This window comes from Salarias fasciatus, chromosome 2 (assembly GCF_902148845.1).
Source record: "Salarias fasciatus chromosome 2, fSalaFa1.1, whole genome shotgun sequence".
Classification (NCBI taxonomy): Eukaryota; Metazoa; Chordata; class Actinopteri; order Blenniiformes; family Blenniidae; genus Salarias; species Salarias fasciatus.
In genome coordinates this window covers 32,884,919-32,947,920 of record NC_043746.1, presented here as the reverse complement: position 1 = coordinate 32,947,920, position 63,002 = coordinate 32,884,919, and the positions used below count along the sequence as shown (strand labels likewise).

The following is a 63,002-nucleotide window of genomic DNA, read 5'->3' as shown; positions in this document are numbered from 1 at the left end:
ACATTTCCAGCTGTTTGTGTACCTGATTTTAACTTTCATCCTTTATTTACAGCATTTTTCAGATAGTTTTTAAATTTAGAATAGAATAGAAATACTTGATTAATCCCAGAAGAAAATTCCTCTCAGCATCGATCCTCACAGAATTAATAGGAAGTTCAATATGGAATAAAACAGGATACAAATTCAATATGAATATATTCCAAGGATTAACAGTGACTAATATAAACATAGAAAGGATGAAATAAACAAAAAAAAAACAACAAATAATGCTTCCAGGTAGAAGTTAGTCTCTTGTCCACACACCTGAGTGTGTTTCTGGACAGGTATGGAGTTGGAAGGTCATGAGAAAAAGCCCCGACTGTGGTTTGGGAGCCTTTTCTTTTTCCACAGGCACTTCTCTGTGCTGCTCTCCTACACCCATCTACAGCTGATTTAGGTCTTTGAACACCTTCAGCCTCTTTAATGAGTCCAAGCCTCATCACCATGATGACTACATGCATACTGAAAGATTCAAAACTCATCTGTGGATATCCTATTTGTTCTACATCATAAGTGCTTAGCCCGCCTACGGGCTTCGCTATGGGGACCTCATCCTCTCGACCAATCACTGACGCAAAAAGGAAGCTTGACACACCAATCCGCTACGCGCAATGGTGCAGCAACACGCCCCATGCCGAGGGTATATAACCTCAAGGGGCTTACTGCAAATCCTTCTTCTTCCTCAGTACTTCACGAGACTCGAAGCTTTCTCCGGATTAAGACCACGGATCAAGACATGGATTCACCGGCCTGCAACCAGTCGCCATCGGGCGTCGGGTCTTTCACCTGCCAATCTGCGAGGGAGATCATCACGAGCGCTGCTTCCTCTGCCTCGGCCAGCAGCATCACCGCCAGCGGTCCTCCTGCCTGGCCTGCCTCGCGCTGCCACCAGACGAGCTTCACAGTCGAACCGTCTTCGTGGGAGACACCTCTCCGGTTCCGCCCGCAAGGACGCTGTGGATGTCACCGCCCCCGCCGCCGACAAGTGGGGCAATGCCGTTGGCAGCATCAGCAGCAGAGTTCCTGCTTCGACGACTGCAGCAGCCTCCGGAGCCAGCTCAACGCGATTTTGCACTCGGGCTAGCAACCCAGTCACGGACTTGGTCCTGGACTGCGGTGTTATGTCCCGCTGTGCGGAAAGATTGGGGTACGCAGCTCACCGCCAAGGGCGCGGTGAAAGGCTACCGCGAATATTCCTGCATGGACGGCTGGTCGCCGGTCCCCGGAGTGCCTGCAATAGAGGACTCCGTGAGACTGTGCCTTCTCCCCAAGTCCTCCGCCTGGACAGACGGAAAGCCCATGCTGCCGTCTGAGAGAGACAGGCGACCTTCCTGGATCGTGGTTACGCCAGCCGCAATCAAGTATTCACCCTGGCTAACAACATGACCATCCTGCTGGGCTCTGTGGATAAGATCTGCCACGAGAGGTCCCAGCTCACTCCAGACGACATCGAGGAAATCCAGAACGCGGCCGAGGTCCTCATGCGGATGTGCAGAGCCATCGCCATCAACAACGGAGGCCACGTCATGGCAAGCGCACAGCTCGCCATGAGGCACCTGTGGCTTGGCCTGTCCTCACTGTCTGACCTGGACCAGCGGGGAGTCCTGGGCCTCCGCCTGTCCACCTCCTCTCTCTTCGGGCCGTCTCCCGAGGCCGGGAGGACGAGTGGGCCGTCCCCCCTGGCCATAGTGCAACCACTCACGCTCCGTTTTCACACGTGGCGTGTCATGTTGGGTCCGCTTTCTCCCTGGCTGTCCAGGACACTGAGAAACGGTTACGCCCTACAATTCGCCTGCTGCCCGCCTCTCTGCAGTGGGGTCCTTCGTACACGGGTCGCATGCCCTGCGGGGGCGGCCGCTCTCGAAGTGGAAATAGCCTCACTCCTCCGCCGGGGTGCAGTCACGGAGCTGAGCGCGGAAGAGGTGCACTCGGGCTTCTATTCCCCCTACTTCTTGGTTCCCAGTCGCCAGGGAGATCATCACGAGATCTTCCCAAGAAGTCCAGGGGAGTGAGACCCATTTTGGACCTGCGGGTCCTCAACACTCACATAGCCACCAGGAGGTTCCGCATGCTGACGGTCAAACACCTCCTGGAGTGCATCCAACCCGGGGACTGGATGACCTCGGTCGACCTGACCGACGCTTACTTCCACATCCCCATTCTGAGGAGGCACAGGCCTTTCCTCAGGTTCGCCGTGGGAGACAGGTGTTTTCAATACACCCGGCTCCCTTTCAGCTATTCTCTCGCTCCTCGCACAATCACCAAGTGTGTCGAAGCAGCGCTGGAGCCCCTCCGTCGTCGTGGTTTGAGGATCCTCACCTACATCGACGACTGGCTCATACTGGCGTCTTCCCAGCAGGAGGCTTTGCTACACATGACTCAGGTCCTGCACCACATCGAGCTCCTGGGGTTCACGGTGAACCAACACAAGCGCGCGCTCACCCCAGCTCAGCGGACGGCTTACCTGGGGTTGGAGCTGGATACGCTCTCCATGACGGCCCGCCTCTCTGAGGAGAGACGAACCTGCCTGCTCTCGGCCTTGAGGTCTGCGATGACCACGCCCCTGGTCAGGGTCCAACTGATCAGAACCGTCCTGGGTTTTATGGCTGCTGCCCACCCAGTGGTTCGGTAGGGCCTCCTGCACATGCGCAGGCTGCAACGGAGGTTCGCACGCCACCGCTGCGTGGGGGCGCGGGACGGTCGCAGAAGGCTCCCGATCCCGCCCCACGCACGCCAGGATTTCGTCTATTGGATGGATCCGGCTCTCCTGACGCAAGGAGTCCCCCTGGGCTGCGTGTCGCATCGCGTCGAGGTGTTCACGGATGCGTCTCTCACGGATGGGGAGGCACCCTAGACCACCACGCGGTGGGCGGTGCTTGGGATTCCACTCCCATTCACATCAATGTGCTGGAAATGACTGCGGTGCAGAAGGTTCTGCTCCATTTCCAGGCCAGGCTGAAGGACAGCCACGTGCTCGTCAGGTCGGACAACACCACGGCGTACCTGAACAGGCAGGGGGGGACTCGGTACCCGCTTCTTCACCGCAAAGCGGCGGAGATCCTCCTGTGGGTGGACCAGCACCTCGCGTCTCTCAGAGCGCGACAGTGCCCAGGGTTCTCAGCGTCGGTGCGGACAGGATGCCCTGGGGAGGCCCACTCCACGACGAGTGGGACCTGTCCCCATGGGTCGCAGCCCAGCTTTGACGCCGGTTCGGACACTCAGTGGCAGACCTTTTCGCCAGTGCAGAGAACGCACAGTGCCTACTCTGGGTCTCGCTCAGGTCGTCAGACGGAGCCCCTCTAGGAGTAGACGCCTTCGCACACAGGAGCTGGCCTCCGGGCCTCCTGTATGCGTTCCCTCCAGCCCACCTCTTGACCCCGCTACTGCACCGGGTGAGGGTGCACAGTCTCCACATGATTGTGGTGGCTCCGGACACCCCGAGTGCGCGGTGGTTTCCGGACCTGGTTCAGTTGGTGGTCTGGGACCCATGGTTGATTCCCGACGGGCCCGACATGCTGCTGCAAGCAGGGGGCGCCCTTCGTTCCCGCCCCTTCCTGGGTGGGAGGCTCCTGGTTTGGAGGCTGAGCGGGTGAGGCTAGTGGAACTAGATCTCCCCCCAGCGGTGGTGTCCACCATCCAGAATGCCAGGGCCCCCTCCACTGTCAAGGCCTACAGGTCTCGGTGGCAGCTCTTCACATCGTGGTGCTCGGAGAGGGGCTTAGACCCGGTCTCCTGCGTCATTGGTGGAGTTTTGGAGTTCCTCCAGACCCTGCTGGACAGCGGCTGTGCTGCATCCACTCTTGTGGTGTTTGCATCAGCTATCGCGGTGGGCCATGGCAGCTTCGGCCGCTTCTAGGCGCGCAGCCATCTGCTTGTGAAGCGGTTTCTGCACGGGGCGTGTCGGCTTCGGCCACCCCCCAGGCATGTGGTCTTCCCGTGGGACCTTCACATTGTGTTGGAGGGTCTTAAGGGACCCCCCTTCGAGCCTTTGGAGGACCGCTTTCTCTCCTTCAAGGCCGCCATCTTGTTAGCGCTAGCATCCGCCAAGAGAGTTGGGGATCTCTGCGCCTTGTCGGTCCACCCATCCTGCATGTTGTTTCAGCGAGGATTGGGGACTCCTACATCTCTGGCCTAACCAGGCCTTTCATCCCAAGGTGATCACTTCGGACTTCCGGTCGCGAGTGATCAGGGTCAGGACGCTCACCTCCATGCCTGGCTCATCTGGGGACGACCCGCGGCTGGGGTTGTTGTGCCCGGTCAGGGCTCTGCGTCTTTATGTCCAGTGTACAGCTGGCTTTCGCACCACGGACAGCTGTTTGTGAGGTATGGAGCCCGGGGGCGTGGATCCCCGCTGACCTCTCAGCGTCTAGCCCACTGGGTGGGGGCCGCTATTGCAGCTGCCTACGAGGCACAGAATCTTCCGCCAACGGTGGTGATTCATGCTCATTCCACACGGCGTGTGGCTGCCTCTGCGGCCCTGTGCAGGGGTGTCACGGTGGGTGACATCTGCCAGGCTGCCTCCTGGGCCTCTGCGTCCACCTTTGTGCGCTCATTTCTGTTGGATATGTGCACAGACTCTGTGGCCATGTCGGTTTTTAGCGCTAACAGAGGTTCGGTCGCTTAACCGTTTCGGTCCTCTGGCCTGTCTCCGCGTCCCTGGGGGGGCCGCGGTCTGGGGCTTTCCCGCCTGTCGTTCGGCTGTGCCGCGGCCGGCGTATGTGTCGCTGTGGCGATGCTTGTTCACGTCGCGGGCTGTGCTTGGCACATGGCTGCCCGCCTCGTTCTTCGGGAGTTCTACGATCGTTCTGGACGTATGGTTTGTTACTTCCGTCCTACGCACCAATCCTGTCAGCATGTCAGCTGGGAGTACATTCATCCCTACGGCCTTCGCCTTTGGTGAGTACCCCATAGCGAAGCCCATAGACGGGCTAAGCACTTATGATGTAGAATTAGTAGTTACTGGACGTAACTCCAGTTCTACGAATAAGTGCGTGCCCGCCTACCAGCTGGCTCAGCTGTCTGCTTCCTTACTTTTCATCAGAAGAAGGATTTGCAGAAGGCCCCTTGAGGTTATATACCCTTGGCAGGGGGCGTGGCGCTGCGCCGTCGCGCATAGGGGATTGGTGCATCAAGCTTCCTTTTTGTCTCAGTGATTGGTCGAGAGGACTGAGGTCCCCATAATGAAGCCCGTAGGCGGGCACGCACTTATTCGTAGAACTGGAGTTACGTCCAGTAACTACTAAGTTCTTCAATCTGAGGAATCGCTTCTTAAGGTAATGACTATGTTTGTCCTTTATTTTACACTGCAGCCCTTCCTGGGTTGTCTAGTCTGAGTCCTGGAATCTCTCCAGACCTGAATCTCATAGCAAACCTCAGGGATGAGCTGAGTGGCCGTATGGAGGCTGGTAACTCTGCACCCAGGACCTGAATGAGCTGAATGCAGCGCTGCAAGGGGAGCTGCACGCCGTGCATCAGCAGACAATAAGTCCATTTGTGACCAGCAGGAGACTCTTTGTCAAGCTGTAGTTGATGCTGGAGGTCACATGACAAGCTACTGAAACGTGGACTTTTTTGTGGTCCATTGATGTTGACTATTGTTTCAACAAATAACGAAATAAATATTTTTTTCTGGGTTTAAAAGAGTATCTCTACAAGGTTTGAGACGATGAACTCACCTTTGATTGCTTCCTAAACGCCCTGCTTTTATGTTATAATATCACAGTACTAACAGTGTGTTGATGATGCATGTTTGGTGAGTGGGCCGGTTCAACACTGTAACACTGTTCACCGCTTTGTGCTTCATTTAGCGACACGTGAAGCATTAAGATGGTCAGAATGGCGTATTTAAGTGTCCTTTCGCAACAAAAGGAAGCTGTCAGTCACATCATTAGATTCGTTTTAACTTTGACTTTATTGTGCTCTTATTTTGTAAGTGGTGTCAGTGTTCAGACCGGAAGCGGAAGTGATGTGGCCTGCTGTTTGTGCAGGTGATGGTCGGTCCGGAGTTTATCTGTCTCCATCTTTCCTGCTGCCCCCTCCACCCCCTCTCTAGCGCGGTGACGGAGCGCTAGGACCCCGGGCCTCGGTCCATGGTGAGCGGCGGTCCTCCGGCGGGGAGCCGCGGCCGTTCGGCGGCGGAGTGACACCGGGAGGCTCTCCGGACGCGGCGCCGAGGCCTACCTGTGATGCTAACGCGTTAGCCGCTAGCGCCGTGACGGAGCTGCAGGTGGAGGCGGTGACTGGCGGCAGTGTGGCGGACATGTCCAGGTCTGCCGTCCCCCCTCAGAGACGCCAGTCCGAGTCCAGTGTCTGATGCGGCCCCAGCCCCCCTCAGCCCCCTGAAGCGAGCCCCTGGTCCCGGACCCTCCTGCCGCTGAAGATGTGGCTCAAGCTCTTCTTCCTGCTGCTGTACTTCGTGGTGCTGTTCGTCCTGGCCCGGCTCTTCGACGCCGTGGTCTGGTACGACACCGGCGTGTTCGCCTCCCAGCTGGTGGACCCGGTCACCCTGAGCTACAAGAAGCTCAAAACCATCTTGGAGTGTCGAGGGCTGGGGCACTCCGGCCTGGCCGAGAAGAAGGACGTCAGTGAGCTGGTGGAGAAGTCAGGTAAACACTGTCAGCACCGGGGGTCCCTGAGGCCGACCCTTGACCCCATCAGCGCCCTCAGGTGGCTGTCCGCCGGGGCCTATGAACAAGACAGAGATGTGGATGAAGTAATGAAGCAGTGGAACAGTCCAGTAAAGCTTCACAGGTTTTCCTGTCAGTGTGAGACGCCAACAGTTGACACTCATTTTGAAATTCACTTTAAAAAAACAAAGTCAAGGAGCTGTTCCCTTTCCAAAACACTCACGTGATCAAATAAAGGAAAACAAATAGTTGTCTGGTTCAGATGGGCTCCAGCTGTTATTTGGAAGTACAAATGTCACAGCCTGGGGACATCAGCATCGCCAGAGTGTTTGTTTACCCTCGGCCAGTGCGTCCTGGTGTTTCAGTGAGGAGCTCGTGGTAATCTGTGTTGCAGATCACAGTTCGTTAACCGTTGTTCAAACACGTGGGGTCGTTTTTCTGAAGGGGAACCAGCTGCTGGCTCCGCTGTAACCTGCTTTCTCTGACGCTCCCTGCAGGAGAGCTGACCCAGGGCGAGCTCTACTCGGCCATCAAGAAGGTGAACGAGCAGACCGAGGCGGGAGACTCCAGCACCACGCACTTCAGCGGAGAGATGCACTTCTACGAGCTGGTGGAGGACACCAAGGACGGCATCTGGCTGGTGCAGGTACTCTGTCCTGAAGGGAAGCTTTGTTCTTCTGGCCTGCAGTGGCGGACACACAGCCTTTATACATGTTTTACTGAATGCAGTTCATGTACCATCTTACAGGGGGCGCTGCAGCTCACTCCACTTCCCTCAGACTTCATGGAACTGTTTCACAACTATATTTCATATTTTTGGTTTCTGTTCATCCAACATGACTGAAAAAAAACATTTTTTCTTTTACCTTTATTTTCAGAGATGTTTCAGATATTTTTGCTGAAAGAAAATTTATTATGTGAACAGTCTTCAGAGTTTTGTCCTCTTATTGATTAAATTAAGCAAACTTTTACATGTTGATTGTTAGCGTCACAGCTCTGAATGACGCTCCAGTGTCTCTGTTCGGGTCTGATTTCCTCCATCGTCGTCTCCATTGCCTCATCTGGGCTGAAGGACGTGCCATTGCTTCGTCTCTGTTGATAGGAGGATCTGCACTCGGTGTGCTGTGTTCAAGGACCTGTGTGTAGTAACAATGTGTCCTGTCCTGATCTGTCCCTGTCCTGTCCTGTCTGACCCTCAGGTAATCGCCCAGGACCGCCAGGCTCTGCTGGGTCAGTACGACTGGGGGAAGATGGTGCAGAAAGTGTCTCAGTTTGGGATCAGGACAGGAACCTTTAACTGCTCCAATGACTACAGGTGAGAGTTTTCTGGACGCCACAGCTCACAGAGACGAGTCGGAGGAAGCGCTGAAGTCGCTGGAATCACTGAATCATGTGTCCCGTCCAGCAATCAGTCTCAGCTGCAGCTTGTATTTTGAAGCTCAGATGCACGTTGTTGGCGCTGGCGTTTCCTCAGGTCGTGCATCAGGAGAGGCTGGCAGCGCTCCACGCTCATCATGTCCGTCCCTCAGACCTCGTCCTCCAAGGGTAAAGTCATGCTGAAGGAGTACGACGGCCGGCGCATCGAGCCGGAGCACATCTTCCGCTGGATGACGTCGCACGTGGCCCACCGCGTCAAGACGCTGCGCCACTCCCAGCGGCTGATGGAGGAGTGGCGTCCGGACCCCGCCCACCCCGTCAAGATGTTCCTGTTCGCCCGCCTGCCGCAGCCGCCCGCCTTCTTCTCCTCGCTGTCGGTCAAGTTCACCGGCAGGATCGAGTTCATCTTCGTGGACGTGCGTCACTGGGACAACCACAGCAGCCTGGCGGAGATCGGCGTGACGCACAGCCCCGCCTACATCCTCAAGATGCCCGAGGGCATCTATCGCTATGGCAACAGGTGAGGATTTGCCCCGGGGCCGAGTTGCTGTCGTTTGGAGACGTCCCGTGACATACCTCCCGTGTCGTCCTTGTAGCACCGGAGAGTTCCTGTCCCTCGCCGCCATGGACACCTTCCTGCGGTCCGTCCAGCCGGAGGTCAACGACCTGTTCGTCCTCAGCCTGGTGCTCATCAACCTGCTGGCCTGGATGGATCTGTTCATCACACAGGTGGAGCCTCTCCTCCGCTCTTTACTCCAGCAGGCAGGAAGTGGAGACAGCAGGACACTCTGAGGACAGCTGCTCTGGAGGGACTGCTGTCTCCTGGAGATCGAGTGTGGATGTTTCCTCTCAGTAAATTAATTCTTTAAAGTTCTTCAGTTCCAGCTGGCTCACTCGTTCACTCCTCTGTCTCAGACGACTGTGCTGCACATCTGAAACTGAGTGTTTGCACGGCGCCGTCTCGTTTGTGTGTCCAGGGAGCAGCGGTGAAGCGGTTTGTGGTTCTGATCCGAACACTGGGGACGTATAACTCCATCCTGCTGGTGTCCTGGCTGCCTGTGCTGGTAGGACGCCTCCCACACCACTGCACACACACCGAGGGACAAACCTGCTGTTTTCTTCTGACCACAGGACTCTTTCCACTGTGAAATATTCAGCTCGTGGTGTGCTGCTTCACCTTCACTGTCTTCACACCGGAAGGATTATAAACCAGCTGGACTCTTTTTCAGTACACCAGGAAAAAAGATCAGATTTTTTATGGTCTGATGAGTTTAAAGAGGTCGTGACACCAAAACATGTTTAAAAGGAGCAGTAGAAATAAATAATGTACATAAAGCATCGTAGTTGTTCTGCTGTTGAAATCAAATGAGGATCCTCAAGCGCCGCCAGGCGAGCTTTCTGGACGACCGCCATCTTGGCCGAGACGTCGCGACGAGAACTGACCTGAGACCACAGCCATGACACTGAGGACTGGAGTATTTCTGACTTTTCAGGCTGTTCTTCAGTAGTAAGAAGTCGAGTGAGAGAGTGTTGGAGGGAGCGTCAGGCAGTGCTTTTTCAGTTGATCATGTAGGATTTAGTGACTTATGGTTATATCAGATCATCCACCTCAAATAAATCTGCCTTTCACTCTTATTGTTACTGCACATGGTCCCTGTTCCCCCCCTCTGACCTGTGCCTCCCCGTTTCAGGCTCTGCTTCAGCTGCCCTACCTGGACTCGCTGTACGGCTACAGCCTGAAGCTGCTGCGCTACGCCGACACCACCACGCTGGCCAGCCTGGTGAGAGCCGACTGGACCTTCTACTCCTCGCACCCGGCCCTCTTCCTGTCCACCTACCTGGCCCACGGCCTCCTGGTCGACTACTTTGAGAAGAAGCGGCGCTGCGGCGCCCGCGGCCTGGACGACAGCAGCTCCAACCTGGAGTGGCTGGCCAGCCTGTGGGACTGGTACACGTCCTACCTGCTCCACCCCATCGCCTCGCTGCAGCAGCTACCGTCGGACCACTCGGACTGGGAGGAGGACCCCAACTTCCTGTTTGAGCGCCTGGCTTTCCCGGACCTGTGGCTCCGCCCCTTAGTAGACGTGGACTACATAAAGGAGCTTCCTACGTGGAGGCTGCGTCCGGCGCTCCAGGACGAACCCTCTGGACCGGAGGACGGGGACAGCTCGGACTCGGACAGCAGAGGGCGCCGTGCCCCGGGCGCTGGCGGACCCGGCCGCAGGCGCTCGCCCTCGCCCTCCCCCGAAGGCGCGCAGGAGGACCGCCCCGCCCACCAGCCGCACTGCGATTGGTCGGCGTGGCCCCGCGACATGCTGCCCTGCTCGGAGTGCGTGGTGTGCCTGGAGAACTTTGCGAGCGAGGAGCTGCTCATGGGCCTGCCCTGCGGCCACGCCTTCCACCACCAGTGCATCGTGGTGTGGCTGGCGGCGGGCCGGCACTGCTGCCCCGTGTGCCGCTGGCCCAGCTACAAGAAGAGACCGCACCGAGCGCCGCAGGACCTGTCCAGCTAGGCACTGCGCCGTCCTGCAGACTGTGGAGGGACTGTCGCTGGGAGCTCAGGCTGCTGTTACACCGGACTGGCCCAGTGGGCGGGGCCACACTAAAATATGTAGTGCAATAAAAGTTCTAATTCTAGTTTGATTTTCTCTCCAGAGACATTTTCCTCACACGTCATGTGACGCTGAACTACAGACACTCGGTGGTGAAGAGGACGTGCATGCTGTCCACTCCATTCTGTGTCATTGATCAATACTAGAAGCTGTATGTGTGTGTGTGTGTGTGTGTGTGTGTGTATGCGCGCGTGTCTCATCCAACTGAAGGGTAACTTAGAAAGCTGCTTTTGTAATCTAACACTTTGATTTGCATGATGTTGGTAAGGATGTTCTGTCCTGGCTCCTGGCTGCCGTGGTTTCAGCCCGTCTGTCTGGAGACCGTCTGAGCGAGTCGTTTGGAGAGGAGCTGAGTTAGTGATGTTTTGAAACTGTGCTCACATCGCGCTTATTGTTTCATCACCGTCTCAGAAGGAAGCTACAACACTGTGTGAGGGGAAGGTCTTTCATATCGCACAGATTCAGACTTCATGACCAAAAGAACTGTTTTTGTCCCATTTTCACCAAATAAAATGTGTCTGGAAAACTGTGTTTGAATACTTGAACTGCAGGCCTGAAAGTTGTTCTGCTTGATTTTCCGAAAGTCTAACTCAAGTTGAATTCATCAAGTCTCAGAACTAGGATTACAGTAGAATAGAAATACTTTAATTTGATATTTAACCCAGTTTAGAAACAGTTTTATCTCTTTAATCCTTTTTGCACATCAGGTCTGAACAGAGGGAAGAATCAATTCCCCGATATGGACGTGGTGTGTCAGGGGTGTGAAGGCTGGATTGATGGTCTCTGCTGGGTTTTGTCTCCCTCCAGTGGCGGCGTCTCTTTCCTCCTCCTCTTGGCTGAAGATCACACATTACAAAGAAACAAAGAGCTTCACTCTAAATGAGTTGACAAGTGGAAATATAAAACATTTCACAGAAATATTATAGTAATTATAGTAATCAAGCTGAAAAAGTGTTTTCCCCTGGGTAGAGGCCCAAGGAGCCTTTTTTATAGTTTTTTACAGATCTTTCAATGAATGATTGAAGTGAATTGAATGTTGCCTCTGTGTGAGCAGAGACAGCAGGTGGACACACTCCTGTCCTCAGATGGAACAGCTTCCTCATGCTGGACCCAGAGGAGGTGAGCAAAACAGCTCTTTATCTGCTGCTGCTGCTGATTCCACCTTTCCCAGGGTCAGTCGTTGCTACGTCGGAGCCTGTCTTCTGTGCTGATCACAGACTGAGGTTTGTTGTGAAGGTGGGTGTCTCTGACGTCGGGGTGGCACAGTGGAATACTGAGGATAACACACACCTCTGACCTGGACCGAGACGGATTATCATTTTGGAAACTGATCTCTGAGCCACTGCCTGGACGCCTCGTGTCCCACAAGCCCACCTCCTGAGCAAGCTCTTGAACCGCGTTCAGCCATCCCTGCCCTGGCCGCCTACTGGTCTGCCCCTCTTTCAGGGTGCCTCAGCCCTTTCTGGCCCCACAGAGGAGACCCCAGGCTAAGAGCATGATGTTTCAGACATCTTTAGTTCATTGAGCCTGGACCATGGTCTCAACTGGACTCATCACAGATACCTCTGGAAAGCTCTGGACGTGTTTGGTTGAGCTTCGTAGCTATGATCAAGGCTATGCAGCACCATGTCGAGAGTGTATTCTGCATTTCTAGAAAGGTTCTCCACCACCAAGCAGAACTGAGGCTCCACAGTGGAGAATCCCCCATAAAGCTGCTCGTCTGGAATCAGTGAATCAGTGTGTGATGAGTGTTTTTAATGTCGTCTGAGTGTGTGAGAGTCTCCATCAGGTTTTTACAGCTTTAACATGAGCTGCTTGGAAACAGAGTTTTTTTTCTTGTGCAGACTTCAGTAGGACGAACAAACAAGAGGGAATCGTTTATAGGTTTTAACAGACCAGGCAAAGTGTTAATGTACACAGGCAGAAAGAAAGAAATGACAAACAGATCCCAGCGTGATCACCACGGCGAGAGGCGGAGTGTTCTCAGAGCCATCTGCCCTTCAGGAAGTTCTTACCTTTGCTGCTCATACAGTTTAGGTTTTATTTTTTTATTTTTGTGCATTTTTGATTCCTCAACACAAGTCAGATTTTAACCCAACACTTTCACTCCCTCTACATCTCCCCCCTCTCTTCCTCTCCCTCCCTCTCTATACTTCCTCTGTCTGTCCCTCTCTTTCTTTCCCTCCACCCTCTCTCTCTCTCTCCACCTTCTCTCTCTCTCTCTCTCTCTCTCTCCCTCTGTCATCCTGCATTACATGTGGTGTTGCTCAGCTCTACAGATGCCTCTGGTTCTCCTGCTGCCTGTCTCTATTTCTCTGGTCCTCTGGTGCTCTGGTTGTCTGTTCTGTAGTTCCCCGGTTTATTGGCTGCCTGGTTCTGTAGTTCCCTGGTTGCCTGGTTCTGTAGTTGTTTGATTTGTTGGCTGCCTTGCTCTGTAGTTCCCTGGTTTGCTGACTGCCTGGTTCTGTAGTTGTCTGGTTTGCTGACTGCCTGGTTCTGTAGTTCCCTGGTTTGCTGACTGCCTGGTTCTGTAGTTGTCTGGTTTGCTGACTGCCTGGTTCTGTAGTTCCCTGGTTTGCTGACTGCCTGGTTCTGTAGTTCCCTGGTTTGCTGGCTGCCTGGTTCTGTAGTTGCATCCTGGACATTCCCTCCAGCAGCAGCAGACCTTGTGTGGACTCTACTCCTCAGTGACAGCAGAGGATCCAGGAGGACTGACGGACGTTGACGTCTGGAGCTCAGACAGCAGCGTGTCGGTGAAGCCTGACCCTGGTTTCCTGGAGAACATCTTTGACTGATCCGGCTCCAGCAGAACCAGACCGGACCCCTCGGTCCTGTGCAGGCTGGGAGGGTCTGTTTCTGATACAAGCTGCTGTTTGTTTCCTCTGTGAAACACTTTAATATCAGAGCTGCTGCAGAGCTGCCTGTGTGTGTGTGTGTGTGTGTGTGTGTGTGTGTGTGTGTGTGTGTGTGTGTGTGTGTGTGTGTGTGTGTGTGTGTGTGTGTGTGTGTGTGTGTGCGCAGCAGCTGCACTGCACATATCTCAGTGCTCAGTGTGGGTTATTCACAGTCCTGCTATGCAGACTGAGTGGAGCCACGCTCAGACGGCTCCTCTGTGAGCCCAACATGGAGGCAGCCAGAGACTCTCTCTCTCCGCACAGGAAAACTGCTCTGGGAAGCCGCTCTCACTCAGCTTTGTGCACTAATGTGGATTATTCAGCGTGCAGACAGAGCGGAGCCTGTAACTTCATGAAGCTCTCCTTTCTCTCTGTTTTTCTTCGGCATGCTTGATGGAGCTGCTGATGTGAAGGTTTGGAGACCAGCTTGCTTTCCACTGAACACTTGTTGGACCTGAAATTTTTGGGTCAGTCTCTCTTGGATTAACCTTTTTTCCCCTTGAACTGAACTTTTTGTAGTTTTTGTTTCCTGTCCTGTCTGTTCCCTGCACTGAGTGTGGAACCATGAAGAACCCTCTTCCACTGGACAGCGGCTGGAGCGCCGCCGTTCGCCAGGACACAGTGCTGGTCTCTGTGCCGGGCATCAACAAGAAGTTCAAGAGGAAGTCACGTGAGCCCAAGAGGCTGTTCACCGGCCCGGACCCTGAGAGGATGGGCGTGCTGGACGTGGATCCGGCGGACGACGGCAGGCTGGGGCCGGCGGCCGGCTCCGCGGCGGCGGAGGACGGCGTGGCCCCGGCTCACAGCGGCGCCATAGACATGAGGATCGGCATCAACGTGCCCGACCTCAGCTCCAAGGTGTCGGCGTTCGGCGGCGCCCCCTTCCCGGAGATCTCCCACTGGCCCCCCTCCATCTCCCAGCCTCTGTCCAACAGACTGAAGCTCAGCCTGCAGTCCACCTTCTCCCTCTCCGGTGGCAGCGCTCGCTCGCCCGGCCATCAGGCCTTCCCCGGCCAGCCCGTGGACCTGGACCTCCCCAGAGCTTCGCAGTCCTCCCAGTGTCACCAGCACACGGAGCCCCCTGCTGCCCCCGCCAAGGTAAACACCGGCGCCGGCCCCTTGACAGAAAACCAACCAGAGGCCATCACAGTATGAGGCCGCTTCCATTCTGAGGATGCTGACCGGCTCTGACCCGCCACAGGGTCCAGCCCGGCCTGCAGGGTGCATGATGAGGAGGAGGTCTCATGGATCCACTGTAAGCACTGACGTCCCCGTGCCGCTGCACCTGTCTGTCCCCAGGACTCTCCCAGGAAGCGGGTGGCGGCCGGCGCCGACGGCGTTCCTGAGGTCAAAGCCATCCAGCAGACCAGGAGGCTTCTGGCCAACGCCAGGGAGCGCTCACGAGTACACACCATCAGCGCTGCCTTCGAGGCCCTGAGGAAGCAGGTGTGTGTGTGTGTGTGTGTGTGTGTGTGTGTGTGTGTGTGTGTGTGTGTTACATGATGTCAAAGTTATTGTCCCTTAAAAATGTCAAAATGTCCATAATTGATAAAAAGTCAGTTGAATGTAAAGCTTTCCACGGTGTAGCAGCAGAGCTGTGCAGACGCTGTATCTGAAGGTGGTTGTGATGCAGTTTGTTGAGCTGTGAGTTTGAATCTCAGCTGTGAAGCTACTGAACATCTTCACACCACAAACACACCGGGCAGGTCCAGTGGTTCACTGATGTTGGACAGACAGTGTTTAGAACCCTGCAGGCTTCCTGCGGCTCTGGTCGTGGACTCCTGCTCGCTCCACCAAGACCCTGAAAACACCAGATGACTCCTTCAGTTCATGAGCGGGATGAGAGCTGGAAATGGTATCTGACTGGCCTCGTGGTGCAGGAGATCAAACTGCACCCACCCTGACCCTAAAGCCTCCCTAGACCCGCAGGATCGTCCACAGTGAGACTCCTTGTGAGGGATGTCTTCAGCTGAAATGCCCGACTCTCCAATCGATGGATCAGTTTATATGTAAGGGAGTGAAGAGCGAGGAAGCAGAGTTGGGCTTTTACTGGTCCGGTCTATAAACCAGACGTAAGGATGCGTTTCTTCCCTCATCTGTCACTAACACCATCAGTCGCTGACTGGTGGGTGTGTGTGTGTGTGTGTGTGTGTGAGCTGTCTTCAGCAGCTGCTCTCGTCCTGTTGCCTGTCTCTCGCTGCAGCAGGCTGTAGAGCTGTATCCACTCAGTGAAGCCGTGCAGCATGTCGGAGACGCTGCTTTCTGCTTTCTGATCGGATTCATTTAATCAGCTGGAGTTTAATCACTTCTCAGTGTTTGATAGAATAAACCACCTGATCTGCATTGTTCTCTTGACGTGAAGACGTGTCAGTGGGAGTTCCAGAGGAGGCTCTAGCTGTGGTTTCTCCCCCTCTCCAGGTGCCTTGCTACTCTTACGGGCAGAAGCTGTCCAAGCTGGCGATCCTCCGCATCGCCTGTAACTACATCCTGTCCCTGGCTCAGCTGGCCGAGCTGGACTACAGTCCAGACCACAGCAGTCTCACCTTCTCCCAGTGTGTGGAGCAGTGCACCAGGACCCTGCAGGCCGAGGGCCGGAGCAAGAAGAGGAAGGTGAGCGTCTCCGCCGCCGTCACGGCGCTGAAAGTCACATGGGCGAGCCACTGTTCCAAACACAGCCTCTGGTTTGGAAGATAAAACACAAGTCAAACACAGCTGGTGCTGTGAAGCAGCTTGATGTGCTGGTTCCACTCCATGAAATATGTTGAAACCTGCCGAATTCACAGGTATTGCAGTTTTAACAGTCTTCCTGGAGCTCAGCTAAACGGTGGCTGCACGCTGGCGGGTAGAACGGACAGCTGTTTCAAAACGCCTTTCATGTGAACAATGACTGTTCTGGAGCAGTCAGCTGGAGTGAGCGAAGGAACAGATGCTGGGCGAGGGGAAGGAGGCCCGGCGCCGCGGCACGGCTCGCATTGTCCACCCAGAGCGCCCAGTCACCCACTGGCTGCAGAAAGGGTTAAAACGTCCAGATGTGCTGGACTGGAGCAGGGCTAGACCCCCCTAACCCCACCCCACCCTCAGACTGAGCAGGGCTCTGCTATCAGACAGCCCTGGAACCTGAAGAGACACTGTCCAAACCGCCATGTGAAAAAACCCTGAAAGTCAGTGGAAAGTTTGTTTGGTTTCCGCTGTAGATGTGCTGCTTGGAGAAAGCATCAACGAAAACAACAACAACAAAACAGAACAACATGCAAAGTAAAGCGAGAGGTTCTCATGAGGCTCATTCACAACACGCTGAAAGCTGCTCTCATGCAGCGCTTTCAGATGTAAACTAGCTGAGGGCTGTTTTCTGTGTGTGTGTGTGTGTGTGTGTGTGTGTGTGTGTGTGTGTGTGTGTGTGTTCTGAAAGTCCCAGACACCAGATGTTTAGAGTGAAAGGGAAGTGGAGCTGGCGCCACGAAGGGCAGAGGGCAGCTTGAAGGCACGCGAACTGAAACCACACACACTCATACACACACACACACTCACGCACACATGCACTCTTCACACACTTGGCACATTCCCCAGCAGCAGTCTCTCCAACACATTCCACAGCTCTGCCTCTCCAGGTCATCTGCTCCAGCAAGGAAGGAAAAAACACAGTCATCAGCAGCCTGTCAGACAGCAGCAGCTGTGTGTGTGTGTGTGTGTGTGTGTGTGTTTTATTCTCTTTGTGGGTTCAGAGCTAAACACTGAGGCACAGGTAGGATTTGGAGCAGAAAGACACATTTTTAACACTTTCCACCAAATCAAACATCTTTCCCCGTGTCACCCCCAGCGGGCCGGAGCGGTTCAGCGGCGTCACGATAGCCTTTAAATTTAAACTTTTATACAGTTTTTCTTTGTTGAGCTGTATACATGATGAAACTGTATATTTTTTCACTAAACTTGCAAAAATGACTCAAATCTCAACACAAAGCTGATTTTATTGAAATTCTCCTGTTCCTGTTGCATTGTGGGTGTTTTGGCTAATGCTAGTTAGCTAACATTCATGTCTTCATCGCTGATAGCTCAGCTACACTGTTTTAAAAAACAAACTCGGTGTTTAGTGTGAATGTTGTGGATGTCTGATGTCTGTCGATCGGAGCCTCATGCTGCTTTGAGGTTACACCTGATTCACCTTTTAATTTTCTCAAGCGTTTTACCTTTAAAGCCTTTTAGCCATGTTTTTTTAAACGATCATTTCAGCTGTCTGGTCAGTTTTCCATGTGTGATAATCCATCCTGTCAAGCATTCAGTGTTGCAGTGTTCAGAGTCCCTCCTGCTTCCGGGGCTGACCGCACTGTGGTTGGGTTGCTGCTGTCTGACTGTGACGGCTGTTGGACGTGTCCACAGGTGGGGAGAATGGTGGAGGACGTGTGAGCGTCTTCTGTCCACTGGGACCTGAACTCATCGCCACGGGACGCTCAGCTCATCTCTTCAGTTTGGAAGACAAACGTTCCCGTTTCACCGACAGGAAGTGGTGATTTACCGAGATCAGACTGGTGTTGACGTGCTGGACTGTGGCTCGCCGCCTCTATATACTGATAAATGTTCTGTCAGCTTAGTTTCATGACTTTTCTTGCATGGTTTGAGTTCCATTAGTGAAATGTTTTTCCAGGTTGTTGAGGTTAGAGAGCCAGTGTTCCAGGAATCAGCCGGACGAAGGAGGAACGTCAGGTCTGACACGGCCGTCAGTTTACTTCCCATCATGATGGACGGAGGCGGGATTACCTGGACTAATCCTGGCTGGCTGTCGCCTCATTGAACCTGTTGTCCAGTCGATTCCTTCTCATCCTGTCATTCCTTCATAGTTTTAATACAGAGACAACAGCTCCCTTGTGGGAATATTTTTGTGGCTATTTGTATGTTTTGCCGCCTCGGATTAATAAAAACTCGTTCTTCGAGCCAGTGGAGTGTTTGTTGTGTCCAGCAGCGTTTCAGTGACAGAAGAACATCAGATGGCTGTCAGCTGTTCAGAGAGCTCACTTCTCCAGACGCCATGTGAGAGTCAGCCGTTCACACCCGTCTCTCCAGGGCTGACGGGGCTCGTGTCCCCCTCCAGACGTCTTTCAGTGTAAAGGACATTCACACCAGGAAAACTGAAAAGACTCGCTTTTATTGCACTTTTTAGAAAACATGGCATCCTTAAACTGGGAGCGTGAAGCCTCTGGTTCCCCGTTTCCCGCAGATCTCAGAACAGCAGCTCCTTCTTCTGCTCGTCACAAACTCACCATCGTGTGACGACAGCGCAGCTCCAGCTGCCGGAACCGGCCTCCAGGAACCGGCCGTGTCACCGATGGTTTAGTCTAGAACTCCCTCTGGATGGAGGAGTCATCTGGTTTCGGTCCACAGGCTGCATGCGGACCTTTTCCCCCCCAAGAAAACTCAAAGCACCCTGCACCTGCAGCCAAACCCACACTATCCCTCAATTATCTGGTTGATGGACTGACAGAAGACCGTCCCCGTCCCCCCGCCCCAGCAGAAGCATCTCGCTCTGGCCTCCTGCTCATCGTGCAAAGCTGCTGCAGAAAAACACTCCGACATTCTGAAGAGAAACGGTAAGAGACTGAGGCGGCTCATCTGACGGGGCAGATGTCCAGCACACAGAACTTGGCTCTGCAGGTGGGACAGGGGACCCTGCTGGACAGCCAGGTCTCCGGTCTCTGCTGGTCCTGACGACTGGCGAACCAGCGGCCCAGACAGGACAGACACCACATGGGTCTGCAGAAGCACTGCTCACACTCCGAGTCCTCCGAGTCTGGACACACACACACACACACACACACACACACTCAGGCCCGAGTGGAGAACACGGCTCAGAGGGTTGGACTGACGGAGGCTCCGGCTCACCTGCCGCCGTGCACAGGCGGAGCAGCTTGGTGTTGGCCGGCGTCTGCATGCAGCCGATGCAGGACTCCATCTCCTGCAACACAAGCACCGCTGGGTTCAGTCCTGCAGCCGGCCGGCCTCACGCGGCACCGGGGTGGGGGGGGGGGGGGGGCTACCTGTCCGCCGGGGACTCTGTACGGAGGGTTGAGGTCTATCTGAGCTCTGAACGTCTCCAGGAACAGCTCACTCATGGTCTGGTGGATCACCACGTTGGCCGAGTTCCGGATCGGAGCCCGGAGTTTGTCCCGGAGGTCCGCGTACTCCGAGGAGTTCACACTGCAGACAGAGGGGCCCATCAGCCGGGCTCGAACCGGGGTCCCAGACTGTCCCTGACCCACAGGTTCCAGCAGGCCGTACCTGATACTGAAGCCTCCGACGCTGGGGTTGATGCTCTCCACCCTCAGGGTCAGGATCTCGGTCGGAGAGGCCAGGTCTGGACTGAACTGGTGCTGCCGGGACTGCGTGACGGTCACATGACACTCGCTCTGCAGGGCCAGGTGGATGTGGTAGGTGGACACCTGGACATGGGACAGACGCTCAGAGAGGGAACAGAGACACCTGGACACGGGACAGACGCTCAGAGAGGGAACAGAGACACCTGGACACAGGACAGACGCTCAGAGAGGGAACAGAGACACCTGGACACTTGAGACAAGGTACAGAGACGATTCTGTTTTACTCCCGTCGTCATTTTCACTCTCAGACCCTGACACGTGAACAGCTGAACCGGTTTTGGGGAAAACCTGGTCTGACGAGGGACGGCATGTTGCTCTGATCCGGTCCAAGCTTTGGGAAGCTCTTATTCTGAAGGGGCCGATCCGTATCCCATCAGGCCGCTCACCTTCAGCACCCAGCCGTCGGTCACGATCACCCGAGCCGCCGGCGGCCCCGTGGCGAACTTATCGATGCGTCGGAACTCGGTGTTGATGCTGGTCGCCACGGCGCCCCAGCCGGGGAGGGCGGGCCGCACGTGAGCCCGGAGCGCCCGGCTGATGGGGTGGTTGGACCAGCTGCTGAGGGACCAGTAGAGGACGAGCATCCAGCTGGACAGGTGCAGGCAGAGGGACAGCAGGAGGAAGGCTCTCCACACACCGTCCACCTGAGGACAGACACCTCCAGTCAGCCTCACCGAGCGGCAGGACGGAGACGAGGGGACGCACCGAGACGAGGGGACGCAGCAGAGACCCACCTGGAGGACAGACAGCAGCTCCTTCTCCGGAGCAGCCAGGCTCATCCCCAGGTAGTATCCTGAGGGATGCAGGACAGAGACCCGTCAGGCCACGGTCCACAGGCTGGACCCCCGAGGACCCTGACCACCTCAAGACCAGCATCTAGACCCCAGAGGACCCTGACCACCTCAAGACCAGCATCTAGACCCCAGAGGACCCTGACCACCTCAAGACCAGCATCTAGACCCCAGAGGACCCTGACCACCTCAAGACCTGCATCTAGACCCCCGAGGACCCTGACCACCTCAAGACCAGCATCTAGACTCCAGAGGAACCTGATCCACCTCCAGACCAGCATCTAGACCCCTGAGGACCCTGATCCACATAAAGACCAGCATTTAGACCCCCAGAGGACCCTGATCCACCTCCAGACCAGCATCTACACCCCTGAGGACCTTGACCCACCTCAAGACCAGCATCTAGACCCCCGAGGACCCTGGTCCACATAAAGACCAGCATCCAGACCCCCAGAGGACCCTGACCCACCTAAAGGCAGAGCGGAGTGGACCAGCAGGGTCACGCTGGTCCTGCGGACGTGGTACTGGATGAAGCCCACGTCCTCGCTGCCCAGCCAGGACTGGAACAGGTTCTGGACGGTTAACCCGGCCGAGCGGAACTCGTTGGGTGTGAAGACGAAGCAGACCGACAAGGCCACGTAGGCTAAAGTGAAGGAGAGTTCCGGGCTCTCCATGTTGGACTCGCGCTGTTGGACAGTCACTCCATGTTTACGTCCGCAGGCTCTTCTTCTTCTTATACTTGTGCTTCTTCTTCTGCGGCAGTGTGACCTGCAGGGCTCGGTGCTGCCCCCTGCTGCCCCCTGCTGCCCCGGAGGAGCCACCGCTCAGGACGTCCTGTCCAGCCTGAATTTGAATTACTGCATCAAACATATATTTACTGACGGCTTCTTTTGTTTTTCTGTGCTCAGTTTTTCCACATTAAGAGCGAAGAAGAAGAGAAGCTCATACAAACCAGAATCACAGTTTATGGGCTGCTAAACGTCACATCCTGTTTACTTCCGGTGTTTACATGAGGAGTTCGCGGTGTTTCGGATTAAGTGGTTTCCTTGTTAACTGCTGGCCGGCTCTCTTTCCCGCTATGGTAACAGCAGGTGTTAAAAATCTATCATAAACCCGTACCTGTCCTCCCGGGCCCGAACCCAGAGCCGGGTCTCTGCTGGGATTCGAACCTCTGCTGTAGCAGCAGCAGCGGGCGCTGGAGGACGTCAGACACCGCTTAACACGGAAACCAGGGAATTCGAAACACCGGTGTGTGGGGAGTTATTTCAGATTGGATTAACGAGCACATCTGAGAACGGACTAAGATAAGTCTGTTATAAGATCACCGGACATGCCGGTGCAGCGGGTTAAAGCTCACCGTCCGCCATGGACCTGGCGACGCTCGGCCCGACGACACGATGTCCTGAAATGTTGAGATCTGCTATGTGACAGGTGTGAAGGGTACCCGGGACGTTTCCGCAGCCTCTCCTGGAGAACGTGAGTGTACCTGTACCTGTACCTGTAACGACCAGGAACGGTTTGTTCTGTGCAAATCACGGCGTGCATGTAATCATCTTACATCTGCAGCCTCAGATTGTGTAATATGTTCTAGATAGATGGCTGAACTCTGAGAGGACACCGCAGAGAAGAGACAAACATAGCAGCGATGGATCTGAGCTGGGATGCAGTAAATGTCCCAAATAAACTCAAACTACACTCACGAACGCAGCACGTCTGTTCACTTCCTGACTCCAAAACACCCCAACCTAGTCTGGAAAGCATCTTCTGTACTCTTTACCCAAACCAGGGTCTGGATGTCCCACTGACTGCAGGTCCACCTGGACAGAGGGACAGTCCACCACAGGACACACACAGGACACAGAATACACACAGGACAGAACACACACAGGACACAGAACACACCCATCCATGCATCCACAGTTTACTTGTTTCTGGGCTTTTGGGGTAAACCTTAGTTCCCACAACAGACACACTCAATGACAGAGACAGAGAAGGTTCTGGACTCAAACCCAGACCCAGAGGAGGAGAACCTGCAGAACCAGACCCAGAGGAGGAGAACCTGCAGAACCAGACCCAGAGGAGGAGAACCTGTAGAACCAGACCCAGAGGAGGAGACCCGGCAGAACCAGACTCGGCAGGATATGACCTGAACATGCAGTTGGTGGTAATGTTGTTGGTTTTGCAGTCCTGACATGAGCAGAGATAAATCAACACTGGGAGCTGTGCTTCAACATGACAGTGCTCTTTCTCTTTTTGGACCCAGTTTGAACGCGTCTCTAGTCGTCTCCGGGTTTGATGTTGGAACGAGATGTGTTGTGCAGGAGGACTGGTCTGGTCGTCTGTTTCCTGGTTCTATGCTGGGATGTAGTCCGTTAGCTGAGGATGCAGCTCACTCTGTCCTGCTGTCTGTACGCAGCTCCGACAGCGATGGACAACAACAACTGGGAGGCTGATGAAGATCCGGCTGGAGAAGCTTTTCTGTCCACCGGTGAGATCCGTTCATGCTCATTGACTCGACCACACACCTTCACTCTGTCACTCTGTCACACACGGCTTTATCACCTGGACTGAGCTGAACCTGCTCTACTTACCGAGTGCTGCATCAACTATTTTAAAACTGACTCAGAATCTTCTCATATGTTTAACGTTTGGGTTTGTTTAACCCCTGACACAGAATTCTTGATCTTACAATAACGATTAAAAGAATGTTTTTAATGGAAGTCAACAGGACATTTTAGACCAAAGAGAATATCCGACTCTTCATTACAGTAATAATTATTGAAAACTCTAATTACCACGAAGATTGATCCTTAGAAATTATTCAAGTTTTGTCTTTTTGTCATAAATAATGCCGACTTTCGGTGAAATGGGTTTTTAAAGAGGTGAATCCTGAACCTGACTGAATGGTGGACTGTTGTTGATGGGAGCTGCATGTTGTTCCTGTGTTCCAGAGTGGGACAGTTCCCCGTTCCTCAGTCCGGAAAAGGAACAGGTTGGTTTTAATCTCATTCCAGTTTGCAGAGACCAGACTCTGTTTCAGCAGATTGAAGAAACAGTCCCAGATGACTGTTTCCTTCCTTTGTCTTTCAGCTGAGGTTCGGTTCCTTCTCGGTGTCCGAGGATCCAGGCACTAAAGGTCCGACCTGTTCTAACCAACTGGACAACTGTGTTTTGAAGATGTGCTTGGAGAATAAATCAAGCAGTCTGAAGTCTGTTGACTGGGTGTGTGTCTCCTGTCTCAGGTCCCTGGTCCCAGCGGTCCCAGCGGTCCCAGCGGTCCCAGCGGTCCCTGTCTCGCTCGCTGCAGCGGGCGGAGGTCCTGCTCAGGAGCACCTTCCACCCCAGCCTGAGGTGGCTGTTCCGGAGCCACAGTCAGGATGAGGAGGAGGGGCACTTCGTGGCGGCTCATAACCTGGTGTCCCGCTCGTCCACACGGCTGCTGCGTCTGCAGCAGGTCCTGCTGACGGTGGCCCCCCCGGGGCAGCCCGGCGCTGCACAGGTCAGACTTCCCAAACTCCCTCATTTCTTAGAAATGATGCTGCACCTCACACCCTGCGGGACGGGAGGACGAACAACCAGAACCGTCCAGAGACGTAACGGGCTGGTCTGTGAATAGAGTCAGCAGCGTCCTGGATGCTTCTGGGACGCGGCGCCGTCCTCCTGCAGTCAGACGGTTTCTCAGCGGTCGGTCTGAAGCTGTGCTGTGTGTCCTGCAGGGACCCTGCAGAGCCCTGTGGAGCCTGGTCCTGCAGCGCTCCCTGCTGCTCTTCACACACGAGTACACCAGGAGGGTCCGTCTGGCGGCGGCGTTCGTCTCCAGGCTGGACCGCCTGCTGGGCCGGCTGAGGAACGCCCCCCCCGACGCCGAGCCAGGTCAGACCCATCCCATCTCGCAGACAGGAATTGCAGATGAGAGGACAGCTCTAACCCAGTGCTCCTCTGTCTCCCAGACCTGCTCTCTGGGCTCCAGCCTGGCCTCCCTGGTCCAGGAGCTGCGGGTCCACCTGAGCCACTGGTCCTGCCTGTTCTCCAGAGTGCAGTCGGACCCCTGCCTGCGGCTGGCCCTGGTGGGCCGGGCGGCGCTGCTGGCGGCGGTCCGGCGGAGGCTGGAGCGCCTGGGCCTGCAGGCGGCGGTGCTGATGGAGCGCTGTGTGTGCGCCGCCCTGTCCGCCCTGGCCGTCCTGGACCTGGACTCGGCGCCGCCGCAGGTCCTGGAGGACGTCCTGGCGGGGACGGCCCTGTTCGGCCAGGCGGTGGAGGAGCAGAGGCCGCGGCTCGGGACGGCGGCGCTACGGCGGGCCGGCCACCACACGCCGGTCCCCCGGCTCGCCGGCGCCCACGCTCCTCAGCCGGCGCCGTTTTCCGTGCACGAGCTGCTGCGCATCCTGGCGGCGCACCACGCACAGGCGGCGGCCGAACAGCTGAGCGGCTGGCTGCGCGAGCGGAGCCGCCACGGCGCCGGCGTGTGTCGCCTGCAGGGAGGACTGGGGGGTGGAGGGGGGTCCTCACTCCGGGCCGGGGCGGAGTGGGAGCCGCCTCCACGCCACTGCATCCACGAGCTCACTCTGCAGGCGTCTTCATGCCAGGACTGCTCCGCCCGCCGCTCCGCCCGCCGCTCCGCCCACGGAGCACCACGGCAGCGTCCTGCTTCAGCCCAGCAGGGGGACGAGTGTCCGTCTGAGCTCAGCTCCAGCAGAGTGGAGCTTCAACAGCCGCCTCCTCCCCCCGGTGACCTCCTTTCAGCCCCGCCTCCTCCGCCCGGCTGCAGGCTGCCCCGCCCCTCCCTGGACGTCCTGTTCCAGCTGCTGGTGTCCTCCAGCGACCGGCTGTCTCCCAGATGTTCCCCCGAGGTGGAGGGTGGAGGGAAGGACGACTGTCCGCTGATGAACGCCGCCGACTCGGCGGATGCGACCACCGCCGGCTCAAAGCCCAGCGGGGACGGGAGCGTGGAGAGGGAGGGGCGGGACGGGGCGGACGCGTCCGAGTGCAGGGACAGGTGAGTCCTGGACCGGGTGGTTCTGTTCCTGGAGCTCCACAGCCGCCTCACACACACACCTCCTGTGTTCCAGCTCGTGCTCCCTGGAGGCGGGGGCGGGGCCGGGGGCGGGGCCGGAGCCCCGCTGCGCCCGCTGGCCCCACTCGGTGCAGTGGTCCGACCTGGGCCGGCCCCTGGCGCTGGCGGACCTGCTGGACCGGTACGGCTGCCTGTTCCAGAGCCTGTCCAGAGAGGCCCTGCTGCTGCAGCTCCTCACCCCCCCAGCAGGGGGCGCTGCCGACAGCCTCAACCTCCAGGACCTCCGCCGGGGCCTCCACACCCTGAGCTGCACCGGGGCTCCACACACAGGTCAGGACACACACCGCCCGGTCCTGTCCAGCCTGGACCGGGTCAGGACTCCTGGACCCGCTGTGTGTAACCTGGTCTGTGTGTAACCCGCTGTGTGTAACCCGCTGTGTGTAACCTGGTCTGTGTGTAACCCGCTGTGTGTAACCCGCTGTGTGTAACCCGCTGTGTGTAACCCGGTCTGTGTGTAACCCGCTGTGTGTAACCCGCTGTGTGTAACCCGCTGTGTGTAACCCGCTGTGTGTAACCTGGTCTGTGTGTAACCCGCTGTGTGTAACCCGCTGTGTGTAACCCGCTGTGTGTAACCCGCTGTGTGTAACCCGCTGTGTGTAACCCGGTCTGTGTCTGTGTTGTAGATCAGGTTTCAGAGGAGTGCAGGGCCCTGCTGGAGGACCTCAGTGAATACCTGTTAGTAATCACAGCACACACTCACTGGGATCATGGTTTGTACACACACACACACACACACACACACACACACACACACACTGCTGTCTGTTTCTGTGTTTTCTGAAGTGTTTCTGAATCAGTCCAGACTCAGTGGAAACATCTGGAACAGCACAGCTGTTTAATCTGAATGAAAACTGCATGTTTGAATCATTTTAATTCAGATTTCAGATTTAATTCAGAACCTGTGAGTTCAGACGGTGGAGAGTGACGCTGCTTCCTGCTTCCTGCTTCTTGCTTCCTGCTCAGTGCTGTGCAGCGGTCTGGGCTCGGCTCTCAGAGATAAGTGTGTGACGGAGCGGCAGGGCGGGGCCGAGGCCACCTCCGCCACCATGGAGCTCTTCCTGCGCCTGCCTCCACCGCTGCAGTCGGCGCTGAGCTGCCACCAGGCCGGCCCCGCCCCCTGCGGCCCCGCCCCCTGCGGCCCCGCCCCCTGCGGCCCCGCCCTGCGGAGCCGCACCGTGGGCCTGCTGCTGGCCTCCGTGCAGCTGTCCTCGGTGTGGGTGGTGTCCAAAGCGCAGCAGTTCCTGTCCTCCTGGAGCCTGGATAAGTTCCTGCTGGTCACGCAGGGAGACCTGAAGGTGAGCCCCGATCCGGATCAGTCCGTCCCATTCAGACGTGGATCCCAAACCTTTCTCCTTTGCAGATGTTGAGGAGGTCAGTCCAGCTGCTGCTGCAGCAGACCAGGTCCCTGGTCCCGGCCTCCGCCCCGGAGGACGGCCCCCCCCAGCAGAGGCAGAGCCAGCGGCTGCTCCGCCGTCAGCTGGGACAGCTGGACTCCCTGGTGTCCGAGCTGCAGGTGACGGAGCGTCCTCTGCACGGCGTCCCCCGTCTGTCCCGGACCCGGTGGTCCCTGTGATAACCCGGGTCCTCTCCCGGCAGGCCTTCTCCTCCCGGGTCCTCGCGTCCTTCTCCAGCGACTGCAAGCGGATGTCCGGGGAGATCTTCGAGAGGACCATGCCCTCAGCCGTCCACTGGAGACCAGGACACCGGACAGGTAGGACCCGCCCGGAGCTCCGCCCGGCGGCCCGTCCTCTCCGTCTCCAGCAGAGCGTCTGTCCTCTGGCAGGGTTCCCCAGCAGTCCCAGTGAGTACGCGTCCCTGGCGGCCCAGACGGTGGTGGGCCAGGTGCTGGAGGGCGTGGCGCCGCTGCCGGACGAGGTCCGGGTCCAGGCGCTCAGCATCACCATGACGGCCTTCATGGAGGCCTGGATGGAGCACATCCTCCGCCACAAGATCAAGTTCAGGTGCGGGCCGGGTCCCGGGTCCCGGGTCCCGGGTCCCGGGTCCCCCGGGGTCCGTCGGGCCGCTGCAGGGACTGACTGCTGTGTGTGTGCTCAGTGTGCAGGGGGCGCTCCAGCTCAAGCAGGACTTCGACTGCATCCGGGACATGATCCAGGCCGAGCGCTACGGCCTGTCCGCAGACCTGCACCAGCGCCTGCTGGGCCTCCGGTACCACCCGCACCCCCACCCGCCCACACCCACTGCACCACAGCGCCGCTGAGCGTCTCAACATGAAGTGTCCTCTCTGTCCCCAGAGTCTTCCAGCAGGTGGACTCAGCAGTGGTGTGTCTGCTCCAGCAGCCACAGGCCAAGTCCTACCAGCTGTCCCGAGCCTGGGAGCCTCTCACACACTGCTGTGAGCACACACACACACACACACACACACACACACACACACACACACACACACACACACACACACACACACACACACACACACACACACACACACACACACCACACACACACACCACACACACACACACACACACACCCCCTCCGGTCAGCTGTGGGGTGACTCCTGGTCCTGGACTCCACAGGCCCGTCGGCTGGCAGCGGGGACAGCAGGGACAGCCTGGACGCCGCAGTGAGCAGCAGCATCACCAACCTGCAGTGTGTGGAGGGGGCGGAGCTTCCCGATGACCTGCCGCCTGTGGCTCCGTCCACACCTGCAGAGCCTTACCTGGCTCCCAGGTAACACACACACTCAGTCCTGAGCCCGGGCCACCTGTCCCACCCGTCCCTGCGTTCAGCCTGTCCCCTCTGTCTCAGCGTGTCTCTGGGCGCCGTCCAGCAGCAGTGGTTGGACCTGAGGATCCAGAACAGCGCTCGTCGCTGGAGGTTGCCTGGACTACAGTGTCTGTCCACGTCTGAGTCCTGATGTCCTCCAGAGAGACGTGTTCTCTGGTCCGTCCACAGACGGACTGAGCTCCGGCTGTGATCCAGTGGGACGGGTCTCTCCTGGTCTGAACAGATCCTCTCAGCTCCTGCTCTCCTCAGTAAAATGTGAATTTTTATGACGAGCCTGTAACTTATTGAATGTCTGCTGATCATGATTGTTTTTATCACTGAAGCACAAATGTATTTTATATTCCTAAATAAAGTTTGATTGAAAGTGGGGCTGTCTGGGTCTGGACCTGGATCTGGTCTGGGTCTGCTCAGAGCTCGGTGCTGTTGCTGTTGGAGGGAAGGGGGGAGGAGGGTGGTCAGGGTCCAGCCAGTGGCGCCCCCTTCAGGATGCAGGTGAGGGTCTCTTCTGGACCGGACTGGGACCTCACCCTCTATCCAGACTCTTCATGTGGTCTAAATAATCTAGAAGTGATCAGCTGATTGCTGGGACTGAACGATGAGACACCAGGCTTCAACAAACATCGTCTTCAATTTTATTTGACTTTCTTTATAAAACAAACAGGAAGAAAAAAAATCTTACATTAACAAACGAGCGGTGAGCAACAGGAAGCAGCCCCCCCCCCCCCCCCCCCCCCCAGACCTCTGGATTCTCAAAAGAAACCATGAGAGCCTCCCAGGCTCCCGGCGGTCCCGGGGCGGAACCGGACCCTCGGTTCTCCTCACGGCTGCCGGGTCCCCGCATCCTGAAGCTCACCCGGAACAAGACTCCCTGAGAACCACGCCGATAAAAGTCCGAACCCAGAGAATAAAAGCCACCAGGAGAGGAGCAGGTCTACAGGCGGTCCCGGTCCTGGTCCAGGTCCGCCTCCATCTTCATCAGCTTGACTGGAGTTCCCACACAGTCTTCATCCTGAACAATGACACACAGCTCAGTCCACATGGCTCTCACATTAAGTTAAAGGCTTTTCAAAATAAAACTTGAAAATACAAAAAAATATATATATATATGCCTTCAAAATAAAGGCAGCAGTCCATATCCTGTATTTACACTCCAGCAGCACTCTGGAAGCTACTGCAGCGAGGGAGTTCAGGTTTTCTACATTCATGGTTCTGGACCATGGTGCTTTTATTTTGACAGTCTGATCTGATCTGCTGTGTTCAGTGAGCGTTAATGAAAGCATCTCTCTGGCTTCTACAGTTCTGGTCCAGATGCTTCCTCAGAACCCTGATCAACTGGGACTGACCTCCAGGGACAGGCCGCGGGCGGGGGGGGGCGGGCGGGGCGGCGTCCAGGCTGGGGAAGTCCAGCTCGATGTCCATGACGTCGTTCAGGTCCAGCTCCTGACTGGGGGGGGCAGAGGACAGATCAGATCGGCAGGGGACACACGGTTCCACCTCCACTCCACCCGGCCCGACGAGCTCCTACATGTGGTCCAGGGTCCCGTCCTGGCCCTGCTCCGAGGGGGGGTCCCAGGCGTGCAGCTTCACCTTCCACAGCCTGATCTGCTGGTCCCACGAGCGCCGGCTGTACTTCCGGAACTTGTTGGGGGTCTTGGGGTGAACTCCAGGCTGCCGCATGTGTCTGGGGGGGACGGGGGGGACGGAGGGGGGTTACAGACAGATCCAGGCCTACGTCAACTCACCCCCGTCCCCGCTGTGTCGTCTCCGTCCCCCCTCCCCCGTCCCCGCTCCGCTCTCACTCACTTGGGCACCTCCCTGATGTAGCGGTCGTAGGCCAGCGTGTTCTTGCCGTAGTTGATCTGCTTCTGTCGCCGTAGCAACGTGGCTTCGTCCGTCTCCATGTTGTCTCCTTCCTTGGAGTCGCAGCTGCAGCAGGAAACAGAAGACAGATCAGACGGAGACGTCCCGTTTAGGGAGGAGCGGGCGGAGGTTCTACTGTCTGCTCCATCAGGAACATCAGCTGCTGAGACGCTCCGGTCCACAGACGAGGACGGGCGTCTCCAGGCTGCTGAGACGCTCCGGTCCACCGCCGAGGACGGGCGTCTCCAGGCTGCTGAGACGCTCCGGTGCAGAGGCGAGGACGGGCGTCTCCAGGCTCAGTACCTTCCTGAGGAGCCAGAAGACGTCTTCCTCTCTCTCTGGCTCAGGTCTGCTCCCAGGATCCTCCGTCTGTAGCTGAGAGCAGCGCCGAGAACACAGGAAGCAGAACACACTGACCGTCTGGACAACAGGACACACACACACACACACACACACACACACACACACACACACACACACACACACACACACACACACACACACGCAGGCTTACCGCTGCATGTCTCTGTGAACGTCCCTCCTCAACTCGTCGTCCTCCACCTGCCGGCCCCAGTCGCAGCGGGACACGGGGCCGGAGCCCTCCGGGGTGGTGAAGCTGAGGACACACCCACAGGCTGAAGGTCAGAGGTCACACAGCTGCTGGGACCACTCAGCCAGCTCCATGCCAGGCTGAGCGTTTTGCACTGAGCAGGGTTCAGCTGCTCCTCAGCAGCCTGGCAGGTGTGTGTGTGTGTGTGTGTGTGTGTGTGTGTGTGTGCTACCTGTCAGGCCTGCGGTCCTGCTGCCGGTCCTCCCTGTCCCTCCCCGTCTCTGCGTCCTCAGCCTTGCTGCGCAGGTGTCCGTCCACGCCTCTCTTCCTGCTGTGGGACCACCAGGACGAGTCCTGGCTCCTGCACGAGGACAACACACACATTCACACCCGCCAGTCAGTCGCCACGGAGACGGAGGGAGGCTGCATGTTCTCCCTGAGGCTGCTGGCAGCTCTCTTCTTCTGCGCTGGAGTCCAGTCAGGCTGTTTCAGTTATAAAAGCAGGTTAGAGGGATGAAGATGTCTGAGCAGCAGCCGGACCTCACTGCAGAGTCACATCACACCCTCCATCAGCCCCGCGGGGGGGCTCTGATGGAGCGCTGTTGAAATCTCTTGAATAATGTGTCAAACTCTTTAGCTTCAGATTCATCGGGCCTCTCCTCTGTCTCGGTTTGAGGTTTTGTGGACCGTTCTGCGGGAGGGGGTGAGGGTCACGAGCCCACTGGAGAACAAAGACCCTGAGTCTGAACGTTCCTGACAGGATCCCGCCCTGAGGGCCCCGGATCGGCCCGGCCCGCCCGGGGCCTCTCCGCGGGCCACACGTTGCACGAGCCGGGTCTGTATTCTGACAGAACCAGTCTTTGTTCCGTTTCCTCGTTTTCAGCCACTACGAAGCTCAGAGTCTCAGAGCAGCGCTGAGGGAGGGAAGATGAGGAAAACGAAACCGGAGCTTCTTGGCGCTCTGGAGCTCAGCGGTGAAGAGCAGGTTCCCGATCCAGAGGATCCACGGGATCCAGAGGATCTAGATAAACCGACACCCAACATTTCAAACCACTGGGACAGACGTTAGCCGGGGGGCTGCGGTGGACAAAGACCCGCCAGAGAGGAAAAGATGGAGAAATGTGGGACAAACGGACGAAACCCACCTTTTCTGCTGGTGTGCGCTGTGTGCGCTCCGCTCAGACATGGTCACCGCAGCAGTTTAAATAAAAAAGAAGATCTTTGAGCTGAGGAGACCGCAGCGCCGCTCCACAAACACCCGCCAAGTGGAAAAGACGCGCGACCCAAACAAGAGTAGCTGTCATGTGACCGGAAGAGGCGGGGCTGGGCAGGTCTACGTTTCTAGGCGCGGTAAAGTCCAGGGGGGCGTGCTGCCCTCTGCTGGCTGCTCCTGGTACTGCAGCTCCTGTCAGTCCTGTGCCCTCTGCTGGCTGCTCCTGGTACTGTTGTTCCTCAAATGGAAAAAGTACTTAAACTTAAATTAAGAATTAATAATAATAATAATAATAATAATAATAATAATAATAATAATAATAATAATAATAATAATAATAATAATAAATTTATTTTTCAATTTTTATCAATGTCTAGCAGAAACGTGTCAAAGCACTCTTGCAAAGACTCTTTGACTGAACTTCATTTATTTCTACTGTGGACACATGGTGATTGGACGATGGATTAGGAGCAGTCTTTAAAAAAAAATCTATTTATTTCTTTTTGTGTTTTTTGGTTTTTTGTTTACGTTTAAGAGCTAGGACGCCAAATGCCAGATAATACATCTGTAGTGACTTTTCCTCAACGGATTTTTTGGAGTGAAGAAACTCATTTTCTTTTCTGAAAGTGTTATAGATCATGTCAAAAAAAAAATTTAACAAAACGATAATCATCAAGAAATCGTGTAATGCTGATTTTTCATCACTGTCTCACCTCTAAACTTTAGAGAACACAATCAGGGTCACTGTTTGGATGAATGAATGAATGAATGAATGAATGAATGAATGAATGAATGAATGAATGAGGTTAGATGAGAAGAAAGTCTGAAAAAAGAGTTTTTCTCTCAGTTCTGTGCCATGTATCTTCTGTGGCATTTTTATGTAGGTGGAGGAATTTTTAGTCCTCCATTAAATATGATTATATATTTAATTGGAACTTTAATTAATGACACGTTTCAGCCATAACTTGACGCTGTGTTTCTATTCTGCGTGTTGACATTTTCAGTCCTGGCGGAATGAACCCCGGTTGCCGTTATTGGTCCTGCACGTGGAGGCGCAGCGCCGCTGTCCGCCACCAGGGGGCAGCACACCGAGCTCCAGCCGCTCTCCACCGCCTGAGCACCCAGGAACCAGAAGAAGGCAGGAGACAGCCGGCCCGGGAGCAGGACCGCCGTGGACCCGTGTCTCTGACCCATTCTGCCGCGGAGCTGAACCGAACCGTCCGTCCGGCACCATGCTGCGGGCCTGTGTCCGAGGAGCTAACGCTGCAGCCCGGGTAAGGCTCCGCCCCGCCCCGGGGAGACACGCACTGACCCGCCGCCCCGCTGCAGGGGCCGCGGAGGACGGTTCTACCGGAGACCCGGCAGGGCCGCCCGGGCCGTCCGGGCCTCGGGTACCGTCCTCTGAAGCGGGCAGGGCCGTGGAGAGAGCCGGTCGGGCTCCCCCGGTTCTTTCAGCCCTCAGCTAGCAGGCTAGCGGAGCAGCTAGCTGCTAACGGAGAGGTCAACCCGGGCGCGCGGGCCATTTTGACACCGAGAGCCCGAAGCAGGCGGACCACCGAGTTCGGTAGAGGAGCGGAGCCAGGGGCCCGGTGACCGGGAACGGGTCCGAACCGACTCTGTCTGACCGGCTGAGAGGTTTAACACAGCCGGGAGGTGGCGCTCATGAACGACCCGACTCTCAGAACCGGGTCCGGGTCCGGGTCCGCTGCCCGGACCGACTGTTTTAACTGGTTAGAAAACGGTCCTGTTTACACGGCGACGGTCCGAGTGAAAACCCTTCATTCTGAGCACTTCCAACAAGTTCCACCCTGGGACTAGTTTTCAAAAAGATGCTGCTGAAGCGCCTCTGATGAGGATTAAAGTCCTGAAGACACTCTGACAGCTCTGTCCTGAACCTGAGAGGATCCAGCGCTGTGAGCTGGACTGAATCAGCTGATCCAGACTGAGTTTACATCAATACTCTCACCTGTAGATCAGTAGATTCCAGCATGTTCCCTGACTCACCTGCTCAGCGTCTCAGCGACTCCTGCCGCTGACTGGACTCCTCTGTTCCTCTTCTCTCTGCAGAGGAACCTGTGGAGAACCCCTGTCCAGTCCCGGGGCTACAGTTCAGGAGAACCCAGGTGATCCAGCACACCGGTCCTGCTTCACGCCCACACCCTGACCCCCCTGACCCTGTCCCCCTGTCCCCCTGTCCCCGTCCCCCACAGCGGAGCTGCAAAGGTGGTGGCTGCGTCCCTGCTGACGGTGAGCGGCGGCGTCGGAGGGACCATCCTCTACGCCAAATGGGACCCCAAGTTCCGGGCGGCGGTGGAGAAGAACGTTCCGTACTCGGACCAGATCCTGGGCCTGGCGCTGGGACCGGCCCCTCCGGACGGCGGGCCTGCCGTCAAGAAAGCGGTCAGAGGACGAAGCTGCCCCCACCCTGAGTGGCGCCAGTAGGCGGGGGCGGAGCCTGTTGAGCTGATGGGCGGGTCTGTGTGTGCAGGTGGAGCCGGTCCAGCCCCCGTCCATGATGGACCGCCCAGCCAAGACCCCCAGGGCCAAGCCCGAGAAGACGGTGAAGGAGGCGGCGGAACCCGCAGAACCCAGTCCGGTCCAGAGCCCCCCTGCTCAGAGCCTGGAAGGTCAGGATGGTCTCTCACACACACACACACACACACACACACACACACACACACACACACACACACACACACACGCTGGGTTCCTGTTAATGTGAGTGTCGCTCTCTGTTTCATGTGCAGAAGCCCCTCCAGGTGAGTTCTCCGTCCCTGTTCTCTGATTGGTCCTCTCGGCCGCCGCTAGGCTTTAGAGCTGAGCCGTTAGACGTCCTCCGCTCAGAGGAGTCTGCATGTTCTCCCTGTGGTGCTTCTCCTCTGTAGCTCTGTAGTGTCCACTAGCAGCGGTAGAGGAGTGTGTGTCTGCACTGTCCAGGCTGGAGCAGCAGTGGGAGAAATAAACTCTGTGTGTGTGTGTGTGTGTGTGTGTGTGTGTGTGTGTGTGTGTGTGTGTGTGTGTGTGTGTGTGTGTGTGTGTGTGTGTGTGTGTGTGTGTGTTTGTGTGCTGCAGAGGCTTCGGCGGAGGCCTCACACATCATCTCGGCCATCAGCGAGGTTCCCTCGGTCCCTGCTCCGTGTGACACAGAGGCAGCAGTCAAAGGTAACCTGGAGGAGATGCTCGGGACTGACCTTTGACCCCAGCCAGGCTGTGTCGTCTTAAGAGTGTGTGGTGTGTGTTCCTCAGAGGAGTGCGCAGAGTGCCATGAGCATGAAGCCCCGCCCACAGAGGCTCCGGCCGAGCCGCTGAAGGAGCGACCGGTGGAGGAAGTGACGGCTCGACTGGCTCAGCAGGACCTGGAGGAGCAGGACGCCGTGGCAGGTACACACACACACACACACACACACACACACACACACACACACACACACACGCTAACAGTGCAGCTGGTCTTCATCTATTATGGATGTTTATATTTCAGTGGAAACAGGCAGATGTCATTAGTTGTAAACGTGTGTGTGTGTGTGTGTGTGTGTGTGTGTGTGTGTGTGTGTGTGTCAGCCCTGTCGGTGAGCCTGGAGGAGTCCCTGGCCAGCTCTGCTAAAGCCACCCTCCAGGCCATGGGCGCTCAGGAAGCCGCCCTCCAGGCCGTCTCGCAACACACACTCAAGCTGAAGGAGGCCATGGAGGCCGAGGTACGGCGCCCCGCTGGACCCCGGGTTTGATTCCTGTCAGCATCAGCATGTCCAGACGGTGACACCGAGGAGGAATCAGAGAAATGGACCCGTTGACAGAGAGAGGACGCTGCTGTTTTAGCCGTTATTAGACATCCTGACGCAGAAACACTGAGGCTCATCAGTAACCCGACGCCTCCCTCCTCCAGCTCCTCCTCCACAGGTCTGGATCCCGGGCGGCTGGTTCTCAGTGACAAATAACTGTTCTGATGGTTCCAGGTTCCACCTCAGGAGAAGTCCGATCAGTGGAAGGAACTGGAAGGAGCTCTGGCTGATAGAACGTCTGCTGAGAACGACGCCAGAGAGGCTCTGCTGAAGGCCAAGTAAGCTCTCCCTCTGGTCCTCTCTCTCTCTGGTCCTCTCTCTCTCTGGTCCTCTCTCTCTCTGGTCCTCTCTCCCTCTGGTCCTCTCTCCCTCTGGTCCTCTCTCTCTCTCTCTCTGGTCCTCTCTCCCTCTGGTCTCTCTCCCTCTGGTCCTCTCTCCCTCTGGTCCTCTCTCTCTCTCTCTCTGGTCCTCTCTCCCTCTGGTCCTCTCTCTCTCCCTCTGGTCCTCTCTCTCTCCCTCTGGTCCTCTCTCTCTCCCTCTGGTCCTCTCTCTCTCTGGTCTACTCTCTCTCTGGTTCTCTCTTCTCTCTCTCCTCCTCTCTCCCTTCTCTCTCCTCTCTCTCTCTCTCTCTCTCCTCTCCTCTCTCTGGTTCTCTCTCTGGTCCTCTCTCTCTCTCTCTCTCTCTCTGGTTCTCTCTCTGGTCCTCTCTCTCTCTCTCTCTCTCTCTCTGGTCCTCTCTCTCTCTCTGGTCCTCCCTCTCTCTCTCTCCCTGGTCCTCTCTCTCTCTCTCTCTCTCTCTGGTCTTCTCGCTCTCTCTCTCTGGTCCTGTCTCTCTCTGGTCCTGTCTCTCTCTCTGGTCCCGTCTCTCTCTCTGGTCCTCTCTCTCTCTCTGGTCCTCTCTCTCTCTCTGGTCCTCTCTCTCTCTCTGTCTCTCTCTGGTCCTCTCTCTCTCTGTCTCTCTCTGGTCCTCTCTCTCTCTCTCTCTCTCTCTCTGGTCCTCTCTCTCTCTCTCTCTCTCTGGTCCTCTCTCTCTCTCTCTCTCTCTGGTCCTGTCTCTCTCTGGTCCTCTCTCTCTCTCTGGTCCTCTCTCTCTCTCTGGTCCTCTCGCTCTCTCTCTCTGGTCCTCTCTCTCTCTGGTCCTGTCTCTCTCTGGTCCTCTCGCTCTCTCTCTCTGGTCCTCTCGCTCTCCCTCTCTGGTCCTCTCTCTCTCTGGTCCTCTCTCTCTCTCTGGTCCTGTCTCTCTCTGGTCCTCTCTCCGGTTCTCCAGCCCCCCCACCCCGCTGCTGTTCTCACCCGGTCCCCCGTCCGGTCCTTCCCTGCAGTGAAGCGCTGGACGGCCTCAGGGCGCTCATCGACCGTTCTAAAGGGCTGAAGATCTCTTCGGCTCGTCCCCTCATCCTGGCGGCGGAGGAGAACCTCCACAAGATGGTGGTGGACCTGGACAAAGTGGTCACCAAGGTACTGCGCTCTCGGTACAATCCAGGGAACCAACGGACCACGCTGTCGTCAGGCCAATCCAGAGTTCCAGGGCAGAGTCGGGGTTGGAGTCAGACAGTACTGTGGTTCCACCCGGACCGCCCCGCCCCGGCTCTCACCTCTGGTTCTGTGGTTCTGTGTTCTGCTGGTTCATGCGGTTCTGCTGGTCCTGTGTTGTGCAGGTGCAGACTGCGGAGTCGGAGTCTAAGATCGTGTCTCAGTACAGTGAACTGGTGAAAGAAGCCAAGCAGCAGTTCCAGAGGGAAGTGAGCAGCCTGACCCCTGACATCCAGGCCAACTGGAAGAGTCTGAGTACGAACACACACACACACACACACACACACACACACACGCACACAGATAGTATTGGTCTGACAGCCTGTGTGCCTCCAGCGGGGAAGCTGTCGACAGACGACCTGAACGCGCTCATCGCTCACGCTCACCGCCGCATCGACCAGCTGAACCGGGAGCTGGCCGAGCAGCGGGTCCGGGAGCAGATCCACATCGACGCGGCTCTGGACCAGCAGAAGCTGGAGGACCAGAAGGCCATGGAGACGGCGGTGAACACGGCCCTGCAGCACGTCCGGGAGGAGGCCCGGCTGGAGCAGGAGAGGAAGGTAGCATCTGTCCTGACTGGAAACACTGCTTGGCGAGGAAACGCCCCGCCACAGTCAGAGTGTGTGTGTGTGTGTGTGTGTGTGTTCCTGCAGCTGGCTGAGCTCAGGGAGGTGATGGAGGCGGAGATGAGGACTCAGCTGAGGCGCCAGGCGGCCGCTCACACAGACCACGTCCAGGATGTCCTGAAGGTCCAGGAGCAGGAGCTGAAATCAGAGGCCGAGCAGGTCAGAAGCAGTCGGGGTGTGTTGAGTGTTGATGGTGGAAACCCCGAGCCGTCTGCTGATCACCCCGGTGTGTGTTCAGGTCCTGAACAGTAAGACTCTGGAGCTGGAGACGCGCTACCGTCAGCTGAGCCAGGAGCAGCTGGATAACTTCACCCTGGACATGAACACGGCGTACGCTCGGCTGAAGGGCATGGAGGAGGCCATCGACAGTAAGACACTGGACCCATCTGCTGGACCGATGCTCCCACACCGCTTTTTAAAGGACCCTGATACCGAGTAGCAATGCAGGCACTTATTAAATAACATACAGTAACATACACAGATGATACGTGAAGGCTGTGTCGACAATACCACACTGTGACGTAGTGTCTGTATCGAGACTACGTCACCTCCAGCTGCCCTGAAGGCTCCAGTGAAGTCTGTGTCTACAGGACACACAGCGGTGTGTGTAGCCTCTAACTACACACTGTAGACCCAGGGAGCCGGCTGTTCATGAGTGAACCAGTCACACTTCCATCATGTTCTACTTGTAGCATGACTGGAGTGTGAGCCCTACAACACTTTAGCACAGGGAATCTCACACCTGAATCTCATGATGATTCATGGCCAAGTCCAGCAGAAGGCCAGATAACGAGCCTCATTGCAATCAGCTGTGTTGAAGCAGGGAGACATGGGCTGTGTTCGAAACCGCATACTTACGTACTACTCATACTAACTTATTGAGTATGCAGTGTGTTTATACTGGCAGTATGCGATTTTGAGTATGCGAGAAGTTCCCGGATGCATACTGCATTCGCCAGAAATGTTGAGTATACATCGTGTGTTCACTACTCATACTGAAATTGCCCAAGATGCAACGCGACGGACATTTGAATAAACTTTATTCAGTTCACAATGACTGTTTCTTCATGATGTACATTTAGCAAGCTGAGTATGGTTCTAGATTTAATCTTCCCTCCATTGTTTGTGCTCGTAGGTATGTTATGTTACGAGATTTTTGATTGGATTGACAATGATTAAAAATAGTAAAAACAAAAAAACAAAAAAAAAACCTTACATCTGAGAACAAGTCCATGCTGAAAGCGACCATGATGTACCGAAGACGGCGAGCCGATCTTTGTTGAAGAGCCGAAAAAAACTCTCCGTCGGTAAAGCATCATAATTGGCATAATAAGTGGTCCGTTAACGGGACACCGGTCCAAACGGCGATGTTAAGCGAGATATATTGCTGAAAGGTTGCCTTCTTGTTTTCAAAGTAAAAGCACAGATTTATCACTGAGGTTGTTTTGCATGAGAAAGGGAAAGGGGTGCTTTATTTTGGTGAAAATAACCGGAAGTGCGTTGCTCACTGCGGCTGGCTTGAATTTCGCCGAATTCGTCTGAACAAAATCATAAACGGCTGATATTCGGACAAATAAACGACACACTCGGGCTCTAAACCACCACTTTGTCGCCTAATTTAAAAAAAAATCTCGATGAAGTTAAACATTTGACGAGTTTAGAGCTAAAGTGAAATCAGCTGTAGCAGGTCGATTTCTGCTCATGGAAGAAGTGCAATGCATTGTGGGTTATTATGTAGTATGCTGTAGTGTAAACGCTTCGCATACTGTTTGATGGACTGAGTAAGCAGGATGCAGGATGGATAGTATGAGTATGGAAGGATGTAGTAGACAGTATGCGGTTTCGAACACAGCCATGGAGGACATGCAGGGCTGCGGCCCTCCAGGACCCACTTTGGACACCCCTGCTCTAGCATGTCGTCCTCAAAGTGATGGATCAGAAGCTTCACTGTCCCTTTAAAAGCAGTGAGCAAAGTTTAGAGTTTATTATGCAAAATCCATTTTTTTGAGCTTTGTATAAAGCTATAGTGTCATTTCCCCATTAAAAAGACGCATGGAGTTGTTTTCTGAACCCTTCACGCATATTTGAGCAATCCCTGAATCTCCCCCCTGGCAGCCATGTTGAGAGCTGAAATGCTCGGTGCTGCACAGCTCCACCCATAATGCACAGCTCCACCCATAAAGCACAGCTCCGCCCAGCTATGATGTCATCTGCACAGCTCCCCTATGGACGCTCTGAGGGGGTGTGTCGCTGAGGAGATTCTTAAAGAGACAGACTCATTTCCAGAGTCTGAGGCAGCCTGATGCAGAGGAACATTTGATTTAAGTTGTTTGTGGCACATGCAGCTTTCACCATCCAACTTTGGGCCAAGCAGTTGCTTGAGTGCTGTAGAATGATACTAAAGGGCTAAAAACACCTGATACCCCCCTTCAATAACCCTGAGGTCTTCTCTAAACGTGGTTTCTGTCCTGCAGAGACCTGTAGTGTGTTTCTGTGTGTACCTCTGTGTGTGTGTGTGTGTGTGTGTGTGTGTGTGTGTGTGTGTGTGCGTGCCTCCCTGTAACGTGCGCTGTCCCCCTGCAGGTCACGTGGTGGCGGAGGAGGCGGCGCGCTCGGCTCACCAGCTCTGGCTGTCGGTGGAGGCGCTGAGCTACGCCCTGAAGACGGCGGACGCCGAGACGCCCACCGTCCCCCTGGAGGCCGCCGCCCAGGCCGTGCGCCACAGCTGCCGGGACGACGAGTTCGCCCTGGCGCTGGCCGCCGCCCTGCCCGAGGAGTCGCTGCAGCGCGGCGTGTACAGCGAGGCGTCGCTGCGCGCACGCTTCTATTCGCTGCGCTCGCTGGCTCGCCGCGTCGCCCTGGTCAACGAGACCCACAACTCCCTGTACCAGTACTTCCTGTCCTACCTGCAGGCCGCCCTGCTGTTCGAGAAGAAACTGGAGGCTCCGCCCGCCCAGCTGAGCGCCCAGGATCTAGACCCCTTCAAGCTGCTGTCGTACGCCAGCTACTGCCTGGAGCACGGCGACCTGGAGCTGGCCGCCAAGCTGGTGAACCAGCTGCGGGGCGAGGCGCGCCGCGTGGTGGAAGACTGGCTGGCCGAGGCCCGCCTCACGCTAGAGACACGCCAGGCGGTCGGCCTGCTGTCCGCCTACGCCAACGCCGTGGGCCTGGGCACCACCCAGGCCCCGTAGGGCGCCGCTCGGTGTGGACACACACTCCCCACAGACTCTGAGAGTCCAGGAAGTGATGCCGCCGGCTCACACGCCGATGCCGGGAGGCTCCGGTAACGGCAGGCATTCTTTTGAAAGTGTAATTTATGCTTCCCCTCTGCCCGGGACGGTCAGTTCACTAAGATTTGCACCTTTTATTTAACCATTGAAGACGAGTCGTCTGCTTTCTGTGTCGCCTGCACTCAGCCAACGTGGTTCAATAAAACATGGAGTCCAGACCGGGTGTGTGTGTTCTCTCATGGCTGTTCACTGGAGATACACTCCAATGGTTTTATTACATCATGGTGAAGCAGTTCTTTGGATTAACCCTCATCTATTGTTCTGAGCTCCGGGTCAGAACCCAAAGGACAAGATCTGGATACAAGTGGCTGAAATGAGCTTCCTCCGTAGGGTGGCTGGGCTCCAGAGGTGTCAAGAAAGTACTTTCCCATGCCATGTTTTCCATGTACCCAGTCAGTTCTCGGAGAGCTGGGCTGATTGTGATCACCTGGGCCCAGAACTGTTTATTGCAGGTGATTCAAATCAGCCCAGCCCTTTGTTAACTGACTGGGCACAACAAAAACATGGCATGGGAAAGTACTTTCTTGACACCTCTGCTGGGCTCCCTTAGAGACAGGGGGAGGAGCTCGGAGTAGAGCCACTACTCCACATCCAGAGGAGCAGTGAGGAGGCTCTGCACCTCTTTAGGATGCCTCCTGGGGAGGTGTTCCGGGCATGTCCCACTGGGAGGAGACCACGGGGAAGACCCAGGACACGCTGGAGAGACTATGTCTCTGGACTGGCCTGGGAACGCCTCAGGATCCACCAGGAAGAGCTGGAGGAAGTGTCTGGGGACAGGAGCTGCCTCCCCGACCCGGTCCAGGATAAGCGGTGGAAGATGGATGGATGGTATTTGATGTACACATGACACTTTATTTTTCGAGAAAACCCAAAGCGGTCTAAAAGGAAGTTCTTTCTTTGTGTTCTTTGATTCCTCAGTAAGAAGGTCTAGAGATCAGATTAAACACAAGTTTTTATTTTTGACTCCTGAACACCTGAGAGATAAATGATCTAAACATCTGGAGCCACTGAGGAACCTGGAGTTACTCCTGGTGATTGACTGTTGTTTCTGTTCGGTATTAGAACGTGCTTCAGGTTTGCTGATGTGGGGAATAACAGGACGTGTTCTCTGGTGAGATTCTGTTTTCCATCACGATCTGTCACAGAACCAAAGAGACACGGAGACACCAGCTCAAAGATAACCTGTAATGTAGTTTATTACCCTCAGTCAGGTCCTGTGCGGTTTCTGTTGAGCAGGTATTTGATGAAAGACATTAGATGTTTTGACATTTTTACTGTAAATCAGCCGTTCAAGTCTCTCTCTGGAATCCTTCATTGTGGACGTGAAGCGTGCAGTTCATGCATGCTGCTCCCGCTCCAGTTTGTAATTGGACGCCAGCTTCAGTCCCCTGCCCCGGCTGTGTGGGGGTCACAGTGTCCTCGCTGAGCCCTCTGTCTCCCACTGTCCTCTCCGCTGGCTTCCTGACGTCCAGCGGCTCATATCCGGGGCAGGAAGTGTGTCATGGTCATGTTGGGGGTGACTCGGTTGCCTCGCTTGGTTTTGCCCATCCTGCTGAGGCCGATGTACATCCCCGGGTGGACCGCCGACTCGTACGCGTTGTAGTTGTTGGCCAGGAGACTCTCCTTGAACTGGCACTCGTCGCTGAATCGACCCTGAGGAGAGGACAGGCAGCAGATTCTCCGCTCAGCAGCTCGCTGTGAAGGGTGCAGGATGTCCCCGTGTGTGTGCGGTTCTCACCGAGCCGTAGAGCTTCCCTTTGTCGTTCATGGCGATGAAGAGACGGCTCCTCACCCCGAACAGAGTCACCACTCCTCTGTCCACCGGAGAGATCTCCAGGAGGCCTGGAACCAATCAGCAGACAGTCTGAGAACAGGCCGCCCCCCACACCGACCAATCAATATCACACACACACACACGCTCAGTCTTGTATTTCTATCCTTGTGGGGACCGTCCATTGACTCCCATTCATGTCTAGCCCCGAACCTTGACCCTTACCCTAACCCTAACCCACACCACAACAAAGCCTAACCCTAAAGAAATGTTTTTGCACTTTTACTTTTTTCAGTAACAACAACATGGTCAAGAAAACACTGTTTCTCCTACTTAGGACCGGAAAAAGGTCCCCACAAGGCACGTCGTTCCACGATTTGCTATCCTTGTGGGGACATTTGGCCCCGACAAGGATAGAAATACAAGAACACACACACACACACACACACACACACACACACACACACTCATCAAACATTGAACCAGAACAGGAAGCCTGTTTCTACTCGGCTCAACTCATCTTCTCTCGTCTAACAAACCACAAGGAAGCATTCATCCTTTCACCAATCCATCATGTCACCAATCCATTAGTCCATCCTGTCACTAATCCACCCTGTCACGGATTCACCCTGTCACCAATTAAACTTGTCACCAATTCAACCTGTCTCAAGTTCATCCTGTCACCAATCCACACTGTCACTATTCACCTTATCATCAAATTCATCCAGTCACCAATCCATCCTGTTAAAAATTCATCCTGTTACAGATTCCTCCTTTCACCAGTCCATACTATCACCCATTTATCCTGTCACCCGTTCATTCTGTCACTAATCCATCCTGTCACCAGTCCATCCTGTCACGGATTCACCCTGTCACTGGTTCATCCTCCCAGTCTACAGACTCCTGTCCGTTGAGGACCAGTTCGGGTCCAGACTGATGACCTGCTGGTGCAGCAGGTGCTGGCAGAGCGGGGGTCCTGGAGGGTCTCTGGCAGACTCACTTACTGTATCTGTCCTCGCTGTGGACGCCCCTGATGGTCCCGTTGGGGAGGACCTGGATGTGGAAGCCGATGCCCACGTTGCAGTAGAGCCTCCTCAGCCTCTTGATGCCCAGCAGGAAGTGTCCGTCTCCGTCTCCGTGTGCGTCTCGTGGCGTGGCCTCCCTCTTGCTCCAGGAGTCCGGCGATGCGGCGCTCTGCGGGCTTTGTCTCAAAGCGGCGAGGACGGCGGACGAGGCGAAGCAGCTGCACAGCAGGAGGCCGTACAGGAGCAGGGGGAGCCGGGACCCGGAGCAGGACATCTCACTCGTCACACACATGGGAACCAGGCGAGACCCGGTCCAGCTCGGCGTTCTCAGACGGCGGAGCGGTCAGGACCATGTGGGGAGCGTCACCTGCAGGTCAGCCCTCCACCTCTACAGCGCAGGCTGCAGTCTGCATGTTCCCTCCCCGCTCAGCCTCCTGGCTCCTCAGTCGGATCCAGCAGACGTTCAACAGACTTTATATGTGGCCACGGTGACATCAAGCGCCCCCCGCCGTCTGTTTGTCTGTGAGTCACAGGAGCTGTGGAAGCACGCAACACAACGCAACGGGCCGCTCCACGCACACGCCAAACAAACAGGTCAGGAGCCTCGCTCCTGGAGGAGCTCTGCTGCTTCTGAATCAGGCCTCAGACCTGGACTCCTCACACACTGCGGGGACGATGTGGGAGTCGGTGCACTGCGGAGTGTTGGGACTGTGGTGGACGGTGGTGGACGGTGGCGGTCTGGCGGGATGGAGGCTGGTGTCCACAGGGAGGAGAGGTGACCCGGGTGACTTCCAGAGACTTGATGCCCCGGGCAACACTAGCTAATCCCCCCTGGAAACCACCTAAAGCATCCTCACTCACATATTCATTAAAGCCTCCAGCTTTGGTCCCACAGAGGCTCCTGAACTGCTCCACCTGGGACGGTGCTCCTGCTCCAGCTGGAGCGTCCATGACGTCCACAAGTTAAAGCCAGAAAGGTGTTCAAGCAAAACTAAACTCACTTACAAAATGTTATTCCTCCAGACTACTCCTCCATGTCCCAGGCTGCTTTGACCTTTTCAGGGTCACGGGGTGCTGGAGACACCGGGCGGGGTCCACCCTGGACAGTTCTCCAGTCTGTGACAGGGCCAACACACAGAGACAGACAAACCTGACCTGTGGCATTCACACCTAGGGGCAGTTTAGGGTCACCGATTAACCCAACCTCAGCTGGAGTCCTGGACCTGGACCTCAGCTGTGGTTCTGGACCTCAGCTGTGGTCCTGGACCTCAGCTGTGGTTCTGGACCTCAGCTGTGGTTCTGGACCTCAGCTGTGGTTCTGGACCTCAGCTGTGGTCCTGGACCTCAGCTGTGGTTCTGGACCTCAGCTGTGGTTCTGGACCTCAGCTGTGGTTCTGGACCTCAGCTGAGGTCCTGGACCTCAGCTGTGGTCCTGGACCTCAGCTCCTTGGTGGGACTCCTGGGGCTCCAGAGGAAATCAGCCCCCTGAAGGCTCCGTCCACCGGCTGGATGTGAAGCAGTGAAGCAGTGAAGCCTCACACACAGTGGAGCGTCGGTCATGGTGAGCTGCTTAATGGTCTGCGTTGGAAAGTCAAACCAAGTAGAAACGTTGAGTTTTGAAGTTTTGGTCCAAAACTTCCTTTTTGTCGAAATCAGAAAAAACTGTTTCTTAAAAACATTCTTGGAAAAAGTCTGAGAATAAGGACTGGTCCTCCATTCTCCTCACACTGGTCCCCCCCGCTTCAGGAGGAGCGTCCATGCGTTCTGTACCGGTTTATATCCTGTTGAGGGCGGTGTGGTGCTGGACCCGGTCCCGGGTCAGACCTGGACCGGTGCACCTCACGATGAAACGTCTCGGTTCTGTTGGACTGAAGCTTCGGAGAAATGAGTCAGCTGTTGGGAGGTGTGTGTGGCGGGTGTTGACCTGTCAGTGTGTGTGTTCCTCTGCGCCGCCGGCAGCAGGGCGGCGTGAAGACTCCCCACAGCCACAGCGTGAATCACACCAGCCGGCGCTGCTGCGTCCAGCAGCGGTGCTTAATTCCAGCGGACGGCGGTGCGTCAGCCCGCCCCCGCCCCACCCACCCCCACCCCCACCCCCACCCCCAGTGACGTGGGTGACCCTTCCACCCCATGAGCTCTGACGTCTCTGACGGCGTCCAGCGCCGGGCCTCCGCCTCCCCCCACCGGCCGGCCACGCCTCAGCAGCTGGAGTCAGCGTCCACGGGGGTCTCCACCGCCCCCGTCCCCGCTGGGGGTGCTGGAGATGATCAGAGCCACGTCACGTCCAGCCTCGCGTCCTCATGAAGAGACAGACGCCACCATGTCTGCAGAGGAAGCGTCTTCCTCCTCTGTGGTACTTTCAGTTCAGTTCTACCGTCTCATTTCCTCCCCACCAAACCAAACAACCTCAAGAAAGAAAAGACCAACAAAACAACAAGAACCCGCAAAGGGGACGGAGGAAAACCTCCCAGGAACCTGCAGAACCAGAACCACAGGAGGAGACTTTCTGTAGAACCAGAACCAGAACCAGAGGAGACTTTCTGCTGTTCTGATTGGAGGTTAGAGAATCGTATGAAAACTTTTATTCTTTCAATAACAATAAAATTCCCTGAATTGGAAGGGCAGTGGGACTCTGTGAGTGAGTGTGTGTGTGTGTGTGTGTGTGTGTGTGTGAGTGTGTGTGATGGATAAAGAGGTGCAGAAGAAGAATCAGATGTCTGACCAACAGGTTTTCCTCAATCGATCTCATCAGATTTATCATAGTAAGACGCTCCATCTTTAAAGACAGAGTCTTTTTCACGGTGTCCCCCTGAAAACCTCTGGCCCGGCTGCTGAGTGTGTTGAAGACGGCCTGACCCGGAGGAGGCGGGTCCTCCAGGCTGGACCTCACTCTGAGCTCGGCCTCTCATGGAGCAGTGAGTCTGGGTTCGTCTTCTTCAGGACTCAGCAGGAACGTGGTCTGCATGGTGCAGCGGTGTGCGAGTGAGCTGCAGCGCCTCCTGGTGGATGGTGGAGGAGCTGCACTAGAGTCAATGGAAGGTGTATTAAAACCAGTGAGTTTCACCACCACAACCCAGACAGGCGAGCACAGCAAGAGGATGAAGCCATGAGTGTGACCCTGTGTGGTTCTGGTTGTGGTTCTGGATCAGGGTCTGATAAAAAAAACATCGAAAAGGAAAACAGAAAAGAAACGGGGGAAAAAGGAAAAAAAAGAAAATATATAGCTAAAACTGCTCTCACCATTAAGAAGAAACGCAGAAACACCTAAAGAGGCCAAAAAGACCAGATTTATAAAATGTCTAAAGCACAAATCCCTGAAAAATAAAAACCTGGAAAAAACAGCTAAAAATGTCTTAAATGCATCTCAATTGTAGACTTCATCCATGCAGCCTGTGGCAATTATTTCCTCTGCATGATTTTTCCTCCTTTCAGACATCTGGCACATTTTGCAGCTCCAGAATGATTTTATCCGGTGGAGAACGAGGTGATGAAGGCTGCAGATCGGCTCTGGTATCTGGAGGAACCTGAGCAGAACCTGATCCTGTTCCATGATCTTGGCTCTGGTAATGAAGTGTGCACCCAAACATTTCGTGAACAGACAGCGCCATCTAGTGGCTTCAGAACATAAAGGCAGTGGTTCATGAAGCTTCATCTGCTCATCACTATGAGTTCTCTGAATCTGAAACCTCTTTAAGACTCTCCTATATAATCTCACACACTCCTGTCTGTCAGTCAGACTTTAAAGATATATAATGCACATCCACCAGGACGAAAAACCTGTACAACCCTGTAGTGAGATATTTACTCCTCACCAGTGTTTGGTTGAAAAACACTTGCATTTTGCAGCACATTAGTTTAATGGATATTTTTAATAAAATGTACAGAGATCAAACACAAACATACAAATAAGACTGAGACAAAAACAAAAATACCTCTGGATTACAGCAGTCATCCGTCGTCATTTTCCACTAATGTTGATCATTAAGTAGATGAATATGAACAATCTGTAAAAACCAGTGACAAGGCTCCTGAAATCAGTAAACACTGTAGATATTCACACATCAAGAGACACAATGCTCTAATTAGATGAGTTGCATTTAACGAGGGCCGAGGCTGGAGATCCTCCCACTTCCTGTAAACGAGTCCATTAAATGGATTTAAGACAATAACCTCATAACATTCACATCGAGCCATTCCTGCCAACCAGCACAGCTATTTGACTGTTTTCTAAACTTAATTACATCCTGACATTGAAATCAAAACGGTTATTTGTAGAATTGATAAAAGACATTAATAATTCTAGGAGGATTTTTTTTTAAGCTGAACTGTGTGTTCCCTGGAGGAGATCTCTGATGTGTTTCAGTTTTCATTTCTCATCATGAGTTCTGATTTCCGGAGAAGCCTCCAGTTCTGAGTCTGACTGAAATGATGGCTCCTGGTCAGAGTTTCCGGTTCCCCCAAACCGGGTGTTTCAGTTCCCTCTGGTCAGGAGCAGAGTCACTGAAGCCCCCCAGCAGGCCCAGCAGGTCCAGCAGGTCCAGGCCGGTCCCGGCTGCAGGGGACCAGCAGAGCTCCTCAGCAGGTACTCCACCCGGGACCAGGACCCGTTGTTGGGCAGAGGCTGGACCCCCAGAGTCCAGCACATCAGGTTGTAGACGTCCACGGCTCGGATCGGCGCCGCCTGCACGTTCTGCTTAAAGTCTGAGAGGGAGAACATGGAGGGATGAAATTCAGTCTCCACCCCCCCTCAAGACCAGCTCCAGACCACATCACGCTTCAACACACATGATCCAGCAGACCATGGACCAGGAACATCACAGAGACATGAACCCAACACCCATCTGTACACAAACAACAAATGCACGACTGAAACTCTGGGATGAAACATGGAGTTAAATATGGAGTTCCACAGGGTTCTGTCTTGGAACCTTTACTAAAGTTAAACATGGAGTTCCACAGGGTTCTGTCTTAGAAGTCTCTACTTTCTGATTCAGCCGTCTGGACGCCATGCGGTCAGTCCAGTCTGATTCGACGTACACGGCTGAGTGAGAGTGGAGGCAGAGAGGGGAGGGGTGTTCGTTACCAGGTCCTTTAGCCAAGAAGAAGCCCCTCATGTCCAGGAACTCATTGTCGTATCCGTGCCAGCCGTGCTGCCAGGCCGAGGCCGGCCCAGACTCATTCCTCCAGTACGGAAGCTTGTCTCTGTTCTGCAGAGAAAACAGGAGACAGTCGTCTCTGAGGGGGTTCTGCTGTCCTCTGTGTGTGGATCAGTTCTCAGCCAGTTCAAGCAGTTTGAATGAACTGGTGGAGCAGATGATGATATGTTGGGTAAAAACAGAGGATTTTCCTCACTCAGCGTGTTTTAGCCTGTTGCCCCTGAATGTCTTGACCTTGGGTGCATTCAGCTCCTTTACCTCCGTGATGAACCAGCCTGGATCCGCCACCAGCGTGAGAGGAGAAACAAACTTCCCTCCCTTGTAGTGGAGGCGCTCAGGGATCTCCTGTCTGCCGTAGACCTGCATGTTGGAGACCCGGGACAGCGCCGCATACACCTGAGACCAACAGACCACACACAACAAACAACTCCACACGGGAACATGAGGTTACATGGAGGACGATCCTGATCAGGATCATTGGTCACGCTAACTGGAACACACTGAGCCATGTGGCAGGCTTCACCGGGCTGGAAAGAAGAAAGAAACGTTTCTTTTGTGTTCTGCTGCTTTCATTTCCACCCAGGGAGCTGTGACCCAGATCAGGGCTCCTCCAAGCACAGGACAGACACCTGACCCAGGACCAGAGCCTGGACCAAAGTCTGGTCCTCTTCAGTAGAAGAAGCAATGAACAGAAAGTCTCCTCTGAGTCTGGTTCTAGAAAGTCTCCTCTGAGTCTGGTTCTAGAAAGTCTCCTCTGAGTCTGGTTCTAGAAAGTCTCCTCTGAGTCTGGTTCTAGAAAGTCCCCTCTGAGTCTGGTTCTAGAAAGTCTCCTCTGAGTCTGGTTCTAGAAAGTCTCCTCAGTCTGGTTCTAGAAAGTCCCCTCTGAGTCTGGTTCTAGAAAGTCTCCTCTGAGTCTGGTTCTAGAAAGTCTCCTCAGTCTGGTTCTAGAAAGTCTCCTCTGAGTCTGGTTCTAGAAAGTCCCCTCTGAGTCTGGTTCTAGAAAGTCTCCTCTGAGTCTGGTTCTAGAAAGTCTCCTCAGTCTGGTTCTAGAAAGTCTCCTCTGAGTCTGGTTCTAGAAAGTCTCCTCTGAGTCTGGTTCTGCAGACGGCAGAGTTCAGGGTGGTACCTCGTTGTACTTGTCCTGCCGAGGCCACAGATTGACGACCGGTCCTCGGTCCATCATCTTCCTGACGTCCGTCATGTTGATGTGTTTGTCCAGCTCTATCAGCTTCTCCATCCACTGCAGCTTGGTCATGCCGTGATCTGAAAACAGCACCACGTTGATGTGCTGCTCTTCATTCATCTCCTGGAAGACGGGAGACGCGTTCATGGATCGGAGAACCCTCCAGCACCAGCAGGACCGCCACCATGTGGACGCTTACCTTCAGCTTCCTGTTGAGCGTCTGCATGGCCCCGTCCAGCTCCCTCACAGCAGCCCGGACCTGCTCGGAGTCCGGGCCGAAGTGGTGGCCCTCCACGTCTATTTTCTCATAGTAAATGGCAGCCATGTCCGCTCGGCCCGACCTGAACCCACAGGAGCAGAGCGTTCTCCTCAGCAGCCACAGGGAGGCGCTGTGCCTCAGCACGGTTCAGATGTGGAGCAGGAGCTTACCTCAACACACCCAGGGCGTCGGTGATGGAGTCGGTCAGGTTCTCAACCGACGGGTTGTAGACGTACTTCTCACAGAACGCCGGGCGGACGCCCAGAATCTCCACCTCGCAGCCTGGAGACACATGAGGGGCAGATGAGGACTGGGCGTTCCAGGGACAGCAGTCAATGCAGTCAACACATTCAACCAAAACTAAACTCAGCCAACACTGACTGAGAAACTCATGTCAAGTCATGTTGAGAAATGTGAGCCTTCATCCTGACGTTACCATCAGGACAATGAATTAAACTGTGGTCAACTTCCTTTGAAATACACAGTATTATCATCGTCACACAGTAACTGCATGTGTCTGTTCGTCTAGTTTAGAGTCACAGGGGAAAGCTTATGGACGACTCAATAATGACGATGTCTTATAGCATCTGTGTTCACATGGAAACAGACAAACTCTACAACCGTCCCTGCTTCACACAAAAAAATGAAAAAGGAGAGAAAAACCAAATTATTTGAAAAAAATAAGGAGAAACAAGTAATCTGAGCACATGCATGAATGAATAATTCTGGCAAAAAACATGAAACAGTAAAATGTTCTGAAATGAAGTCCAGAGAAAAGCTGAGCAGCTCAAGGTTTTTAAAACGTGGCCAGCAGGGGGCGTCCTCAGGTAGACAGAGCTGGAGTCACAGTATTCAGATACTGAGCTCTCCAGGCTCAGGCTGTTGGAGAACATCTGAAATAAAGTCAATGAAAGATTCATTTCAGAGCTGCAGAGCACAGGCCACGCCTCGGTTTGAAGCAGACTGGAGTGGGTTCTCTGCTGCCTCGACCTGCAGGAACGTCTCCTCTGCAGCAGGGTTCCTCTGCAGGGTCTCGCCCATAAACGTCTGGAGAAACATGGTCACTCCAGGCCTGCTGAGCTGCAGTCAGTGTGTGGAGCTCAGAGAGCCGCTGATGGACTCTGGGTATTTGTCCAGAGCAGGTTTGCGTTCTGGTCATATATTTGTTCAGTAACTTGCAGGTTTTTCGTCGTTTGCTGGACCTGAGTTCTGCTCTCGTCTGTTTTGTTGGTTTTATTAGTTTCCAGAGTGTAATTCTCCTTCTGCCCATCAGTTGGCAGTATTGAGCTTTCTGCTCCATTTTCGTTCAAAGTCTTGTGTTTGTGTGAGGTTCTGAAAGGTTCTGAAAGGTTCAGTGTGGTTGGGAGTTCTGCGGCTCCCTGCTCTGGATCCGGGTCTCAGAACCGGGTTCTGAAGCAGTTCTTGCTCCTTCAGCATGAGCTCCTCGTCGCAGTGTGATCAGACAGCGATCTGTGGTCACAGCTGACACTCATGGCGTGTTCCACAGCCTGTAAGGCTTTCCTGCAGGGACCCTCGGGGGGCCGCAGGCCGCAGCTTGAGCAGCAGACCGCTGGGTGGTCTGCTGGGCGGGGGGGTGGAGGCCCTCTGGGGGGATTTGGAGGTGGATGGGGGGCGGAGCTGCGTGCGGCGCCCACAGGCCGGCCTCCATTGTCCCGGCGCCCAGACGGGTGGAGACGGGCTGACGGAGCGGAACGCCGTTGTTGAGCTGTCAGATTCCATCGCTCCAGCGCTCAGTGACGCTCCTCCTGCTCTGGAAGACCGCCGCCGGGCCGACAGCTCACTTCAGGCGGCCGCTGCCCGTCTGCAGGGTTAAAGGTCAACCGCTCTTATGAACAGACTTCCTACGTTGTTTTTAAAAGTTTCATGACTTTGTAGGAAAGAAAACGCCTTCGCTTCCCCTTCCTGTAACATCCTGTGGCTGTAAATTCATTCAGAGTGAGACGGTGTGAGGACCTGTCTCCTCAGACGGATGAACAGCCGTCAGATGAACAGCTGTCCACTTTATAATCAGTGCCCGGCGGGACTGACCGGTCAGGGAGCGGAAGATACCGGAACAACTCACTGCTCCGTGTTGCTTTGTGCGTGAGTGTGTGTGTGTGTGTGTGTGTGTGTGTGTGTGTGTGTGTGTGTGTGTGTGTGTGTGTGTGTGTGTGTGTGCGCGCGCTCACCAGGCCAGTAGTACATGAAGACGTCGCGGCCCTGCCTCTGCAGGCTGACCCACAGCGGCTCCGAGCCGTCCCACCACAGCGGCAGCAGGCTGTCGGCGTTGGTGCCGATCAGGAACTCCTGGTCGGAGGCTTCGCTCCACATGTAGTTCCCCGTCATGTGGCGTGTTTCAGTGTGGCGGCCTGAGGAGCAAACACCCGCATCAACTCATCCATCGACGTACACGTCCTGCAGACTCCCCAAACACATCTAACACACTTATTAATATATAAATATATGTGTGTGTGTGTGTCTTTAAAAGGAAAACCTTGTATAAAGAAAAAGTGTGAAAAGTGCAGAGTGAAACTTCCTCCAGCAGAGAACTGGAAACAGGAAGATGGGAGGTGTAAACAGATTCCCGCTGTGTAAGTGAGAGGCAGTGCCAGGTACGACTCCCCAGCTTCCAGACACTTCCCTCAGGAATGACACTTCACACACAGGAAGGTTGTTGATCATCACAGTGGACATGAGGAGGGGTCAACAGGCAGGTCAAACCCAAGTCCAGAGACCAAGAAGGACAACAACACAAGAGAGCACACAGGGAACACCGGGGGTCAGAGGTCAGAAGAGAGCACCCTGGGAAATGAGGAGACAGAGGCGAAAGAGAAGTCTGGACAACAGAGGGACGAGAGACAGGAGGGATGAGCGGAGACAGAAGAAAGAAGACACAGGTGGGTCCGAATAAAGCAGGAAGTGACAAACTGGTAAGAGAGGACAAACTGGTAAGAGAGGACACAGAATGGGAGAGGACAGCTGACAGTACAGAGTCAAACAGAGTCAAACAGGGCTGAACAGAGTAAAACAGAGTTGAGCAGGGTGAGACAGAGTTGAGCAGAGGGGCGTTCACAGTTCATCCAGGAGGGATTTCACTGCATTAAGAATTGAGCCAAGAAAAATCAGTGAAAAGAACAAACTGTATTTCCTCTTTGCGTCAAAATGCTCTGAACTTTGTAGTCTTGATAAAAGCAGAGCTGTGAGGAGAACACTGCTGTGTGCAGGTCTGCATGTTGACCAGCAGCAGCTCTCCGGCGTTTCCTACTGAGTTCATGAAGGTGGAATATGTGAGAGACAGTGACAGTTGTACACATTTTCAAAGTTATTCTGTTTCCATTTGTATTAAAGGAAAACAACACGGTTTACATAAGCTTTCCAACATCACGAGGCAGAACCCCATGTCAGTCTCTGAGACTGTGGACAGGAGATTTAAACTCTGAGAGTCTCGGACAGATTGTTAGTCCACTTGACTAAAAGCTCCACTGAAGAAATGTTGAATAAAATGGATCAGTTCAATAAGATGTGCTCTCGGTCTCGATTTGTCTGGACTGGGTCTGGACCCCAAAAAGTCTTGGTCTTGTCTTGGTCTCAGTCTTCGTGGTCTCGACTAAAACACTAAACTCTCCAGATCCCATGTTTAAGTATATTATGACATCTAAATCTAGTGGCTCTTCGTGTAGGTGTGTGTTTCTTTAGCAAGCCTCTCTCTATACTCCTGGATCAGCCTCCCTCTATACTCCTGGATCAGCCTCCCTCTATACTCCCAGATCAGCCTCCCTCTATACTCCTGGAGCAGCCTCCCTCTATACTCCTGGAGCAGCCTCCCTCTATACTCCCAGATCAGCCTCCCTCTATACTCCTGGATCAGCCTCCCTCTATACTCCTGGAGCAGCAGCCTCCCTCTATAGTCCTGGAGCAGCAGCCTCCCTCTATACTCCTGGAGCAGCCTCCCTCTATACTCCTGGAGCAGCCTCCCTCTATACTCCTGGAGCAGCCTCCCTCTATACTCCTGGATCAGCAGCCTCCCTCTATACTCCTGGAGCAGCAGCCTCCCTCTATACTCCTGGAGCAGCAGCCTCCCTCTATACTCCTGGAGCAGCAGCCTCCCTCTATAGTCCTGGAGCAGCAGCCTCCCTCTATACTCCTGGAGCAGCCTCCCTCTATACTCCTGGAGCAGCCTCCCTCTATACTCCTGGAGCAGCAGCCTCCCTCTATAGTCCTGGAGCAGCAGCCTCCCTCTATACTCCTGGAGCAGCCTCCCTCTATACTCCTGGAGCAGCCTCCCTCTATACTCCTGGAGCAGCCTCCCTCTATACTCCTGGAGCAGCCTCCCTCTATACTCCTGGAGCAGCCTCCCTCTATACTCCTGGATCAGCAGCCTCCCTCTATACTCCTGGAGCAGCAGCCTCCCTCTATACTCCTGGAGCAGCAGCCTCCCTCTATACTCCTGGAGCAGCAGCCTCCCTCTATAGTCCTGGAGCAGCAGCCTCCCTCTATACTCCTGGAGCAGCCTCCCTCTATACTCCTGGAGCAGCAGCCTCCCTCTATAGTCCTGGAGCAGCAGCCTCCCTCTATACTCCTGGAGCAGCCTCCCTCTATACTCCTGGATCAGCCTCCCTCTATACTCCTGGAGCAGCCTCCCTCTATACTCCTGGAGCAGCAGCCTCCCTCTATAGTCCTGGAGCAGCAGCCTCCCTCTATACTCCTGGAGCAGTGGTCGTAGCAGCAGGTGGAGCTGACCCACTTTCCTCCAGGCTTACTGGGCCAGCAGTGAAGCTACATGTGAATTTTTCCGGTGTTTCTTCACTGAAGCAGCAGCTATGAGTCTTCCTCTGTTGGTTCCTGTGTGGTTCTTCTCATCAACACCTCTCTCTGCTCTGAGCCATGGAAACAGATTCCTCAAAGCATCTCCCTATGCCTGGTAAAACCGGGCTTCGGTGTGGTCAGAACACAGCCAGCGAGACGCTTCAGTGGAATCCGTTTCATTCTGTCCTGGGACTTGGACAGTCATGCCTTCTACACAGTTGGCTAAAAGTGTGTGTGACAGAAGCAGAAGGCCAGGAGCTCTGTGTCTACCTCTGAAGGAGCCATCACCTCACACAGAGTAGAAAACCTCTTCCAGTGGCCGCCCAAACAAGTATGACATCATTCAAAAGTCCCATTTAATGACGACAAGGTCTGGATGTGGTTCTGAACCCAGCTGAACCAGAAAACACTGAACTGAGGAGGGAAGAACCAGGTGAAGAGGTGGAACCGAAGCTGGCGGAGCGGCTGAAGCGGCTGAAGCAGCTGAAGCAGCGCCACACTGGTCTGGAAGACGGTCTGTACTTGGAGAGACCAGCGAGGATCTGCAGGAGGCTCCACAGGAAGTACTGCTCTGAGGCCTGTTCTACAGCTGGAATGGTTTACCTCCTCAAAGGCTTCAAGAGTCAGAGGTCACATGATGAAACAGCTCATAGCCCCACCAGCCAGCCATCCAACCAGCATCCATTCATCATCCATTCATCCATCCAGCATCCATCCACCACCCACTCATCATCCATCCATCCAGCATCCATTCATCATCCATCCATCCACATACATCATCCATCCATCCACACACCCATCATCCATTCATCCAATCAGCATCCATCCATTATCCATCATCCATCCATCATGCATCCATTTGCCATCTATCCATTCATCCAGCATCCATCCACCACCCACCCATCATCCATCCATCCAGCATCCATTCATCATACAACCATCCAACCAGCATCCATTCATCATCCATCATCCATCCATCATGCATCCATTTGCCATCTATCCATTCATCCAGCATCCATCATGCATTAATTCAACCATAATCCATCCAGCTTCTTTGCCTGTGTTTTAGCTGGAGCAGTGAGATCAATAGATAGAATGTAGCAGAAAGAGGAGGGTTACCTGTCATTAAGGTGTAGTAGAGAGAGGAAGGTTACCTGTCATTAAGGTGTAGTAGTTGGGGTATGACAGGCTGGGGAAGTCCGGGGTTAAGTACTCCACCTTCACCCCTTCTTGCACCAGCTGCTGGAAGCCGGGCAGCGCCTGCAGCTGGTCGGTGTAGTCGTACCGGAACCCGTCGATCAGGAAGACAAGCAGTGGCCGCCCTGCTGAGCCCCGAAGACCTGCAGCTCCACCCTGCTGATCTGCAGCTCCACCCTGCTGACCTGCAGCTGCACCCTGATGACCTGCAGCTGCACCCTGATGACCTGCAGCTGCACCCTGCTGACCTGCAGCTGCACCCTGATGACCTGCAGCTGCACCCTGATGACCTGCAGCTGACAGCAGCAGCAGGCGGAGCAGCAGGTGGAGCTGCAGCAGGCAGCCCGGTGCGCTCCGTGTCTGCGGCTTCATGTTGTCTGTGCTCTGAATGTGAAGCTCACGGACTGTTCAGAGTCTGTCCAGGTGGGAGGAGCTGGCACTGTGAGGGGAGGGGCCATGACACGTGAGAGCACAAAGGAGGATCATCATCATCATCATCATCATCACAACTCTTATGCCCTCATAACTCATCACAGCATGTTTGTGGGTCAGAAAGAGGAGCTGCATCACCCCCTGGTGGACTACAGAGGAACTGCAGCTCGATAACTTCAATTAAATAAAAGACTTTTTCCACGAAAAACAACTGAAAACACAGTGATGAGAAGCCAGAGTGTCATCAGCATACACACAAATGCAAATTCATGATGCTGTTTGATTCTTATTAGACTCTGGTCCAATGAAAATGATCGTCACACAATCTGTAAAATCCCAGTTCAGATGGTGAAACTATGACTCTGTGTGTGCGTGTGTGTGTGTGTGTGTGTGTGTGTGTGTGTGTGTGTGTGTGTGTGTGTGTGTGTGTGTGTGTGTGTGTGTGCGTGCGCATGATCAGAATGCAGTGTAAGCTGCTGTTTTTTTAAAGACAGTACTGCATTTATGAATGGTTCTACAAATCAGCTTCCTTTTAGTTGAAAAATGGCCAACACCGTGCCGAACGTGGCCTTGCTGCCCTCCTGTACTACGAGGCTGAGGATCATCGGCGGTGTGTGACAGTGTGTGTGTGTGTGTGTGTGTGTGTGTGACAGTGTGGCTGCTCTCTAACTGTATTCACTCTGTCAGTCGGGTGACCTCGACTAGTGCTTCTCTTTGTTTCCTTCCAAACTCACAGTGGAGAACAGAAAATACTGGAGAGCAGGAAACCTTGCTGGCTGGGTCACCCAGGAGGTCCTGAACCAGCCACCACCCTGAAAATCCAACATGGCGGAGAAAATAAGCGCTCCTGCTCAGTAATAATCTGGACTGATCTGTTCACATAGCTGTGGAAATTGGTTTTAAATGGAACGAAAGAACTGTCGACCTGTAGAAACTGAGTGTGAACGTGCAGGACCAGACGTGAGGATGTCAGTGTGACAGTTGAGATACCTGCCTGTTTGGACTGATGTTCCTTTAAAACACTCATCATGCAAGTTTCACCTTTTGCGTTCCCCTGCTGCCCCATCAAACCCGAGCTCCGGCCCTCAACCTGGGCTCGCTGGTCTTAATGTATCGTCTGATCAGTGTGAACTCGGGGAGGAAGAGGTGAACGGTCTCCTGACCGCTCTCCACTTTCAGGGACCTGTCCAGTTTAAAAACACCTTCAGCTGGAGATCCAGTCTGGAGGCTGTTAGAGAAATGCCTATTGCCACTGAGTACAAATGTTTTATCGTTACTAAAGATGTCTAACTGCGCACAATATGTTATTATGATGGAACAAGTTCAGAGTACAACACGTGTAACATTTTTACCTGTCTCAGCATATAAAGGGATCAAAGCTGATTGTTATCTAAAGACTTGCTCTGTATGTGTGTATGTGATGCTTTCAATAAAAGGGAGTCGTCGGCAGACAGAGGGAGGGATCAGGCTGGAGGACACGTCTTTCAGTCGGGCTCTCCTTCTTGCAAGAAGTAAAACCCCGAGTGGAAAACACAGGTTTTTTTCTAGAAGCTTGTTTTCCAGGAGCTGAGGATTGGTTCAAAGAAACATTCTCTTGCCACCATCTCACACCAGTAATTTTTTTAACATCTGACAGGCCTGAATCAATAAATAAATAATAATAGTAAAAAATAAAATAAAATAAAATAAAATAAAATAAAATAAAATAAAATAAAAAGAATTCAGAGATCAAAAAGAGATGCTAAAAATATGGCGACACCCAGGGTCGACACTCAAGATAAAATGGCAAAAGAAATATGGTTTTGAGGAAAGCAGTGAAGTAAAAGCATGCCCTAATTTAGTAACAAGACTGAAAATTGAAGAAAAAAAACAGAAAAAGTAAAGGAAAGACTCAGAGAAAGGAATTGGCGCAAAAAAGGGAAACAGGAATAAAAAAAGAGTCAGGACAATGGTAAAAAAGTTGAGTTGTCTGAAGATCATCAGAGGCGATCTGACAGGTGTGAAGGAACACACACACAGTGTTGTGAAGGAGGGGCTGTCTCTCCCCCTCCTCACCCTACTCCAGATAACAGACTCCACAGCCTGCCTGAGATAAAGTCGTCTACACCACACCTTTATACACCATCTCAAACTAGATCAAAACAAATGCTGAAAAATGCTGAATGGGGCAAACACTGGGAAAAGACATTTAGATGTGAAAAAGGCTGTGGCTGCAGTAACTTCATACCGACAAAATCCAGAATTATTTTGTCAAGACATGAAAAATTTAATTCACATTTACCGTTCGAATGGATGAGAAATCCAGCAGATTTACATGTTAAGCATGGGATCTGACTGGGCAAAAGTCAGAGGGAATTGGAGTCCTTATCAGGATGCTGAGAGCAATAACCAGGAAACACAGTCTCCACTAGAACAAAGTTCATATACTTTACTGCAGAGAGGAACTAAACTGAATCAGAGAATAATACGTGTTTTTTGACAACAAGCGGACTTCACTAAAATTGGACAAATACATCAAAAGACAGGACAAGAACGTGGACATGGACTCTTTCTAGGACAGAGGAGACCAGCAGAAAGTAATGATGAATGCTGGCTTTGTGGAAAAAAAGGACATTTTGCAAGGAGTTGCAAAATGGAAATAACCAGCCTGTACAGATAAGACCGACAAACTGAGTACAGACTGTGTGAAACAGTATCCAGTAAAATCAGATGCTAAACAAGGAATCAAAGCAGTAATGTTAGAGTTTCTTGTTGAATGTAATGTTCCTCCATGTAATACACTGACTGTATATTTCCTGTAAAGAAAGACGAAAAAAATAAAACCTTACAGAATATGGGGTGGTAACAAGCGACACTGTATTACAGGCAGGACCGTTACATGAACATTATTCAGCTCAAGCTACTAGTGAGCCATGAAATTTTTCATGTCTCACTAGGCAGGATGGTGGCATTGATACTTATGAATTTAATTCTTACTAAAAAATACTTATGGATTTAACTCTTACTAAAACAGTTTTTCCTTAAAGGGATACTTCAACATTTTGGTAAATTGGCCCATTTAGCGCAATTCCTTAGTCATTTCGAACAGCATACTTACTTTTTTGTGAGGGCGAGCTGTTGTTTATTCAGAGGTGAGTCGGGGAAGGTTTTTGGGACGGACACAATAGAAGTGGATGGTATTTTTGTTCCCCTCGTCAAACTCTTCAAATACACAATCCACCAACCCCAAAACACTTTGGTGGACACGTTATAATCCACACATTCACTACGCTGTGGAACACCAACAAATAATATTGTAGCGTTACGACACTGAAGCAAATACTGGGAACTACTTTTTCTTTTGAAATCACTACGCCCAGACGCCATGTTTAGTAAGTAGTTCCATCTTAGCAATCTTCACATAAACAACTCAATCTGGTAATTTTGCATTAATATTTCACAGCGTAGTGAATGTGCGGATTATAACGTGTCCACCAAAGTGTTTTGGGGTTGTTGGATTGTGAATTTGTTGAGTTTGACGAGGGGGAACAAAAATACCATCCACTTCCATTGTGTCTGTCCCGAAAACCTTCCCCGACTCACCTCTGGATAAACAACAGCTTGCCCTCACAAAAACAGTAAGTATGCTGTTCGAAATGACTAAATGGGCCAATTTGCCAAAATATTGAAGTATCCCTTTAACCTGCACAAGGAACAATCCACAGGGGTTAGAAGAGGTGTAAGGCTTAAAAGAGAGCAATTTCCTAAATCAAAATGCCCTTTTTAAACACTACACATGGATTTTAACAACAGTAAAGAAACAAATATTGTTTGGTAAAAGTCGATGCATTCTCTAATGGGGGAATTGTTCTCATCAAGACAAACAGATGCAATTACAGTAGCAAACGCTATTTGTAAAGGAATAATACCAAACTATGGAATACCACAAACCATTTATAGCGAAAACGGTAGCCATTTTGGAAATGAAGTCATACAAAAGATAGGAGAAAATTTGAAAATAAAACTAAAAAATCATTGTGCTCATCATCCCAAAAATGCAGGATTTGTAGAAAGAACAAATGGGACGGTAAAATCTAGTCTGAGAAAATGTGTGACTAAGACAAAAAGACCATGGACTCAATGTTTGGACTTTGGACACACCTCCAGGTTCAAGCTTGACACAAACTAATGATATGCCAGGTTCTCAATCTCTCAGCAGGAGGGTGAAGACCTTGTGAGAACAGGAGATTGGGGATTTCCAAGATACTTAGCTTGGAGATTTGAATTGATTGTTTTCAGGAAGTTGAAACTCAATTCTGCTGTAGATTTATGTGACTGCGAGGATTTGACATTTATCAACGATGAACAGGAGGGAAATGTTAGAGGAATTCCTATTGCCACTGAGTACAAATGCTTTATCGTTGCTAAAGATGTCTACTATATGCCCCAGAGCAGCTGTGGTTACAATAGTAGCTTACCACAACCAGTATGGAGAGAATGAATAATGCAATGTAAAACGTCTTTGAGTGTCCAGAAAAGCGCTGTATAAAACCAATGCATCATTGTCATTATTAGGGACTGAGCCCGGAGGGCATGGTGGCCGCAGACCACCATGCCCGGAGGGCAAGGTCTCTATTGTCCTTCGTTCGTTTGTCGTTCTCGTTCTCATCGTTCTCTATTATTATACTTACGCCCAAATAAACGCGAATTTGACCCCCTAAACATGCACGAAAACTCACCAAATTTGGCACGCACATCGTGAAAAATTTTATAAAATACAAAAATAAAAACCATCAGCTCTCTAGCGCCACCTATATCCCCAAAAACGACTAAAACAGTTGCTACGACCCGCAGGATTGTCGTAGAGAGATCAAACCAACACTCACGCGTTCGTCTCATCATGATCTACATTTCACGCACTGACACCCCTGACCTAAATCCAACAGGAAGTCCGCTATTTCCCTTTCAAAGTAAAATTTTGATCAAAATCACTCCACACGAAAAAATGGTCTCCTCCGAGACCGTTTGTCGCACAGACATAAGAGTCACGCGACGTGAAAGAGGACAAATTTCTCTACAAAAGTTGTGAACAACTTTGTCAAAAGTCTAACGGTGTGGATTTTATTAGCGTTCAAAGTTGGAATTCTGAAATCTTGCCTTGCTCCGGCCCTCATCCGTTATAATGGGGAAAAAAGGAAAAAAGTCGCCTATTTTCAGCACCTCGAACAAGTGGCGACTGCGGCTAAACCGTGACTCCTATCAACAAACCGAGCACACGCAAAGTTCCAGCAGGTTCTCCCGAACAAGATGATGTAACATAAGTGGGGAAACTATTATGATATTTGTACGTTTACACAGGTAAGAAAAGGTGTGCGCTCTGCATTTTTTTTGCTCTCAGTTATAATGGAGCTGGATGGGGAAAAATCTTGCGCTTCTCACAAGCTGAGGCCTCTACGGTCCAAACTAAAAGTCTGACTGCTCTGAAAGCCTCACCAACTGAAAGACAACAAATTTTCCTATCAAACGTGATATTTTTTGTTCAGTTATTCCAAACAGCAAAGGAACAAGGAGCAGTTGTTTCCCCAAAAAAGACTTTTATTTTCTCCTCTCTCCACTCTAACTCACATTACCATATATGGGCATACAGTGCAGTTACACAGCTGACAGCAGCTGTCAATCAAACTCTGACACTGATTGCCTTCATTCAGTGACTCTCAAAAGCAGATGGGAGAAGCTAACAACTCCATGTTAGTGGATGGGAGATGCTAGCTACTCCATGTTAGTGGATGGGAGATGCTAAGAACTCCATGTTAGTGG

At 53.8% G+C, this 63,002-nt stretch overlaps 8 protein-coding genes across 10 annotated transcripts; 4 read left to right on the top strand and 4 right to left on the bottom strand.

Annotated features, from left to right (window-relative positions):
- Window positions 1-5,992: 5,992 nt before the first annotated feature.
- Window positions 5,993-11,174, top strand: rnf103 (ring finger protein 103). The gene is made up of 7 exons (XM_030111020.1): window positions 5,993-6,644; window positions 7,163-7,311; window positions 7,865-7,980; window positions 8,140-8,562; window positions 8,639-8,771; window positions 9,020-9,106; window positions 9,734-11,174. The coding sequence occupies exons 1-7, from the start codon at window positions 6,419-6,421 to the stop codon at window positions 10,553-10,555; spliced, it is 1,956 nt and encodes a 651-aa protein (XP_029966880.1). The 5' UTR covers window positions 5,993-6,418; the 3' UTR covers window positions 10,556-11,174.
- A 2,444-nt stretch (window positions 11,175-13,618) lies between these two features.
- atoh8 (atonal bHLH transcription factor 8) lies at window positions 13,619-18,459 on the top strand. The gene is made up of 4 exons (XM_030104841.1): window positions 13,619-14,646; window positions 14,848-14,994; window positions 15,967-16,158; window positions 17,923-18,459. Exons 1-4 carry the CDS (start codon window positions 14,113-14,115, stop codon window positions 17,947-17,949), a joined length of 900 nt encoding a protein of 299 aa, XP_029960701.1. The 5' UTR covers window positions 13,619-14,112; the 3' UTR covers window positions 17,950-18,459.
- A 212-nt stretch (window positions 18,460-18,671) lies between these two features.
- tmem129 (transmembrane protein 129, E3 ubiquitin protein ligase) lies at window positions 18,672-21,598 on the bottom strand. Its single transcript, XM_030104820.1, has 7 exons — window positions 21,174-21,598; window positions 20,648-20,706; window positions 20,300-20,557; window positions 19,816-19,976; window positions 19,575-19,734; window positions 19,420-19,492; window positions 18,672-19,327 (listed from the first exon to the last, which is right to left on the bottom strand). Exons 1-7 carry the CDS (start codon window positions 21,376-21,378, stop codon window positions 19,146-19,148), a joined length of 1,098 nt encoding a protein of 365 aa, XP_029960680.1. The 5' UTR covers window positions 21,379-21,598; the 3' UTR covers window positions 18,672-19,145.
- A 1,533-nt stretch (window positions 21,599-23,131) lies between these two features.
- On the top strand, window positions 23,132-28,888 carry ccdc142 (coiled-coil domain containing 142). The gene is made up of 15 exons (XM_030103148.1): window positions 23,132-23,192; window positions 23,656-23,696; window positions 23,795-23,840; window positions 23,947-24,203; window positions 24,457-25,700; window positions 25,774-26,048; window positions 26,402-26,488; window positions 26,742-27,073; window positions 27,139-27,291; window positions 27,375-27,489; window positions 27,562-27,739; window positions 27,834-27,944; window positions 28,031-28,131; window positions 28,316-28,469; window positions 28,548-28,888. The coding sequence occupies exons 1-15, from the start codon at window positions 23,132-23,134 to the stop codon at window positions 28,654-28,656; spliced, it is 3,264 nt and encodes a 1,087-aa protein (XP_029959008.1). The 3' UTR covers window positions 28,657-28,888.
- Window positions 28,889-29,143: 255 nt separating this feature from the next.
- On the bottom strand, window positions 29,144-32,242 carry slbp (stem-loop histone mRNA binding protein). 2 transcript variants are annotated; one of them, XM_030104853.1, is made up of 8 exons: window positions 32,082-32,242; window positions 31,169-31,297; window positions 30,901-31,002; window positions 30,690-30,761; window positions 30,330-30,452; window positions 30,052-30,207; window positions 29,870-29,970; window positions 29,144-29,535 (listed from the first exon to the last, which is right to left on the bottom strand). In XM_030104853.1, exons 1-8 carry the CDS (start codon window positions 32,120-32,122, stop codon window positions 29,531-29,533), a joined length of 729 nt encoding a protein of 242 aa, XP_029960713.1. In that variant the 5' UTR covers window positions 32,123-32,242; the 3' UTR covers window positions 29,144-29,530. The 2 variants fall into 2 exon arrangements, with proteins under 2 accessions (XP_029960713.1, XP_029960721.1); XM_030104861.1 differs by having other exon boundaries at window positions 30,690-30,755.
- Window positions 32,243-33,243: 1,001 nt separating this feature from the next.
- On the top strand, window positions 33,244-41,533 carry immt (inner membrane protein, mitochondrial (mitofilin)). 2 transcript variants are annotated; one of them, XM_030104798.1, is made up of 15 exons: window positions 33,244-33,423; window positions 34,217-34,272; window positions 34,360-34,549; window positions 34,638-34,776; window positions 34,897-34,908; window positions 35,222-35,311; window positions 35,396-35,530; window positions 35,711-35,844; window positions 36,103-36,206; window positions 37,251-37,386; window positions 37,587-37,716; window positions 37,798-38,021; window positions 38,115-38,246; window positions 38,326-38,455; window positions 40,671-41,533. In XM_030104798.1, exons 1-15 carry the CDS (start codon window positions 33,382-33,384, stop codon window positions 41,276-41,278), a joined length of 2,262 nt encoding a protein of 753 aa, XP_029960658.1. In that variant the 5' UTR covers window positions 33,244-33,381; the 3' UTR covers window positions 41,279-41,533. The 2 variants fall into 2 exon arrangements, with proteins under 2 accessions (XP_029960658.1, XP_029960668.1); XM_030104808.1 differs by lacking the exon at window positions 34,897-34,908 and having other exon boundaries at window positions 33,245-33,423.
- Window positions 41,534-42,853: 1,320 nt separating this feature from the next.
- LOC115396992 (fibroblast growth factor 4-like) lies at window positions 42,854-44,447 on the bottom strand. The gene is made up of 3 exons (XM_030103135.1): window positions 44,153-44,447; window positions 43,116-43,219; window positions 42,854-43,030 (listed from the first exon to the last, which is right to left on the bottom strand). The coding sequence occupies exons 1-3, from the start codon at window positions 44,445-44,447 to the stop codon at window positions 42,854-42,856; spliced, it is 576 nt and encodes a 191-aa protein (XP_029958995.1).
- Window positions 44,448-48,070: 3,623 nt separating this feature from the next.
- On the bottom strand, window positions 48,071-57,135 carry enpp6 (ectonucleotide pyrophosphatase/phosphodiesterase 6). Its single transcript, XM_030104829.1, has 8 exons — window positions 56,732-57,135; window positions 52,961-53,140; window positions 50,942-51,053; window positions 50,712-50,853; window positions 50,456-50,635; window positions 49,588-49,725; window positions 49,257-49,380; window positions 48,071-48,874 (listed from the first exon to the last, which is right to left on the bottom strand). The coding sequence occupies exons 1-8, from the start codon at window positions 56,736-56,738 to the stop codon at window positions 48,645-48,647; spliced, it is 1,113 nt and encodes a 370-aa protein (XP_029960689.1). The 5' UTR covers window positions 56,739-57,135; the 3' UTR covers window positions 48,071-48,644.
- Between the last annotated feature and the right edge of the window lie 5,867 nt (window positions 57,136-63,002).

What these genes read in the sequence shown, in the direction of transcription:
- rnf103 (XM_030111020.1), top strand. Translation starts at nt 6,419, where the DNA reads ATGTGGCTCAAGCTCTTCTTCCTGCTGCTGTACTTCGTGGTGCTGTTC. An exon ending in AACTGCTCCAATGACTACAG is followed by an intron (nt 7,981 to 8,139) that starts GTGAGAGTTTTC and finishes GCGTTTCCTCAG; the next exon opens with GTCGTGCATCAGGAGAGGCT. An exon ending in TGTCCTGGCTGCCTGTGCTG is followed by an intron (nt 9,107 to 9,733) that starts GTAGGACGCCTC and finishes TCCCCGTTTCAG; the next exon opens with GCTCTGCTTCAGCTGCCCTA.
- atoh8 (XM_030104841.1), top strand. Translation starts at nt 14,113, where the DNA reads ATGAAGAACCCTCTTCCACTGGACAGCGGCTGGAGCGCCGCCGTTCGC. An exon ending in CCCCTGCTGCCCCCGCCAAG is followed by an intron (nt 14,647 to 14,847) that starts GTAAACACCGGC and finishes GTCTGTCCCCAG; the next exon opens with GACTCTCCCAGGAAGCGGGT. An exon ending in TCGAGGCCCTGAGGAAGCAG is followed by an intron (nt 14,995 to 15,966) that starts GTGTGTGTGTGT and finishes CCCCCTCTCCAG; the next exon opens with GTGCCTTGCTACTCTTACGG.
- tmem129 (XM_030104820.1), bottom strand. Translation starts at nt 21,378, where the DNA reads ATGGAGAGCCCGGAACTCTCCTTCACTTTAGCCTACGTGGCCTTGTCG. An exon ending in ACAGAGTCCCCGGCGGACAG is followed by an intron (nt 19,493 to 19,574) that starts GTAGCCCCCCCC and finishes CTTGTGTTGCAG; the next exon opens with GAGATGGAGTCCTGCATCGG. An exon ending in CCGCCTGTGCACGGCGGCAG is followed by an intron (nt 19,328 to 19,419) that starts GTGAGCCGGAGC and finishes GTGTGTGTCCAG; the next exon opens with ACTCGGAGGACTCGGAGTGT.
- ccdc142 (XM_030103148.1), top strand. Translation starts at nt 23,132, where the DNA reads ATGGACAACAACAACTGGGAGGCTGATGAAGATCCGGCTGGAGAAGCT. An exon ending in ACACACTCACTGGGATCATG is followed by an intron (nt 26,489 to 26,741) that starts GTTTGTACACAC and finishes CTTCCTGCTCAG; the next exon opens with TGCTGTGCAGCGGTCTGGGC. An exon ending in CCCTGGTGTCCGAGCTGCAG is followed by an intron (nt 27,292 to 27,374) that starts GTGACGGAGCGT and finishes CTCTCCCGGCAG; the next exon opens with GCCTTCTCCTCCCGGGTCCT.
- slbp (XM_030104853.1), bottom strand. Translation starts at nt 32,122, where the DNA reads ATGTCTGAGCGGAGCGCACACAGCGCACACCAGCAGAAAAG. An exon ending in CAGGACCGCAGGCCTGACAG is followed by an intron (nt 31,003 to 31,168) that starts GTAGCACACACA and finishes GTGTGTCCTCAG; the next exon opens with CTTCACCACCCCGGAGGGCT. An exon ending in TACATCAGGGAGGTGCCCAA is followed by an intron (nt 30,208 to 30,329) that starts GTGAGTGAGAGC and finishes CGTCCCCCCCAG; the next exon opens with ACACATGCGGCAGCCTGGAG.
- immt (XM_030104798.1), top strand. Translation starts at nt 33,382, where the DNA reads ATGCTGCGGGCCTGTGTCCGAGGAGCTAACGCTGCAGCCCGG. An exon ending in GAGCTAACGCTGCAGCCCGG is followed by an intron (nt 33,424 to 34,216) that starts GTAAGGCTCCGC and finishes TTCTCTCTGCAG; the next exon opens with AGGAACCTGTGGAGAACCCC. An exon ending in GGAGCAGGACGCCGTGGCAG is followed by an intron (nt 35,531 to 35,710) that starts GTACACACACAC and finishes TGTGTGTGTCAG; the next exon opens with CCCTGTCGGTGAGCCTGGAG.
- LOC115396992 (XM_030103135.1), bottom strand. Translation starts at nt 44,447, where the DNA reads ATGTCCTGCTCCGGGTCCCGGCTCCCCCTGCTCCTGTACGGCCTCCTG. An exon ending in CCACAGCGAGGACAGATACA is followed by an intron (nt 43,220 to 44,152) that starts GTAAGTGAGTCT and finishes GATTGGTTCCAG; the next exon opens with GCCTCCTGGAGATCTCTCCG. An exon ending in AAGGGAAGCTCTACGGCTCG is followed by an intron (nt 43,031 to 43,115) that starts GTGAGAACCGCA and finishes TCCTCTCCTCAG; the next exon opens with GGTCGATTCAGCGACGAGTG.
- enpp6 (XM_030104829.1), bottom strand. An exon ending in CTTCATGTACTACTGGCCTG is followed by an intron (nt 51,054 to 52,960) that starts GTGAGCGCGCGC and finishes ATGTGTCTCCAG; the next exon opens with GCTGCGAGGTGGAGATTCTG. An exon ending in GACGCCCTGGGTGTGTTGAG is followed by an intron (nt 50,854 to 50,941) that starts GTAAGCTCCTGC and finishes CTGTGGGTTCAG; the next exon opens with GTCGGGCCGAGCGGACATGG.